Below are 60948 nucleotides of genomic sequence, written 5' to 3'. Positions count from 1 at the left end.
CGTAGCAGAAATTTAAAATTTTCTACGCATCACCAAGATCAATCTATGGAGTTATCTAGCAACGAGAGGGAGAGGAGTGCATATACATACCCTTGTAGATCGCTAAGCGGAAGCGTTCAAGAGAACGGGATTGATGGAGTCGTACTCGTCGTGATCCAAATCACCGATGATCCTAGCACCGAACGGACGGCACCTCCGCGTTCAACACACGTATGGAGCGGAGACGTCTCCTCCTTCTTGATCCAGCAAGGGGGGAGGAGAAGTTGAAGGAGATCCAGCAGCACGACGGCGTGGTGGTGGAAGTAGCGGGATCCCGGCAGGGCTTCGCCAAGCGCAAGCGGGAAGGAAGAGGTGTCACGGGAGGGAGGGAGGCGCCAGGGCTTGGGTGCTGCTGCCCTCCCTCCCCACCACTATATATAGGGGCCCTAGGGGGCGCCGGCCCCTAGAGATCCCATCTAATGGGAGGGGCGGCGGCCTAGGGGGTGGCTTGGCCCCCAAGCCAGGTGGAGGCGCCCCCACCCCTTTAGGGTTTCCAACCCTAGGCGCAAGAGAGGCCCAAGGGTGGCACACCAGCCCACTAGGGGCTGGTTCCCAGGTCACTTCAGCCCATGGGGCCCTCCGGGATAGGTGGCCCCACCCGGTGGACCCCCGAGACCCTTCCGGTGGTTCCGGTACAATACCGGTGACCCAGAAACTGGACTTCCTATATATATATCTTTACCTCCGGACCATTCCAGAACTCCTCGTGACGTCCGGGATCTCATCCGGGACTCCGAACAACTTTCGGTTAACCGCATACTAATATCTCTACAACTCTAGCGTCACCGAACCTTAAGTGTGTAGACCCTACGGGTTCGGGAGACACGTAGACATGACAGAGACAACTCTCATGTTGGCTCCCACATGCTCCACGATGATCTCATCGGATGAACCACGATGTCGAGGATTCAATCAATCCCATATACAATTCCCTTTGTCTACTGGTATAGTACTTGCTCGAGATTCGATCGTCGGTATCCCGATACCTTGTTCAATCTCGTTACCGGCAAGTCTCTTTACTCGTTCCGTAACACATCATCCCGTGATCAACTCCTTGGTCACATTGTGCACATTATGATGATGTCCTACCGAGTGGGCCCAGAGATACCTCTCCGTTTACACGGAGTGACAAATCTCAGTCTCGATTCGTGCCAACCCAACAGACACTTTCGGAGATACCTGTAGTGTACCTTTATAGCCACCCAGTTACGTTGTGACGTTTGGCACACCCAAAGCACTCCTACGGCATCCGGGAGTTGCACAATCTCATGGTCTAAGGAAATGATACTTGACATTAGAAAAGCTTTAGCAAACGAACTACACGATCTTGTGCTAGGCTTAGGATTGGGTCTTGTCCATCACATCATTCTCCTAATGATGTGATCCCGTTATCAACGACATCCAATGTCCATGGTCAGGAAACCGTAACCATCTATTGATCAACGAGCTAGTCAACTAGAGGCTTACTAAGGACATGGTGTTGTCTATTTATCCACACATGTATCTGAGTTTCCTATCAATACAATTCTAGCATGGATAATAAACGATTATCATGAATAAGGAAATATAATAATAACCAATTTATTATTGCCTCTAGGGCATATTTCCAACAGCAACGCCTTCTCCTTGATTATGATGGAGGGATCAATGGTCATATACACAATCTACTTAACAATGTTGGAAATGGTTGGTCCTCTTTCATCATGCTCTATAGCATTCCTAGCTATCCAAACCGACCAGGAACCACACTAAATATTCTCTATGTTCATAGGGATAAAGTTTGTTATTAATCTCTCCACATCCCGTCTTCCCAATATTGGGTCAATCAGATCTTCCACCATCACCGCATTCCCATTAGGGGGTCCGACAGTTGGTTTGAAACCAGGATTATGATCAGGGATCCATGGCTCCTCCCAACCTCTCGTTGAACTTTCATCCCCAATGGCCAAGAAAAATAGCTCGCCAAGTATACGATCTTGTGCTAGGCTTAGGATTGGGTCTTGTCCATCACATCATTCTCCTAATGATGTGATCCCGTTATCAACGACATCCAATGTCCATGGTCAGGAAACCGTAACCATCTATTGATCAACGAGCTAGTCAACTAGAGGCTTACTAAGGACATGGTGTTGTCTATTTATCCACACATGTATCTGAGTTTCCTATCAATACAATTCTAGCATGGATAATAAACGATTATCATGAATAAGGAAATATAATAATAACCAATTTATTATTGCCTCTAGGGCATATTTCCAACAGCAACACCTTCTCCTTGATTATGATGGAGGGATCAATGGTCATATACACAATCTACTTAACAATGTTGGAAATGGTTGGTCCTCTTTCATCATGCTCTATAGCATTCCTAGCTATCCAAACCGACCAGGAACCACACTAAATATTCTCTATGTTCATAGGGATAAAGTTTGTTATTAATCTCTCCACATCCCGTCTTCCCAATATTGGGTCAATCAGATCTTCCACCATCACCGCATTCCCATTAGGGGGTCCGACAGTTGGTTTGAAACCAGGATTATGATTAGGGATCCATGGCTCCTCCCCAACTCTCGTTGAACTGTCATCCCCAATGGCCAAGAAAAATAGCCCGCCAAGTATGCGATGAATTCCTTCTCTTCATAGCCGACATGAAATAAATATCATGGTTGAGTCAGACTACGTGGAGGTAGTCACATGGCAAGGCAACAACTCCATTGAACCGGCAACGATGATCTACAAAGAGTGCACTTTTTTAGTTCACATCTTTAATCATGTCAATCTACAAAGATTGCTCCTTTTTAGTTCACATCTTTAATCATGTCATTATAAACCATTGTCCTAGATAGGCGAATGGGGCCGCTGGTATTTTAGCTACCCAACCGGGGAAATCACATAACATTTGTTTGCGGCGTGGATCCACTGGATTTTATAGTTCATGTATTGGCGAACGAGGTATCGTTAGTTTCACAATTAAATCAGTAATAACCCGACAGTACGTAAAAAAGGTAACCTTTGAGTTTTAAAAGATTTTTTAGTTAATGTATGTATTGACCGATAGTGTATCATTATTTTCACAAGTATTAATTTAACATAATCCACCATAATGACATTTTAAGTCAAAAAGGAAAAGAGAACCCTTGTTGACATTTAAAAGTACCATTTGAGATTAAAGAAAAATGGTGATCCAAGCAGTTGGATTATAAGGATCAGGAACAAAAAGCAAATGCCCTCACGCAGGATCGAACTACGGACCTTCAGTTTACAAGACTGACGCTCTACCACTGAGCTATAAGGGCCTTGTTGACGTTACTTTGAATTAATTCTATGTATAAGCGAGCAAAACCTCTTGTGACACGCCGACAACAACATGCATGTGTCATGTTACATACTGAAATTTGCACCACAGAAATCAACTTTCATTTGCAAGTAGCCATCACAGCACCGAGCCAAAAAATTCTCATGATCATCTTTGTTAGACCAAAAACCATTTACAAAAAGAGTCACTTGTATACGATGATCATCTCATCTCATGATCCACCTCTTTGATCAATACACATGTATGGCGTATCAGTATTATCATCACAGCCAGCAACGAAGCTGATCCGGCGCCGAGCAACAAGACGATCACTTGCCGTTCCATGTCTGCGCTCTCTTCTTGGCCAAGAACATGACCATGCGCGGGAAGAAGGGCTTCTTCTGCCCCGCCTCGTCCGCCGCCGCCATCGCCGCCATGTCCGCCCTCGGCATGTACCCGGCCCTCGGGCTCAGGATGTGCGGGTTCCCGCCGCGCCCGTCGCCGCGCTCGAACGTCGAGATCTCCGCCAGCCCCGCGCGGGGCGACGCCGTCTCGCTGCCCGCGCGCCGCCGCAGCTCCGCCTGCAGCTGCCGCTCCGCCGCCAGCTTCGCCGACTCGGCCTGCTCGCACTCCTCCGTCGCCGCCCGCAGCGTCTGCCTCCTCAGCTCCGTGTCCCTCCCCAGCTTCGCCACCTTCTGCTGGCTCCGCGCCTCCGCGTCCTTGGCCTCCTTCACCTGCCTCAGCGCCTCCGCCACCCGCTCGCCGGCCGCCTCCTCCGCCCCCCGCGCCCTCCGGCTCAGCTCCTCGTACTCCTCCGTGGTCAACGCCACGCAGTCTTCGGGGACTTGGGTCTGCGCGCTCTGGCTGGCGTCCTGCTGCTGCAGCAGCGCGTCCGCCGACGCCGCGGCGGTCTCCGCCGACGCCTTCGCGGCGAGTACCTCCCGCAGCACGGCCTCCAGCCGCGCCTCCGTGGCCTGGACCGCGGCCCTGGCCACGCGCGCGTCTTCCCTGGCCGCGGCGACTTCCTCCTGCGTCGCCCGTGCGCTAGCCTTGGCTCGCTCCGCCTCTCGCCGTGCATCGTCAAGCTGTTCGGGCGTCGTGCTCCTCCTTTCGTCCCTGTCCCTCGCTCTTGCCTGCGCCGCGGCGAGCTCGGTGGTCACCCGGCTCAGCTCCTCCTCCAGCGACGGGATGGACGCGGACGACGACGTGCTCTGCTTCTGCCGTAGCGCGGCGAGCTCCGCCTTCTCCTTCTCCAGGTCTGCGCGCAGCGACGCGGCGGCGATGTGCAGGATCTTGGTCTCGTCCTTGGCCTTCCCGACGCTCTCCATCGCCTCCTCGAGCTCCTTCTTCGCCTTGCCCACCATCCCCGGCGTCTGTTTATCCTCCTCCTCGCTGGCCCCTTGGACCGCGCGCGCGAACAGCTCGGCTCTGAGGGTCGCGAGATGCTCGGAAGCCGCGGCCAGCTGGGACTCGAGGTCGCCGGCCGCGGCCAGCTCATCCCTCAGCCTCCGCACCTCCATCTCAGCTTCCTCCAGCTGGTTCTGCCACCGCACCTTGTGCTCCCGCCACGCCAACGCCAGCCTCATCCTCTTCTCCTCCACCGCGTCGTGGGCGGCGCGCGCGGACTCCAGCTCGGCCCTGAGCACATCGAACTCCGCGGCGGCCTCCCTGAGGGCCTCGGCGGCCTGCACCGCCTCGCCAGCAGTGTCCCTTACCCTTGCCGCCGCGGCGCTGGCCTCCTCCGCGACGGCGTCCCGCTCCTTCCTGAGCGCGTCCATCTCGGCCCTGGCCGCGCGCAGGTCGGCGAGCGCGGCGGCGTGGCGGCCCCGGACGGAGTCGAGCTCGGCCTTGGCGGCGGCGCGCTCCCGGGCGCCCTTCTCCAGCTTGCGCAGGCGGAGCTTGGCGAGCTCCGAGTCCTTGCGCGCCTGCGCCTCGGCGATCTGCGCGCGCTTGACGGTGAGCCAGAGGTCGTCGATCTCGCCAGTGGCGCCCATGAGGTCCTGCTGCGCCTCCGCCCGGCCGGCGTCCGCCTCCCGCGTGCGGCGCTGGTACTCCGCGGCCTCCGCGTGCACCACGACGAGCTCCTCCTCGGCCTGCTGCCGCCGCTGCACGAAGGAAGCAAAGCAGTGAGACAGACCGACAGACAGACGGACGGACGGAGCAGATAGTCATGATCGACGGAGCGGATGACATAGGGGAGGGACCTCTCTCCAGTCGAGGATGCCGCCGAACTTGGAGACGGCGCCGCGGACGGGCTCGACGGGCGCGGCGGAGTCGATGACGCGGACGAAGCGGTCGGCGATGTCGGAGGCCGTGTAGGCCCCCGGGCCGCCCTCGCCGTCGCCGTCGTCGTCTTCTTGGTGGTGGGTGTCGAAGAAGTCGGCGTCCTCGGAGCTGACGCGGGAGATGGACGCCGGCGCCGGGCCGCTGCTGGGCCCTTCCATGCTAGAGCTAGGCTCCTCCATCCCGCAGCATAGGCGTAGGACGTGGAAGAAGCACCTCCTGACCGCACCCACGCTCCCAGGTTCCTGCAGCAATGCGGAGGCCGAGCTTGATTGAAGCCTGGCGAGCAATCCATGGAGACGGCGGGAGAGAAAGACATGTTAATCACCTGGGCTGTTGGCTTGATCGTTCCTATTGAGCTGTCGCCGGCGGGGAGGGGAGCGGCACGTCGAGGAGGGGAGAGAGGGATAGGCTCTGGTTTGGTCGGTGTGGGTGGGAGGCGGGGGGAGGAAGGAGAATAGTGTGGCGGGGAGACGATGGCGCGCGCGAGCCGCGGAGCCTCTCCTCCTGGCACTCACGTCACGCGCGGATTGTTTTTTTTTTTTTTGGTGGATGGGTGGGTGGGTGAGGGAGGGAATCTGGAAATCCTGGGCCGGAATTCGGCAGCCATTGGATCGATATCTCGGCTCTCTCCTGGGCCGTAGGTGGGAGCGCGGTCCCCGTGTCGCCGCAGCCCTCCCAGTCCCAGCGCCGCTCGCTCCGCCGCCCGCCCACCCCGGCCACGGCGAGATGAGGCCCGCGGCGGCCGCGGCCGCATCCGTGCTGCAGGCGCCACGCCGCGCGCTCGGAGGGGTGTCGTTCGTCGCCGCCCGCTGCGCCTCCTCCTCCTCCTCTGTCGCCGCCGCCGCCGCCGCCGCCGCCACTGCGTACGGTGAGGCCTCCTCCTCCTCCTTCTTATGGATGTTAGTTCGTTCCCGGCGTTTTATCTGGCTTCCCGATGATTGCGGCCAGTTGATTCGAGGAATCGAGTAGTACGCGCTGCTTACAGAGGGATGGATTCTTCATTCCTAGGCTTAGTTTGCCATCCAAATGAATCTAACAAATACATACTAGTACTAGTATAGATGGTTACTGATTGATTGATGGGTTCCTGCTATGGCATTAGAGTCGGGGAGCCGGCTGGATCCAGAATGTCATATTGGTTATAGACTCGTATCCTTTCTTCTAGGAAATAGGAATGGACCTCAACTACCATTTTCCAGAAATGTGGTTACTCTCTAGTAGACTGTTTGAGCAGAACCCAGCGGAGTTGTAGCTTAACAGACCACATTTCTGCCTGTGCTGCTCTGCTGCTTGCATCATCCATGCAATTACTCTGCTCTGCTTCTTTTCCTTTTGCTAGCCGACGTTTCTGACACTTCTTAGTTCCTTCTGAATTTTGCAGATCATGTGTCGTTTGTCAAGGAAGTCGCCGTGACCGATCCCCCAGAGCATCTGAACTCTTTACTGAATGTGCTTCATGCACGAGGTACGACTTCGCATATCTCAGTAAGATCTTTCATTTCCATGGATTCTTCTGTCGTGCCAACAGACCCTTTGTCATGCAAACTGAAATCATTGACTACCTCTATAAACAAATATAACGCTCTTATATTTCTTTACAGAGGGAGTATCTATTATTGGGCAATGCTTAATGGGTTTCAGCAGCATCAACAACTGCCATCTCATTGTCTTTCTTAATCTAGTTAAAGTTTTAATTTCAGTTCTGCATAGGTGGTCTCTGGTCAGAAACTTAGAATAGCACTGGCTAGAGAAAGCATAGTGTTAAAATTGTAGCTCCTTGTCTCTCTTCACCTTGATGTCAAGAATACATTTGGCACTTGGCAGGTGAGAAGATAGTTTCTCCTGGAGCTAAAAGAGGGCTGATTCCACTTGTTGTTCCCCTGTCGGAAAGCCCACAAGGTTTGGATGTGTCTAGACTGAATTATTCGCTTGGACAGTGATTATGGACATTATGATGTAAGCTCAAAGGCCTGACAGTATTAGTCAAAATGTAGGTAACTTGACATCACTGCTGAGATGGCCGACTGCTCCAAGTGGGTTAGTTGCTCCTCCATATACTGTTATATTTTTTTTATTGTTTTTACCTCTGGAAGCTGGAACTGGTATTTAAATGGTGTGTCTACATCTGCTTGTCTTTCAGGATGGAAATGCCTGTAGTGGAAGTGCGTAGCCATGGGCTATGGCTTTTGGCTAAAAACGTAAGTCTATATTGCTATGTGTTTGTAATGTTATACTCCCTCCATCCCAAAATAAGTGTCTCAACTTTAGTACAACTTTGTACGCTTATTTTGGGACGGAGGAAGTATTTTACTACATGTGCACATGCAATCCATTTACAAATTTTGCTCATATTTATCAGGTCAATCAATATATTCATAGAATACTTGTCGAGGCTGACAGCAGAGCTGAGAGTGGTGATGATTTATGGTCTGCTGTTCGAGAAGATTTATGGTCTGCTGTAGGGGAAGCTGGTCCAAACATTTACAAAAGAGGTGATTTCAAAGAATCGCAGATGGCAGATCTTGATGTCTATTTGTTGAAGAAGGTTGAGAGATACACCTCAGTTTGTAACTACTGAGTTTGAGGAGGGTTATCTTTACTGATATCTTACTGTAGGTTGGACTCTTTCCAGACATTCTAGAAAGGAAAGCATCACGCCACCTGGAAAAAGGAGATAATGTGAAACTCTTTCCTTCTCTGGAGATACATTATTCATGTTTATCTGACGAGATTTAATGTATGCTGCGTTTGCTCTTTAGGTCTCCGCTCTTATTACTTCAGAATTCTATACTAGAGATCAATTTCCTGGATTTGGAAGACCCTTTGTGTTCAACTCAGAAGTTCAAAAAAGGTACTGATGTGTGAGTTGTATAGCATAATTACATGTTATTTCATCAGATGTTGTATGTACTAGGTAGGTTTTGACCGGAAACATCTACTAGGTGGGTGATTGATGTTCTATCAATTAGGCACTCACTGTGTAGTTACACTTTGCATGAGCACAGTGTGCACTGGTGAATGGTGATCCCTAGCAAAATATGTGTCAAGCAGTTATTATGGCATCTTGCTGTTCTGCTGCACCTTTGGTTGTGCTGGACTGAATCGACTAGAATTCGTTTGTGGTAAAAATATCTATTGATATAAGATTGCTAATAGTACTTTAAACTGAGTTCTGATTTGAGAGTTATCTGATTGTGGTGTAAATTTCGTAAAAGAATAGAGATCTAAGAAGTTCTCCAAGTGCTGTGGACTAGCAGGACAACACTAACGTTGTGAATAAATAACAAAGCAATGACATGCTAATGTTTGGCAACTGTGCTGTCATATATATATATATATATATATATAGGAAAATGGTTGTATACTCCTGAGAGTACGTACTCCCGCTCCTCATATACCACATAGATGAATCTTTTATACCTCTTTATTATTTTTAATATACTTCATTATTAACTACTAGATACCTTAAAATGATTTTCATGAAAAAAATTATGTGAGTCTACATATTTTTAAAGGTTTACATATATACTGATTTGTTCGTATGTGAAAAAGGTATATTGCAAAAAGTACGTCAAAAATGATATTTTTTTCCACAAAACTCGTATTGGGTATCCTAGAATATTTAATGAAGTATATTGAGAATGATAAAGAGGTATAATTAATGCGTCTACAGGGTATATTGAAGATGGGAGTACATACTCCCGGGAGTATAGAAAATTAGTCCTATATATATATATAATCTGTGCTGTACATGTAAAGAATCAGGGTTCCTAATTTTGCTTGTTTTCTTCAGAATTGGGCGTACATCTGAAGCCAAAGAATCAGCTCGAGTGGCTTTGAAGTCACCATGGTGGACACTAGGCTGTAGATATGAAGTATGGTTTCTTCTGTTACCTTCTCCTTTTCACTTTCTGCTTCTATTTTTCAGCTGAGCAACCTTTTACCTATTTTCTTTTCATCATTCCTTACAACAGGAGGCAGCTGAACTAGCTGGGTGGGAGGATGAGCAGATCGAGTTCATAAGAGAAAAGGTATCCGAAGAGGGCAAACAAGATGATCTGAAGAAAGGAAAAGCTCCAGAGCAGGTCTGTAACAACAAACCGTCTACGATTCCATCATAGATGTCCAGTTGCTTCCCTGCACCCTGTCACATGAGCTTCTCGAACTGCAGGTGGTCCTTGACGAGGCGGCGTTTCTGATGGATCTGGCCACGGTCGACGGCAACTGGGACGAAGTCGTGGATCGGATCGCCGACTGCTACAGAGAGGCTGGGATCCACGACATTGCACAGTTCATCGCTTATAGGGAATAGAACACCTGCGGTTCATGTTTCCTACGTGCACGATGCCGCTTTGAAATTTTTTGCGGCACTCGGCTTCGGAGTTTGGACTGAGAAGTGTAGTGTAGGCTTGCTTTTATGAGCAAGAAGAAACTATTCCAGCATGTGGATCATAGGCGTATCTTTGTGGTCACGTCGCACAAGCGCAAATAATGCCCAGTTTATTCGATTTCTTTTTGCCGTCTATGTATGTATATTCATGATTAATAATATACTAACTAAACCTCAAATTGTTGCGACATTTGGTTATTTGATCAATCAAGTTTCAAACATGTCGAATCTGGACAGGAGCCGATGTGTCTATCCGCGTCGGTGGTGACATGGCATATCAATTCCACACTTTGAGCTCCTGATTTTGAGATTGGCAATATTGACTAGCTCTGTACTTAACTGCTTTTGATTGTAGCTGACCACCCTGATGAAAATCAGTGCTTTTATTTGATTAGAGATGGAGCTGGTTGATGATGCTGGACAATTCTGTTATGATATAGAAGAACCTATGGGGGAAGACCAACAAGATGAGCAGCCAGAAGAAGTTATCCCAGAGGCTCCGAAGATGCCACCAGCTTTGAAAGAGTAGTGGAGCCCTGTCCAAGCTACTGGGCAGAGCACAAGATTTGACTGCAAGGGGGAAGACCATGATGGAGCTAGCCCAAGAGAACAGGAAGGTGAAAGTTCCTGAGATCCCTAAGCCTGCAGGTACCAACCATAACTCCTCTTTACTGAATAATGATAAAATCTTCAACTTTGCAAAGTCCTATGGAATCCATACCTATACCCCTCATTCCGTAACGATTTCACATGAGCTCAAACCTTTTTGTAGTATTTTTACTTTGCAAAGTCCAATGCACCTTCTCTCTCTCTCTCTCTCTCTCTCTCTCTCTCTCCCCCTCTTTCTCTCTCTCCCTCCCTCTCCTCTAAAATTCCGGTGTTTCTTTATTGTGACCATTGCACCTTGACTCATTGCAGGAAACTCATGTGGGATTTTGGCTTAACGTGATACTAATAGCATTTCGTGGAGAGGACCAGGCTAGTGACCGAAATCCCCTCTTGCTGCCGCCAAGGCACGTTGCCAGGCAAAGCCCGTGCGGCGGCGGCGGCGGCGGGAGGTCTTGATCAGGGGCGGACTGCTTGTGGAGGAATTGGAGGGCAGCTACGGGATGGCAAAGGAGATGTGTGCTCGAGTGGTGGTCTTCATTAGGTGGTGCTTGACAACAGTGTTGGCGACCCAGCTCTGCGATCTTCAACAACAACCCGGCCTAGCGTGAGAAAACATCAAAACCAGAACATGTCGTGGAGTGCTTCGTTGATTTCTTCAGGTTTTCTTAAGAGTCTTTGAGTTTGGCTTGAAGCGGCAAAGCGGCGGTATTGTTCCGGTGCAGTAATAATGTTATCCCCGCTCTTTCCTCGTTCCGTTAGTGTGCTTATATCCGGCCGAGGGTGTGTGGATCTGTGTCCGGCGGGTCTTTCGGGGGCTGGTTCATGTTTCCAGTGGACCAGTATATATTCGGCTGGCTTTTGTGGTCTTGGGAGTTTATGTTATCTTCTCCAGGGTGACGATTTGCTCTTGTTTTTGAGTGGGGAAAGAAAATAAGCACACAACCGAACAACCATCTAACCGTCAGTCTGAACTCCCAGGATAAGTCCATTGGTAAGAAAAAGCTTTTGTTTTCGTCATTCAGCAGTGGAACGGAATAGTTCGATTGGCCGGCGGCGTCTCATGGTTTGTATCGACTATGACTTCTCGGCTGTCCTTTCTACAAGTTCCTGAGTTTGAAAAGTTTGCTCAGTTTGCTCCGCCGAGGCGGAAGGCCATAGGTGACATCGAGCTATGCTCACCACTTGCCGTGGGTGGATCTAGGAGGAAGAAGACTTGGACATCCAAGAATTTAAACGTAATTTTATTTTTGAACATGTGTGTGTTTGTAACGTCTACACATATATAGTAGTAGGATTTTAGTAATTCCTTGGTCCCGAGTTAGTTGACTGAGATTTCTCTAGGTACATCTGTATCCGAATGTAGACACGTTTTAGTGTTAGATACGTCAATTCGTATCTAGACAAATCTAAGAGAACTAATTTGGACCCGTTTTGTATACTCTGATTTTATTCTGATTATGCGTACGTACAGAAAAGAAGAAAGAATCTGATGAATGGAATCCGGGAGGCATTGATCTTGTTCTAGAAAGAATCTGATGAATGAAAGCCGTTTCTTGTTCCGGGTGAGCCGGGCCAGCTGGCAGCCCCGGGTAAATGGGTACTCCTAGATGGGTAGGTGGTATACTAGTAGAATATCCGGCCAAGGGTGTGTGGATCTGTCTCCGGCGGGTCTTCCGGGGGCCGCTTCACGTTTCCAGTGGACCAGTATATATTTGGCTGGCTTTCGTGGTCTTGGGAGTTTATACAGCCCCCCTATCGGTGTTATCTTCTCCGGGGTGGCGATTTGCTCTTATTTTTGAGTGGGGAAGGAAAATAAGCCCACAACCGAACAACCATGTAACCGTCGGTCTGAACTCCCAGGATCAGTCCATCGGTAATAAAAAGCTTTTGTTTCCGTCATTCAGCAGTGGAATGGAATAGTTCGATTGGCCGACGGCGTCTCATGGTCTGTCTCGACTATGACTTCTCGGCTGCCGCTTCTACAAGCTCCTTAGTTTGAAAAGTTTGCTCAGTTTGCTCCGCCGAGGCGGAAGGCCATAGGTGACATCGAGCTATGCTCACGACTTGCCGTCGGTGGATGTAGGAGGAAGAAGACTTGGGCATCCAAGAATTTAGACGTAATTTTATTTTTGAGCATGTGTGTGTTTGTAACATCTACACATATATAATAGTAGGATTTTAGTAATTCCTTGGTCCCGAGTTAGTTGACTGAGATTCGTCTAGGTACATCTGTATCCGTATGTAGACACGTTTTAGTGTTAGATACGTCAATTTGTATCTAGACAAATCTAAGAGAACTAATTTGCACCCGTTTTGTATACTCTGGTTTTATTCTGATTATGCGTACGTACAGAAAAGAAGAAAGAATCTGATGAATGGAATCCGAGAGATATTGATCTTCTTCTAGAAAGAATCTGATGAATGAAAGCCATTTCTTGTTCCGGGTGAGTCGGGCTAGCTGGCAGCCCCGGGTAGGTGGGTACTCCTAGGTGGGTAGGTAGGTATACTAGTGGAATATCCGGCCGAGGGTGTGTGGATCTGTCTCCGGCGGGTCTCCCGGGGGCCGGTTCACGTTTCCAACAGACCTGTATATATTCGGCTGGCTTTCCTGGTCTTGGGAGTTTATACAGCCTCCCTATCGGTGTTATCTTCTCCAGGGTGGCGATTTGCTCTTGTTTTTGAGTGGGGAAGTAAAATAAGCGCACAACCGAACAACCATCTAACCGTCAATCTGAACTCCTAGGATCAGTCCATCGGTAAGAAAAAGTTTTGCTTCCGTCATTCAGCTGTGGAATGGAATAGTTCGATTGGCCGGTGGTGTCTCATGGTTTGTATCGACTACGACTTCTCGGCTGCCGCTTCTACAAGCTCCCGAGTTTGAAAAGTTTGCTCAGTTTGCTCCGCCGAGGCGGAAGGCCATAGGTGACATCGAGCTATGCTCACGACTTGCCATCGGTGGATGTAGGAGGAAGAAGACTTGGACATCCAAGAATTTAAACGTAATTTTATTTTTGAGCATGAGTGTGTTTGTAACGTCTACACATATATAGCAGTAGGATTTTAGTAATTCCTTGGTCCCGTGTTAGTTGACTGAGATTTGTCTTGGTACATCCGTATCCGTATGTAGACACGTTTTAGTGTTAGATACGTCAATTCGTATCTAGACAAATCTAAGAGAACTAATTTGGATCCGGTTTGTATACTCTGGTTTTATTCTGATTATGCGTACGTACAGAAAAGAAGAAATAATTTGATGAATGGAATCCGGGAGGCATTGATCTTCTTCTAGAAAGAATCTGATGAATGAAAGCCATTTCTTGTTTCAGGTGAGTCGGGCCAGCTCGCAGCCCCGGGTAGGTGGGTACTCCTAGGTGGGTAGGTAGGTATACTAGTAGAATATCCGGCCAAGGGTGTGTGGATCTGTCTCCGGCGGGTCTTCCGGGGCCGCTTCACGTTTCCAGTGGACCAATATATATTTGGCTGGCTTTCGTGGTCTTGGGAGTTTATACAGCCCCCCTATCGGTGTTATCTTCTCCGTGGTGGCGATTTGCTCTTGTTTTTGAGTGAGGAAGGAAAATAAGCACACAACCGAACAACCATCTAACCGTTAGTCTGAACTCCCAGGATCAGTCCATCGGTAAGAAAAAGCTTTTGTTTCCGTCATTCGGCAGTGGAATGGAATAGTTCCATTGGCCGACGGCGTCTCATGGTCTGTATCGACTACGACTTCTCGGCTGCCGCTTCTACAAGCTCCTTAGTTTGAAAAGTTTGCTCAGTTTGCTCCGCCGAGGCGGAAGGCCATAGGTGACATCGAGCTATGCTCACGACTTGCCGTCGGTGGATGTAGGAGGAAGAACACTTCGACATCCAAGAATATAAACGTAATTTTATTTTTGAGCATGTGTGTGTTTGTAACGTCTACACATATATAGTAGCAGGATTTTAGTAATTCCATGGTCCCGAGTTAGTTGACTGAGATTTGTCTAGGTACATCCGTATACGTATGTAGACACGTTTTAGTGTTAGATACGTCAATTCGTATCTAGACAAATCTAAGAGAACTAATTTGGGCCCGTTTTGTATACTCTGGTTTTATTCTGATTATGCATAGTCACAGAAAAGAAGAAAGAATCTGATGAATGGAATCCGAGAGGCATTGATCTTCTTTGAGAAAGAATCTGATGAATGAAAGCCGTTTCTTATTCCGGGTGAGTCAGGCCAGCTGGCAGCCCCGGGTAGGTGGGTACTCCTAGGTGGGTAGGTAGGTATACTAGTAGATTATCAGGCCGAAGGTGTGTGGATCTGTCTCCGGCGGGTCTTCCGGGGGCCGGTTCACGTTTCCGGTGGACCAGTATATATTCGGCTGGCTTTCGTGGTCTTGAGAGTTTATACAACCCTCCTATAAGTGTTATCTTCTCCGGGGTGGCGATTTGCTCTTGTTTTTGAGTGGGGAAGGAAAATAAGCACACAACCGAACAACCATCTAACCGTCAGTCTGAACTCCCAGGATCAGTCCATCTGTAAGAAAAAGTTTTGCTTCCGTCATTCAGCAGTGGAATGGAATAGTTCGATTGGCTGGCGGCATCTCATGGTCTGTATCGACTACGACTTCTTGAGCTATGCTCACGACTTGCCGTCGGCGGATGTAGGAGGAAGAAGACTTGGGCATCCAAGAATTTAGACGTAATTTTATTTTTGAGCATGTGTGTGTTTGTAACGTCTACACATATATAATAGTAGGATTTTCAATTCTTTGGTCCCGAGTTAGTTGACTGAGATTCGTCTAGGTACATCCGTATCTGTATGTAGACACATTTTAGTGTTAGATACGCCAATTTGTATCTAGACAAATCTAAGAGAACTAATTTGGACCCGTTTTGTATACTCTGGTTTTATTCTGATTATGCGTACGTATAGAAAAGAAGAAAGAATCTGATGAATGGAATATGGAAGGTATTGATCTTCTTCTAGAAAGAATCTGATGAATGAAAGCCATTTCTTGTTCCGGGTGAGTCGGCCCAGCTGGCAGCCCCGGGTAGGTGGGTACTCCTAGGTGGGTAGGTAGGTATACTAGTACAATATCCGGCCGAGGGTGTGTGGATCTGTCTCCGGCGAGTCCTCCGGGGGCCGGTTCACGTTTCGAGTGGACCAGTATATATTCGGCTGGCTTTCGTGGTCTTGGGAGTTTATACGGCCCCCCTATCGGTGTTATCTTCTCCGGGGTGGCCATTTGCTCTTGTATTTGAGTGGGGAAGGAAAATAAGCACACAACTGAACAACCATCTAACCGTCAGTCTGAACTCCCAAGAACAGTCCATCGGTAAGAAAAAGCTTTTGTTTCCGTCATTCGGCAGTGGAATGGAATAGTTTGATTGGCCGACGGCGTCTCATGGTCTGTGTCGACTATGACTTCTCGGCTGCCGCTTCTACAAGCTCCTTAGTTTGAAAAGTTTGCTCAGTTTGCGCCACCGAGGCGGAAGGCCGTAGGTGACATCGAGCTATTCTCACGACTTGTCGTCGGTGGATGTTGGAGGAAGAAGACTTGGACATCCAAGAATTTAAACGTAATTTTATTTTTGAGCATGTGTGTTTGTAACGTCTACACATATATAGTAGTAGGATTTTATTAATTCCTTGGTCCCGAGTTAGTTGTGTGAGATTTGTCTAGGTACATCTGTATCCGTATGTAGACACGTTTTAGTGTTAGATACGTCAATTCTTATGTAGACAAACCTAAGAGAACTAATTTGCACCCATTTTGTATACTCTGGTTTTATTCTGATTATGCGTACGTACACAAAAGAAGAAAGAATCTGATGAATGGAATCCGGGAGGCATTGATCTTCTTCTAGAAAGAATTTGATGAATGAAAGCCATTTCTTGTTCCGTATGAGTCGGGCCAGCTGGCAGCCCCAGGTAGGTGGGTACTCCTAGGTGGGTAGCTAGGTATACTAGTAGAATATCCGGCCGAGGGTGTGTGGTTCTGTCTCCGGCGGGTCTTCCGGGGGCCGGTTCACGTTTCCAGCGGACCAGTATATATTCGGCTGGCTTTTGTGGTCTTGGGAGTTTATACAGCCCACCTATCGGTGTTATCTTCCACGGGGTGGCGATTTGTTCTTGTTTTTGAGTGGGGAAGTAAAATAAGCACACAACCGAACAACCATCTAACTGTCAGTCTGAACTCCCAGGATCAGTCCATCGGTAACAAAAATCTTTTGCTTCCGTCATTCAGCAGTGGAATGGAATAGTTCGATTGGCCGCTGGCGTGTCATGGTCTGTATCGACTACGACTTCTCGGCTGCCGCTTCTACAAGCTCCCGAGTTTGAAAAGTTTGCTCAGTTTGCTCCGCCGAGGCGGAAGGCCATAGGTGACATCGAGCTATGCTCACGACTCGCCGTCGGTGGATGTAGGAGGAAGAAGACTTGGACATCCAAGAATTAAAACATAATTTTATTTTTGAGCATGAGTGTGTTTGTAACGTCTACACATATATAATAGTAGGATTTTAGTAATTCCTTGGTCCCGTGTTAGTTGACTGAGATTCGTCTAGGTACATCCGTATCCGTATGTAGACACGTTTTAGTGTTAGATACGTCAATTCGTATCTAGACAAATCTAAGAGAACTAATTTGGACCCGTTTTGTATACTATGGTTTATTCTGATTATGCGTACGTACAGAAAAGAAGAAATAATTTGATGAATGGAATCCGGGAGGTATTGATCTTCTTCTAGAAAGAATCTGATGAATGAAAGCCATTTCTTGTTCCAGGTGAGTCGGGCCAGCTCGCAGCCCCGGGTAGGTGGGTACTCCTAGGTGGGTAGGTAGGTATATTAGTAGAATATCCGGCCGAGGGTGTGTTGATCTGTCTCCGGCGGGTCCTCTGGGGGCCGCTTCATGTTTCGAGTGGACCAGTATATATTCGGCTGTCTTTCGTGGTCTTGGGAGTTTATACAGCCCCCCTATCGGTGTTATCTTCTCCGTGGTGGCGATTTGCTCTTGTTTTTGAGTGAGGAAGGAAAATAAGCACACAACCGAACAACCATCTAACCGTTAGTCTGAACTCCCAGGATCAGTCCATCGGTAAGAAAAAGCTTTTGTTTCCGTCATTCGGCAGTGGAATGGAATAGTTCGATTGGCCGACGGCGTCTCATGGTCTGTATCGACTACGACTTCTCGGCTGCTGCTTCTACAAGCTCCTTAGTTTGAAAAGTTTGCTCAGTTTGTTCCGCCGAGGTGGAAGGCCATAGGTGACATCGAGCTATGCTCACGACTTGCCGTCGGTGGATGTAGGAGGAAGAACACTTCGACATCCAAGAATATAAACGTAATTTTATTTTTGAGCATGTGTGTGTTTGTAACGTCTACACATATATAGTAGCAGGATTTTAGTAATTCCATGGTCCCGAGTTAGTTGACTGAGATTTGTCTAGGTACATCCGTATCCGTATGTAGACACGTTTTAGTGTTAGATACGTCAATTCGTATCTAGACAAATCTAAGAGAACTAATTTGGGCCCGTTTTGTATACTCTGGTTTTATTCTGATTATGCATAGTCACAGAAAAGAAGAAAGAATCTGATGAATGGAATCCGAGAGGCATTGATCTTCTTCGAGAAAGAATCTGATGAATGAAAGCCGTTTCTTGTTCCGGGTGAGTCAGGCCAGCTGGCAGCCCCGGGTAGGTGGGTACTCCTAGGTGGGTAGGTAGGTATACTAGTAGATTATCAGGCCGAGGGTGTGTGGATCTGTCTCCGGCGGGTCTTCCGGGGGCCGGTTCACGTTTCCGATGGACCAGTATATATTCGGCTGGCTTTCATGGTCTTGGGAGTTTATACAGCCCCCCTATAAGTGTTATCTTCTCCGGGGTGGCGATTTGCTCTTGTTTTTGAGTGGGGAAGGAAAATAAGCACACAACCGAACAACCATCTAACCGTCAGTCTGAACTCCCAGGATCAGTCCATCTGTAAGAAAAAGCTTTTGTTTCCGTCATTCAGCAGTGGAATGGAATAGTTCGATTGGCTGGCGGCATCTCATGGTCTGTATCGACTACGACTTCTCGGCTACCGCTTCTACAAGCTCCTGAGTTTGAAAAGTTTGCTCAGTTTGCTCCGCCGAGGCGGAAGGCCATAGGTGACATCGAGCTATGCTCACGACTTGCCGTCGGTGGATGCAGGAGGAAGAAGACATGGACATCCAAGAATTTAAACGTAAGTTTATTTTTGAGCATTTGTGTGTATGTAACGTCTACATATATATAGTAGTAGGATTTTAGTAATTGCTTGATCCCGAGTTAGTTGACTGAGATTTGTGTAGGTTCATCCTTATTCGTATGTAGACACGTTTTAGTGTTAGATACGTCAATTCGTATCTAGACAAATCTAAGAGAACTAACTTGAACCCGTTTTGTATACTCTGGTTTTATTCTGATTATGCGTACGTACAGAAAAGAGGAAAGAATCTGATGAATGGAATCCGAGAGGCATTCATCTTCTTCTAGAAAGAATCTGATGAATGCAAGTCATTTCTTGTTTCCGGGCCAGCTGACAGCCCCGGGTAGGTGGGTACTCCTAGGTGGGTAGGTAGGTATACTAATAGAATATCCGGCCGAGGGTCTGTGGATTTGTCTCCGGCGGGTCTTCCGGGGGCCGGTTCACGTTTCCAGTGGACCACTATATATTCGGCTGGCTTTCGTGGTCATGGGAGTTTATACAGCCCCCCTATCGGTGTTATATTCTCCGGGGTGGCCATTTGCTCTTGTTTTTGAGTGGGGAAGGAAAATAAGCACACAACCGAAGAACCATCTAACTGTCAGTCTGAACTCCCGGGATCAGTCCATCGGTAAGAAAAAACTTTTGTTTTCGTCATTCAGCAGTGGAATGGAATAGTTCGATTGGCCGGCGGCGTCTCATGGTCTGTATCGACTACGACTTCTCGGCTGCCGCTTCTACAAGCTCCCGAGTTTGAAAAATTTGCTCAGTTTGCTCCGCCAAGGCGGAAGGCCATAGGTGACATCAAGCTATGCTCAGGACTTGTCGTCGGATGATGTAGGAGGAAGAAGACTTGGACATCCAAGAATTTAAACGTAATTTTATTTTTGAGCATGTGTGTGTTTGTAACGTCTACACATACATAGTAGTAGGATTTTAGTAATTCCTTGGTCCCGAGTTAGTTGACTGAGATTTGTCTAGGTACATCCGTATCCGAATGTAGACACGTTTTAGTGTTAGATACGTCAATTCGTATCTAGACAAATCTAAGAGAACTAATTTGGATCCAATTTGTATACTCTGGTTTTATTCTGATTATGCGTACGTACAGAAAAGAAGAAAGAATCCGATGAATGGAATCCGGGAGGCATTGATCTTGTTCTAGAAAGAATATGATGAATGAAAGCCGTTTCTTGTTCCGGGTGAGTCGGGCCAGCTGGCAGCCCCGGGTAAATGGGTACTCCTAGGTGGGTAGGTAGGTATACTAGTAGAATATCCGGCCAAGGGTGTGTGGATCTGTCTCCGGAGGGTCTTCCGGGGGCCGCTTCACGTTTCCAGTGGACCAGTATATATTTGGCTGGCTTTCGTGGTCTTGGGAGTTTATACAGCCCCCCTATCGGTGTTATCTTCTCCGGGGTGGCGATTTGCTCTTATTTTTGAGTGGGGAAGGAAAATAAGCCCACAACCGAACAACCATGTAACCGTCAGTCTGAACTCCCAGGATCAGTCCATCGGTAATAAAAAGCTTTGGTTTCCGTCATTCAGCAGTGGAATGGAATAGTTCGATCGGCCGACGGCGTCTCATGGTCTGTATCGACTACGATTTCTCGGCTGCCGCTTCTACAAGCTCCTTAGTTTGAAAAGTTTGCTCAGTTTGCTCCGCCGAGGCGGAAGGCCATAGGTGACATCGAGCTATGCTCACGACTTGCCGTCGGTGGATGTAGGAGGAAGAAGACTTGGGCATCCACGAAATTTAGACGTAATTTTATTTTTGAGCATGTGTGTGTTTGTAACATCTACACATATATAATAGTAGGATTTTAGTAATTCCTTGGTCCCGAGTTAGTTGACTGAGATTCGTCTAGGTACATCTGTATCCGTATGTAGACACGTTTTAGTGTTAGATACGTCAATTTGTATCTAGACAAATCTAAGAGAACTAATTTGGACTCGTTTTGTATACTCTGGTTTTATTTTGATTATGCGTACGTACAGAAAAGAAGAAAGAATCTAACGAATGGAATCCGGGAGATATTGATCTTCTTCTAGAAAGAATCTGATGAATGAAAGCCATTTCTTGTTCCGGGTGAGTCGGGCCAGCTGGCAGCCCCGGGTAGGTGGGTACTCCTAGGTGGGTAGGTAGGTATACTAGTGGAATATCCGGCCGAGGGTGTGTGGATCTGTCTCCGGCGGGTCTCCTGGGGGTCGGTTCACGTTTCGAGCGAACCTGTATATATTCGGCTGACTTTCCTGGTCTTGGGAGTGTATACAGCCTCCCTATCGGTGTTATCTTCTCCAGGGTGGCGATTTGCTCTTATTTTTGAGTGGGGAAGTAAAATAAGCGCACAACCGAACAACCATCTAACCGTCAATCTGAACTCCTAGGATCAGTCCATCGGTAAGAAAAAGTTTTGCTTCCGTCATTCAGCTGTGGAATGGAATAGTTCGATTGGCCGGTGGTGTCTCATGGTCTGTATCGACTACGACTTCTCGGCTGCCGCTTCTACAAGCTACTGAGTTTGAAAAGTTTGCTCAGTTTGCTCCGCCGAGGCGGAAGGCCATAGGTGACATCGAGCTATGCTCACGACTTGCCGTCGGCGGATGTAGGAGGAAGAAGACTTGGGCATCCAAGAATTTAGACGTAATTTTATTTTTGAGCATGTGTGTGTTTGTAACGTCTACACATATATAATAGTAGGATTTTTGTAATTCCCTGGTCCCGAGTTAGTTGACTGAGATTCGTCTAGGTACATCCGTATCCGTATGTAGACACGTTTTAGTGTTAGATATGCCAATTTGTATCTAGACAAATCTAAGAGAACTAATTTGGACCCGTTTTGTATACTCTGGTTTTATTCTGATTATGCATACGTACCGAAAAGAAGAAAGAATCTGATGAATGGAATATGGAAGGTATTGATGTTCTTCTAGAAAGAATCTGATGAATGAAAGCCATTTCTTGTTCCGGGTGAGTCGGGCCAGCTGGCAGCCCCGGGTTGGTGGGTACTCCTAGGCGGGTAGGTAGGTATACTAGTACAATATCCGGCCGAGGGTGTGTGGATCTGTCTCCGGCGGGTCCTCCGGGGGCCGGTTCACGTTTCGAGTGGACCAGTATGTATTCGGCTGGCTTTCGTGGTCTTGGGAGTTTATACGGCCCCCCTATCGGTGTTATATTCTCCGGGGTGGCCATTTGCTCTTGTTTTTGAGTGGGGTAGGAAAATAAGCACACAACCGAACAACCATCTAACCGTCAGTCTGAACTCCCAGGATCAGTCCATCGGTAAGAAAAAGCTTTTGTTTCCGTCATTCGGCAGTGGAATGGAATAGTTCGATTGGCCGACGGCGTCTCATGGTCTGTATCGACTACGACTTCTCGGCTGCCGCTTCTACAAGCTCCTTGGTTTGAAAAGTTTGCTCAGTTTGCTCCACCGAGGCGGAAGGCCATAGGTGACATCGAGCTATTCTCACGACTTGTCGTCGGTGGATGTTGGAGGAAGAAGACTTGGACATCCAAGAATTTAAACGTAATTTTATTTTTGAGCATGTGTGTTTGTAACGTCTACACATATATAGTTGTAGGATTTTAGTAATTCCTTGGTCCCGAGTTAGTTGACTGAGATTTGTCTAGGTACATCTGTATCCGTATGTAGACACGTTTTAGTGTTAGATACGTCAATTCGTATCTAGACAAATCTAAGAGAACTAATTTGGACCCGTTTTGTATACTCTGGTTTTATTCTGATTATGCATACGCACAGAAAAGAAGAAAGAATCTGATGAATGGAATCCGAGAGGCATTGATCTTCTTCTAGAAAGAATCTGATGAATGAAAGCCGTTTCTTGTTCCGGGCGAGTCAGGCCAGCTGGCAGCCCCGGGTAGGTGGGTACTCCTAGGTGGGTAGGTAGGTATACTAGTAGATTATCAGGCCGAGGGTGTGTGGATCTGTCTCCGGCGGGTCTTCCGGGGGCCGGTTCACGTTTCCGGTGGACCAGTATATATTCGGCTGGCTTTCGTGGTCTTGGGACTTTATACAGCCCCCCTATCAGTGTTATCTTCTCCGGGGTGGCGATTTGCTCTTGTTTTTGAGTGGGGAAGGAAAATAAGCACACAACCGAACAACCATCTAACCGTCAGTCTGAACTCCCAGGATCAGTCCATCTGTAAGAAAAAGCTTTTGTTTCCGTCATTCAGCAGTGGAATGGAATAGTTCGATTGGCCGGCGGCGTCTCATGGTCTGTATCGACTACGACTTCTCGGCTACCGCTTCTACAAGCTCCTGAGTTTGAAAAGTTTGCTCAGTTTGCTCCGCCGAGGCGGAAGGCCATAGGTGACATCGAGCTATGCTCACGACTTGCCGTCGGTGGTTGGAGGAGGAAGAAGACATGGACATCCAAGAATTTAAACGTAAGTTTATTTTTGAGCATTTGTGTGTATGTAACGTCTACATATATATAGTAGTAGGATTTTAGTAATTGCTTGATCCCGAGTTAGTTGACTGAGATTTGTGTAGGTTCATCCTTATTCGTATGTAGACACGTTTTAGTGTTAGATACGTCAATTCGTATCTAGACAAATCTAAGAGAACTAATTTGGACCCGTTTTGTATAATCTGGTTTTATTCTGATTATGCGTACGTACAGAAAAGAAGAAAGAATCTGATGAATGGAATTCGAGAGGCATTCATCTTCTTCTAGAAAGAATCTGATGAATGCAAGTCGTTTCTTGTTTCGGGTGAGTCGGGCCAGCTGACAGCCCCGGGTAGGTGGGTACTCCTAGGTGGGTAGGTAGGTATACTAATAGAATATCCGGCCGAGGGTCTGTGGATCTGTCTCCGGCGGGTCTTCCGGGGCCGGTTCACGTTTCCAGTGGACCAGTATATATTCGGCTGGCTTTCGTGGTCATGGGAGTTTATACAGCCCCCCTATCAGTGTTATCTTCTCCGGGGTGGCCATTTGCTCTTGTTTTTAAGTGGGGAAGGAAAATAAGCACACAACCGAAGAACCATCTAACTGTCAGTCTGAACTCCCGGGATTAGTCCATCGGTAAGAAAAAACTTTTGTTTTCGTCATTCAGCAGTGGAATGGAATAGTTCGATTGGCCGGCGGCGTCTCATGGTCTGTATCGACTACGACTTCTTGGCTGCCGCTTCTACAAGCTCCCGAGTTTGAAAAATTTGCTCAGTTTGCTCCGCCGAGGCGGAAGGCCATAGGTGACATCAAGCTATGCTCAGGACTTGTCGTCGGATGATGTAGGAGGAAGAAGACTTGGACATCCAAGAATTTAAACGTAATTTTATTTTTGATCATGTGTGTGTTTGTAACGTCTACACATATATATTAGTAGGATTTTAGTAATTCCTTGGTCCCGAGTTAGTTGACTGAGATTTGTCTAGGTACATCTGTATCCGTATGTAGACACGTTTTAGTGTTAGATACGTCAATTCGTATCTAGACAAATCTAAGAGAACTAATTTGGATCCGTTTTGTATACTCTGGTTTTATTCTGATTATGCGTACGTACAGAAAAGAAGAAAGAATCCGATGAATGGAATCCGGGAGGCATTGATCTTGTTCTAGAAAGAATATGATGAATGAAAGCCGTTTCTTGTTCCGGGTGAGTCGGGCCAGCTGGCAGCCCCGGGTAAATGGGTACTCCTAGGTGGGTAGGTAGGTATACTAGTAGAATATCCGGCCAAGGGTGTGTGGATCTGTCTCCGGAGGGTCTTCCGGGGGCCGCTTCACGTTTCCAGCGGACCAGTATATATTCGGCTGGCTTTCGTGGTCTTGGGAGTTTATACAGCCCCCCTATCGGTGTTATCTTCTCCGGGGTGGCGATTTGCTCTTATTTTTGAGTGGGGAAGGAAAATAAGCCCACAACCGAACAACCATGTAACCGTCAGTCTGAACTCCCAGGATCAGTCCATCGGTAATAAAAAGCTTTTGTTTCCGTCATTCAGCAGTGGAATGGAATAGTTCGATCAGCCGACGGCGTCTCATGGTCTGTATCGACTACGACTTCTCGGCTGCCGCTTCTACAAGCTCCTTAGTTTGAAAAGTTTGCTCAGTTTGCTCCGCCGAGGCGGAAGGCCATAGGTGACATCGAGCTATGCTCACGACTTGCCGTCGGTGGATGTAGGAGGAAGAAGACTTGGGCATCCAAGAAATTTAGACGTAATTTTATTTTTGATCATGTGTGTGTTTGTAACATCTACACATATATAATAGTAGGATTTTAGTATTTCCTTGGTCCCGAGTTAGTTGACTGAGATTCGTCTAGGTACATCTGTATCCGTATGTAGACACGTTTTAGTGTTAGATACGTCAATTTGTATCTAGACAAATCTAAGAGAACTAATTTGGACTCGTTTTGTATACTCTGGTTTTATTCTGATTATGCGTACGTACAGAAAAGAAGAAAGAATCTGACGAATGGAATCCGGGAGATATTGATCTTCTTCTAGAAAGAATCTGATGAATGAAAGCCATTTCTTGTTCCGGGTGAGTCGGGCCACCTGGCAGCCCCGGGTAGGTGGGTACTCCTAGGTGGGTAGGTAGGCATACTAGTGGAATATCCGGCCGAGGGTGTGTGGATCTGTCTCCGGCGGGTCTCCCGGGGGTCGGTTCACGTTTCCAGCGAACCTGTATATATTCGGCTGGCTTTCCTGGTCTTGGGAGTGTATACAGCCTCCCTATCGGTGTTATCTTCTCCGGGGTGGCGATTTGCTCTTGTTTTTGAGTGGGGAAGTAAAATAAGCGCACAACCGAACAACCATCTAACCGTCAATCTGAACTCCTAGGATCAGTCCATCGGTAAGAAAAAGTTTTGCTTCCGTCATTCAGCTGTGGAATGGAATAGTTCGATTGGCTGGTGGTGTCTCATGGTTTGTATCGACTACGACTTCTCGGCTGCCGCTTCTACAAGCTACTGAGTTTGAAAAGTTTGCTTAGTTTGCTCCGCCGAGGCGGAAGGCCATAGGTGACATCGAGCTATGCTCACGACTTGCCGTCGGCGGATGTAGGAGGAAGAAGACTTGGGCATCCAAGAATTTAGACGTAATTTTATTTTTGAGCATGTGTGTGTTTGTAACGTCTACACATATATAATAGTAGGATTTTAGTAATTCCTTGGACCCGAGTTAGTTGACTGAGATTCGTCTAGGTACATCCGTATCCATATGTAGACACGTTTTGGTGTTAGATATGCCAATTTGTATCTAGACAAATCTAAGAGAACTAATTTGGACCCGTTTTGTATACTCTGGTTTTATTCTGATTATGCATACGTACCGAAAAGAAGAAAGAATCTGATGAATGGAATATGGAAGGTATTGATCTTCTTCTAGAAAGAATCTGATGAATGAAAGCCATTTCTTGTTCCGGGTGAGTCGGGCCAGCTGGCAGCCCCGGGTTGGTGGGTACTCCTAGGCGGGTAGGTAGGTATACTAGTACAATATCCGGCCGAGGGTGTGTGGATCTGTCTCCGGCGGGTCCTCCGGGGGCCGGTTCACGTTTCGAGTGGACCAGTATGTATTCGGCTGGCTTTCGTGGTCTTGGGAGTTTATACGGCCCCCCTATCGGTGTTATATTCTCCGGGGTGGCCATTTGCTCTTGTTTTTGAGTGGGGTAGGAAAATAAGCACACAACCGAACAACCATCTAACCGTCAGTCTGAACTCCCAGGATCAGTCCATCGGTAAGAAAAAGTTTTTGTTTCCGTCATTCGGCAGTGGAATGGAATAGTTCGATTGGCCGACGGCGTCTCATGGTCTGTATCGACTACGACTTCTCGGCTGCCGCTTCTACAAGCTCCTTGGTTTGAAAAGTTTGCTCAGTTTGCTCCACCGAGGCGGAAGGCCATAGGTGACATCGAGCTATTCTCACGACTTGTCGTCGGTGGATGTTGGAGGAAGAAGACTTGGATATCCAAGAATTTAAACGTAATTTTATTTTTGAGCATGTGTGTTTGTAACGTCTACACATATATAGTAGTAGGATTTTAGTAATTCCTTGGTCCCGAGTTAGTTGACTGAGATTTGTCTAGGTACATCTGTATCCGTATGTAGACACGTTTTAGTGTTAGATACGTCAATTCGTATCTAGACAAACCTAAGAGAACTAATTTGGACCCATTTTGTATACTCTGGTTTTATTCTGATTATGCGTATGTACAGAAAAGAAGAAAGAATCTGATGAATGGAATCCGGGAGGCATTGATCTTCTTCTAGAAAGAATTTGATGAATGAAAGCCGATTCTTGTTCCGGGTGAGTCGGGCCAGCTGGCAGCCCCGGGTAGGTGGGTACTCCTAGCTGGGTAGCTAGGTATACTAGTAGAATATCCGGCCGAGGGTGTGTGGTTCTGTCTCCGGCGGGTCTTCCGGGGGCCGGTTCACGTTTCCAGCGGACCAGTATATATTCGGCTGGCTTTCGTGGTCTTGGGAGTTTATACAGCCCCCCTATCGGTGTTATCTTCTACGGGGTGGCGATTTGCTCTTGTTTTTGAGTGGGGAAGTAAAATAAGCACACAACCGAACAACCATCTAACCGTCAGTCTGAACTCCCAGGATTAGTCCATCGGTAACAAAAAGCTTTTGCTTCCGTCATTCAGCAGTGGAATGGAATAGTTCGATTGGCCGCCGGCGTGTCATGGTCTGTATCGACTACGACTTCTCGGCTGCCGCTTCTACAAGCTCCCGAGTTTGAAAAGTTTGCTCAGTTTAATCTGCCGAGGCGGAAGGCCATAGGTGACATCGAGCTATGCTCATGACTTGTCGTCGGATGATGTAGGAGGAAGAAGACTTGGACATCCAAGAATTTAAACGTAATTTTATTTTTGAGCATGTGTGTGTTTGTAACGTCTACACATATATAGTAGTAGGATTTTAGTAATTCCTTGGTCCTGAGTTAGTTGACTGAGATTTGTCTAGGTACATCCGTATCCGTATGTAGACACGTTTTAGTGTTAGATACGTCAATTCGTATCTAGACAAATCTAAGAGAACTAATTTGGACCCGTTTTGTATACTCTAGTTTTATAGTGATTATACGTACGTACAGAAAAGAAGAAAGAATCTGACGAATGGAATCCGGGAGGTATTGATCTTCTTTTAGAAATAATCTGATGAATGAAAGCCATTTCTTGTTCCGGGTGAGTCGGGCTAGCTGGCAGCCCCGGGTAGGTGGGTACTCCTAGGTGGGTAGGTAGGTATACTAGTAGAATATCCGGCCGAGGTTGTGTGGATCTGTCTCCGGCGGGTCCTCCGGGGGCCGGTTCACGTTTCGAGTGCACCAGTATATATTTGACTGGCTTTCGTGGTCTTGGGATTTTATACAGCCCCCCTATCGGTGTTATCTTCTCCGGGGTGGCGATTTGCTCTTGCTTTTGAGTGGGGATGAAAAATAAGCACACAACCGAACAACCATCTAACCGTCAGTCTGAACTCCCAGGATCAGTCCGTCGGTAAGAAAAAGCTTTTGTTTTCGTCATTCGGTAGTGGAATGGAATAGTTCTATTGGCCGTCTACGTCTCATGGTCTGTATATCGACTACGACTTCTCGGCTGCTGCTTCTACAAGGTCCTTAGTTTGAAAAGTTTGCTCAATTTGCTCCGCCGAGGCGGAAGGCCAGATGTGACATCGAGCTATGGTCACGACTTGCCGTCGGTGGATGTAGGAGGAAGAAGACTTGGACATCCAAGAATTTAAACGTAATTTTATTGTTGAGCACGGGTGTGTTCGTAACGTCTACACATATATAGTAGTAGGATTTTAGTAATTCCTTGGTCCCGAGTTAGTTGACTGAGATTTGTCTAGGTACATCTGTATCCGTATGTAGACACGTTTTAGTGTTAGATACGTCAATTTGTATCTAGACAAATCTAAGAGAACTAATTTGGACCCGTTTTGTATACTCTGGTTTTATTCTGATTATGCGTACGTACAGAAAAGAAGAAAGAATCTGATGAATGGAATCCGGGAGGCATTGATCTTCTTCTAGAAAGAATCTGATGAATGAAAACCGTTTCTTGTTCCGGGTGAGTCGGGCCAGCTGGCAGCCCTGGGTAGGTGGGTAGGTAGGTATACTAGTAGAATATCCGGCCGAGGGTGTGTGGATCTATATCCGGCGGTAGTTCCGGGGGCTGGTTCACGTTTCTAGTGGACCAGTATGTATTCGGCTGGCTTTCGTGGTCTTGGGAGTTTATACAGGCCCCCTACCAGTGTTATCTTCTTCAGGGTGGCGATTTGCTCTTGTTTTTTAGTGGGGAAGGAAAATAAGCACAGAACCGAACAACCATCTAATCGTTAGTCTGAACTCCCAGGATCAGTCCATCGGTAAGAAAAAGCTTTTGTTTCCGTCATTCAGCAGTGGAACAGAATAGTTCGATTGGCCGGCGGCGTCTAATGGTTTGTATCGACTACGACTTCTCGGCTGCCGTTTCTACAAGCTCCTGAGTTTGAAAAGTTCGCTCAGTTTGCTCCGCCGAGGCGGAAGGCCATAGGTGACATCGAGCTATCCTCACGACTTGGCGTCGGTGGATCTAGGAGGAAGAAGACTTGGACATCCAAGAATTTAAACGTAATTTTATTTTTGAGCATGTGTGTGTTTGTAACGTCTACACATATATAGTAGTAGGATTTTAGTAATTTCTTGGTCCCGAGTTAGTTGACTGAGATTTCTCTAGGTACATCTGTATCCGAATGTAGACACGTTTTAGTGTTAGATACGTCAATTCGTATCTAGACAAATCTAAGAGAACTAATTTGGACCCGTTTCGTATACTCTGGTTTTATTCTGATTATGCGTATATACAGAAAAGAAGAAAGAATCTGATGAATGGAATCCGGGAGGCATTGACCGTGTTCTAGAAAGAATCTGATGAATGAAAGACGTTTCTTGTTCCAGGTGAGTCGGGCCAGCTGGCAGCCCCGGGTAGGTGGGTACTCCTAGGTGGGTAGGTAGGTATACTAGTAGAATATCCGGCCAAGGGTGTGTGGATCTGTCTCCGGCGGGTCTTCCGGGGGCCGATTCACGTTTCCAGTGGACCAGTATATATTCGGCTGGCTTTCGTGGTCTTGGGAGTTTATACAGCCCCCCTATCGGTGTTATCTTCTCCGGGGTGGCGATTTGCTCTTGTTTTTGAGTGGGGAAGGAAAATAAGCACACAACCGAACAACCATGTAACCGTCAGTCTGAACTCCTAGGATCAGTCCATCGGTAATAAAAAGCTTTTTTTTCCGTCATTCAGAAGTGGAATGGAATAGTTTGATTGGCCGGCGGCGTCTCATGGTCTGTATCGACTATGATTTCTCGGCTGCCGCTTCTACAAGCTCCTAAGTTTGAAAAGTTTGCTCAGTGACATCGAGCTATGCTCATGACTTGCCGTCGGTGGATGTAGGAGGAAGAAGTCTTGGACATCCAATAATTTAAACATATTTTTATTTTTGAGCATGTGTGTGTTTATAACGTCTACACATATATAGTAGTAGGATTTTAGTAATTCCTTGGTCCCGAGTTAGTTGACTGAGATTTTTCTAGGTACATCCGTATCCGTATGTAGATACGGTTTAGTGTTAGATACGTCGATTCGTATCTAGACAAATCTAAGAGAACTAATTTGGACCCATTTTGTATACTCTAGTTTTATTCTGATTATGCGTACGTACAGAAAAGAAGAAAGAATCTGATGAATAGAATCCGGGAGGCATTGATATTCTTCTAGAAAGAATCTGATGAATGAAAGTCGTTTCTTGTTCCGGGTGAGTCGGGCCAGCTGGCAGCCCCGGGTAGGTGGGTACTCCTAGGTGGGTAGGAAGGTATACTAGTAGAATATCCGGCCGAGGGTGTGTGGTTCTGTCTCCGGCGGGTCTTCCGGGGGCCGGTTCACGTTTCCAGCGGACCAGTATATATTCGGCTGGCTTTTGTGGTCTTGGGAGTTTATACAGCCCACCTATCGGTGTTATCTTCCACGGGGTGGCGATTTGTTCTTGTTTTTGAGTGGGGAAGTAAAATTAGCACACAACCGAACAACCATCTAACTGTCAGTCTGAACTCCCAGGATCAGTCCATTGGTAAGAAAGAACTTTTATTTCCGTCATTCAGAAGTGGAATGGAATAGTTCGATTGGCCGGCGGCGTCTCATGTTCTGTATCGACTACGACTTCTCGGCTGCCGCTTCTACAAGCTCCTGAGTTTGAAAAGTTTGCTCAGTTTGCTCCACCTAGGCGGAAGGCCATAGGTGACATCGAGCTATGCTCACAACTTGTCGTCGGTGTATGTAGGAGGAAGAAGACTTTGACATCCAAGAATTTAAACGTACTTTTATTTTTGAGCATGTGTGTGTTTGTAACGTCTACACATATATAGTAATAGGATTTTAGTAATTCCTTGGTCCCGAGTTAGTTTACTGAGATTTGTCTAAGTACATCCGTATCCGTATGTAGACACGTTTTAGTGTTAGATACGTCAATTCGTATCTAGACAAATCTAAGAGAACTAATTTGGACCCATTTTTTATATACTCTGATTTTATTCTGGTTATGCGTACGTACAGAAAAGAAGAAAGAATCTGACGAATGGAATCCGGGAGGTATTGATCTTCTTCTAGAAAGAATCTGATGAATGAAAGCCATTTCTTCTTCCAGGTGAGTCGGGCCAGCTGGCAGCCCCGGGTAGGTGGGTACTCCTAGGTGGGTAGGTAGGTATACTAGTAGAATATCCAGCCGAGGGTGTGTGGATCTGTCTCCAGCGGGTCCTCCGGGGGCCGGTTCACATTTTGAGTGGACCTGTATATATTCGGCGGGCTTTCGTGGTATTGGGAGTTTTTACAGCCCCCCTATCGGTGTTATCTTTTCCGGGGTGGCGATTTGCTCTTGTTTTTGAGTGGGGAAGGAAAATAAGCACACAACCGAACAACCATCTAACCGTCAGTCTGAACTCCCAGGATCAGTCCATCGGTAAGAAAAAGCTTTTGTTTCCGTCATTCGGCACTGGAATGGAATAGGTTGATTGGCCGTCGGCGTGTCATGGTCTGTATCGACTACGACTTCTCGGCTGCCTCTTCTACAAGCTCCTTAGTTTGTAAAGTTTACTTAGTTTGCTCCGCCGAGGCGGAAGGCCATATGTGACATCGAGCTATGCTCACGACTTGCCGTCGGTGGATGTAGGAGGAAAAAGACTTGGACATCCAAGAATTTAAACGTAATTTTATTTTTGAGCATGTGTGTGTTTGTAACGTCTACACATATATAGTAGTAGGATTTTAGTAATTCCTTGGTCCCAAGTTAGTTGACTGAGATTTGTCTAGGTACATCTGTATCCGTATGTATACACGTTTCAGTGTTAGATACGTTAATTCGTATCTAGACAAATCTAAGAGAACTAATTTGGACCCGTTTTGTATACTCTGGTTTTATTCTGATTATGCGTACGTACAGAAAAGAAGAAAGAATCTGATGAATGGAATCCGGGAGGCATTGATATTCTTCTAGAAAGAATCTGATGAATGAAAACCATTTCTTGTTTCAGGTGAGTCGGGCCAGCTGGTAGCCCCGGGTAGGTGGGTAGGTAGGTATACTAGTAGAATATCCGGCCGAGGGTGTGTGGATATATCTCCGGCGGGTCTTCCGCGGGCTGGTTCACGTTTCCAGTGGGCCCGTATATATTCGGCTGGCTTTCGTGGTCTTGGGAGTTTATACAGCCCCCCTGTCGTTGTCAATACTGTCGGATGTCGGGTAGGGGGTCCCGAATTGTGCGTCTAGGCCGGATGGTAACAGGAGGCAAGGGACACGAAGTTTTACCCAGGTTTGGGCCCTCTTGATGGAGGTAAAACCCTACGTCCTGCTTGATTAATATTGATGATATGGGTAGTACAAGAGTAGATCTACCACGAGATCGGAGAGGCTAAACCCTAGAAGCTACCCTATGGTATGATTGTTGTTCTGTATGTTGTCCTACGGACTAAAACTCTCCGGTTTATATAGACACCGAAGAGGGTTAGGGTTACACAAAGTCGGTTACAATGGTAGGAGATCTACATATCCGTATCACCAAGCTTGCCTTCCATGCTAAGGGAAGTCCCTTCCGGACACGGGACGAAGTCTTCAATCTTGTATCTTCATAGTCCAGGAGTCCGGCTGAAGGTATAGTCCGGCCATCCGGACACCCCCTAATCCAGGACTCCCTCAGTAGCCCCCGAACCAGGCTTCAATGATGATGAGTCCGGCGCGCAGATTGTCTTCGGCATTGCAAGACGGGTTCTCCTCCAAATTTCGTGTACCTGTTGAATAAAGTCCTGCTTCTTGTAAATGTTGCGCTCCTTGGCTTCTACGCCCAATAATGGCCGTCTCCCACGTGTCAAATGAATATGAAAAGTCTGAGTGTTTTTACATCCACACCCCTAGCCGCGTAAATGAGCCGCCCATTTAAGGGGACGAGGATTTAGATCCAAACCACACCTTCTCCCCCTCGCGAGTGTTCATCAGAGCGCATCCGACAAAGCTCCATACCACCATGGCCAGCCATCGCAACTCCTCCTTCCGCCCTTCCAGCCCTCAGCCTGGATATTGGGAGAGATGCTCCACCCCGCATAGCGAGCTAGTGACGCTCCAGACCAAGGGATTTCTACCCCCGGCCTATATGGTCCCGGTTCAAGCCGGTCTTGCCATCTATAATGGCAGAGAGCAAGCGGAGAGTGCCCATAATCCCTCCAAAGGAGAGTGGGTATGCCTCGTCCCTTATTTAATAAGAGGGCTCGGATTTCCAATCCATCCGTTTCTCCGAGGGCTCCTGGAGTTCTATGGCCTCCAGCTACACAATCTTACGCCTGCCTCCGTATTGCATATCGCGGGCTTCGTAGCCCTCTGCGAGCTGTTTTTGGGTGTTGAGGCTCATTTCGGGCTGTGGAAAGAGCTATTCTGCCTTTTGCCCCGTTTTCAGAAGGGGTCAATATATCAAGTGGGCGGAGCCGAAGTGTGGCGCATCGCCGGGACCGGATATCTATCCGGAACCCCAAAGAAGGCGTGCGAGGACTGGCCTTCGGAATGGTTTTACATAGAGGACGTCCCGCTGCCGGATCCTGTCTGGATCGGCCTCCCTGAGTTCGACAGTGCTCCACTAAAGAAGCGCCTAAGTTGGCGTCCATGGAGCCCTCAGAGGGAAAGTGACAAGGACGTCCTTTACCTGATGGGCCGGATAAGATTGTTAGCTCATTCTGGACTGACCATGATCGGGGTCATGGCCGCATGCATCATGCGAGGGGTGCAGCCGCTACAGTATAGAGGCCACCCCATGTGGGATTTCAACGGGGAGGACTGTTGGAAATATGCCCTAGAGGCAATGATAAAAGCATTATTATTATATTTCCTTGTTCATGATAATTGTCTTTATTCATGCTATAATTGTGTTATCCGGAAATCGTAATACATGTGTGAATAATAGACACCAACATGTCCCTAGTAAGCCTCTAGTTGACTAGCTCGTTGATCAACAGATAGTCATGGTTTCCTGACTATGGACATTGGATGTCATTGATAACGAGATCACATCATTAGGAGAATGATGTGATGGACAAGACCCAATCCTAAACATAGCATAAGATCGTATAGTTCGTTTGCTAGAGTTTTTCCAATGTCAAGTATCTTTTCCTTAGACCATGAGATCGTGTAACTCCCGGATACCGTAGGAGTGCTTTGGGTGTACCAAACGTCACAACGTAACTGGGTGACTATAAAGGTATACTACGGGTATCTCCGAAAGTGTCTGTTGGGCTGACACGGATCAAGACTGGGATTTGTCACTCCGTATGACGGAGAGGTATCACTGGGCCCACTCGGTAATGCATCATCATAATGAGCTCAAAGTGACCAAGTGTCTGGTCATGGGATCATGCATTACGGTACGAGTAAAGTGACTTGCCGGTAACGAGATTGAACGAGGTATTGGGATACCGACGATCGAATCTCGGGCAAGTAACATACCGATTGACAAAGGGAATTGTATACGGGGTTGCTTGAATCCTCGACATCGTGGTTCATCCGATGAGATCATCGAGGAGCATGTGGGAGCCAACATGGGTATCCAGATCCCGCTGTTGGTTATTGACCGGAGAGCGATCTCGGTCATGTCTGCATGTCTCCTGAACCCGTAGGGTCTACACACTTAAGGTTCGGTGACGCTAGGGTTGTAGGGATATGTATATGCAGTAACCCGAATGTTTTTCGGAGTCCCGGATGAGATCCCGGACGTCACGAGGAGTTCCGGAATGGTCCGGAGGTAAAGAATTATATATAGGAAGTGCTATTTCGGCCATCGGGACAAGTTTCGGGGTCACCGGTATTGTACCGGGACCACCGGAAGGGTCCCGGGGGTCCACCGGGTGGGGCCACCTGCCCCGGGGGGCCACATGGGCTGTAGGGGGTGCACCTTGGCCTATATAGGCCAAGGGCACCAGCCCCAAGAGGCCCATGCGCCTAGAGATAAGGAAGGGAAGAGTCCCAAAGGAGGAAGGCACCTCCTAGGTGCCTTGGGGAGGAGGGATTCCTCCCTTGGCCGCCGCCCCCCTAGGAGATTGGATCTCCTAGGGCCAGCACCCCCCTAGGCTCCCTATATATAGTGGGGGAAGGAGGGCCTCTCAATCCACGCCTTTGGTGCCTCCCTCTCCCTCTCCAACACATCCTCCTCCTCCATAGTGCTTGGCGAAGCCCTGCCGGAGTACTGCAGCTCCACCACCACCACGCCGTTGTGCCGCTGTTGGAGCCATCTTCCTCAACCTCTCCTTCCCCCTTGCTGGATCAAGAAGAAGGAGACGTTACGCTTACCGTACGTGTGTTGAACGCGGAGGTGCCGTCCGTTCAGCGCTAGGATCTCCGGTGATTTGGATCACTTCGAGTACGCCTTCCTCATCCCCGTTCTTTGAACGCTTCCGCGCGTGATCTACAAAGGTATGTAGATGCAATCCGATCACTCGTTGCTAGATGAACTCCTAGATGAACGTTCCCCAACAAGGACGACGCCACCCGCTACGGCCGTAAGGGATTGGATTCGGCTGCGGCCCTAACAAAGACCTTGTCCGCTTTGTACAAGGGAGAAGAGGAGGAATTTCTCCGCGTCAACCCACAAGTTGGATTTTCTATGTACAATCCCCCAAGCTGGGTAAGTGGTCACATTTACTTGCCCATCCGTTTTATATTCCCATTGTTAAATATTCAGTCTAACGACTTCAACGCAGGAACTGCGCCGGGCTGTTAAAGAAATAAACAGCCCTCCTCCACAACCCGAGGACCCAGGACGGTCCCTCGACCCGGCCTCTCAAGAGGATCCGGACTTATCTGTGGAGCTGATTGATGGAGTGTTCCATCAATTGAGCAAGGACAACGCCTTGGTGGCCATTACAGCCTATTACCCAGGGCTAATCCCAGCCTCCCAGGTAACTGAGATCGAAGTCCCAGTACCCCAAATAGGGGTCCGCCCTCTCGTGTTTTCAGTTTCCTGATTACAACCGAGCTTTGCAGGGGAGGTTTTTGAGACGGGAGGCCGAACCTGCGGCGACAAGCCAACGAGGGGCCGCAGGGCCCTGTGGGCAGAAAAGAGGTGCAGTCCGGACTGAGGCGTCAGCGCAAAGGTATGGCGCGCCCCCTTATCCTAGGTGTTATACCTTCAAGGCATATTAACACTCATGCTCTCTTCAGGACAAAGAGACCTCGCCGGACTATATCCGGAGAGGCTGCCAATCGCGCCTCCACCAGCCAGGCTCCAAAGCCTGGTCCGGAGGCAGAGGCGAACACAAGGCGCGCACCGGACGCTCCTCCGACGGAGGATGTGGACAGGTTGTCTGCCACCAACTCTGAGGTGGAGAGTGCCATGAACCACAGGCGTCGCCAGACAATTCTTCCCGATGCTTGTTTCTCCCGAGAGGCATTAGATGCGTTCAATTCGGGAGATGCGTACCTCCGTGCCGCTCAAAATGGTCTAGCCAGAGCCACGGAGCAATATGTAAAAGACATACGGGTAAGAAAATTTTGGTAATTATATATATATATATACCAGTAGCCCCCGAGACTTGAAACAGTTAGAATAACTTATTTAAGGATCATTTGTTATGCAGGTTCTTACAGAAAAGAATTACCTACTGTCCCAGGAGCTGGAAGAGTGCAAAGCCCAACTTGAGGCCGCACTACCCGCGGCAGGGGAGCCCAAGGAGACCCCTCTGGTAATATACACTTCGAAAGATAAGTATTTTGCGAAGCACGGCATGGGTGCAAATCTGACAAATGAAATTGCAGATGGCGCCGGATTGAGTCCGGAAAGGCAACAACTCCTACGCTAGCTGAAGGCTGGTGAGAAGGTGCTGACAAAGGTGAGGCGGGAGAAGAACGATCTCCAAGATGCCAACACCAAGCTGGGCGTCGACCTGAAAGATGTTCGTGCCCAGCTGTCAGACTCCGTTAAGGAGAATCAGCGGCTTCGGCGCGGCATATTTTGTAAGTGCTTGAACGAACCTTTGAAAAATAAGTTCGGCGGGGAAGTCGAATAACAGAGTAATGTCTGTAGGTGTGCTAACAGGTCGTCCTGCAGAGGAAATGCCTAGTTCTATGGGTGACCTTCTTCCCGAGCTCTCGCAACTGCTCGAGCGAGTTCGGCAGGCGATGCAAGGCGTCGCCCAGGCCTTGTGGCCATCCATCTCCATGCCCGAAGGTCTAGGAGAGCTTGCGGAGAAGCTAAAGGGAGCACGGCGGCGCTTCCGATTGTGGAAGATATCGGCCTGCCATCAAGGCGCTAGGGAGTCCTGGGCCATGGTGAAGACGCGGTACACAAAGGCTGACCCCAACCACATGGCCGAGGTCGGTCCTATGGGGCCCGATGGGAAGGAGATCCCTGTAAGCTTAGTATACGACCAAGTAGAATTGGCCGCAAAGTATTCCTAGCAGGACTGTAAATTAGACAGCCTGTTAGATGGTATTGAAGAGGAATACAATCAGTCAGAATGACTATGTAATTTAATTGACATTTATAATGCCTTCTAGCCGGATTGTAGATCGTTTGTCATGGCTGACCTTTTCGCTTCAGCCTCGGGACCTGACGGTCCGGAGTGTGTCCGAATTCCCATGCGGTTATATAAGAACCAGGGAATGCATGGAGACCAGGCGTAGGGGTCATTAGTGCGTGAACAGACAAGTGTTCGACTAGTTATGTTATATTACATGGTTAGTAAGAAACATCTTCCAAGGAGAATAGTTCCGTTAGGGGTTCCTTTCCCTGGGAGGCATGCCCTAAAGTGCATGCCTATTCTGCGAAAAAGACGCGGGAAAAAGCATCTGGGGGCGCATAAATAAATAAGTGAAAATATCATCTTTTAGGTCACCGACCGAATATTCCCTTAAGAACGCTAGCTTTCAGCTTCACCCAGTCTGAGGTACACATCCGGCTGATCCGGCAATAACAATCGCAGAGGTGCTCCCTTTACCGCCCAGCCGAATAATCGGGAACGTAGGGGTAAGCACAGGAGCCAGGCAACCCAGCTTGGCCAAAACTTAAGTCATATCGATGCATATAATGGTGAAATAAAAGGTACATGCGGAAGTGTAACATGTGTTGGGCATGAAGCCCGTATAAATAAGCTTCTGTTAAAAGTAGCCCCTAGGTTTAATGAGTGCGAATAGCACGTCATTTGATGAGCCTTTAAAGGCTATGACAGAAAGGAAGGGGAGAAGGAGAGAAATGTAAGACAGACAATATATAAAAATGGACAGAGGAAGGAGACGAACACAGAGTCCGGCGCTAGGCATAGAATCTTCGGAGACGGGTTGCATTCCATGGGTTCGGCTCGAGTCGGTTATCCGATGCATCTCGCAGGCGGTACGCTCCACTGGTCAGGACTTGGTAAATTATGAAGGGACCTTCCCACTTGGGCTTGAGTTTGTCTTTTTTCTTGTCCGGCAGGCGTAGAACTAATTCGCCAATGTTGTAATTTTTGGCCCGTACTTCTCTGCTTTGGTATCTTCGAGCCTGCTATTGATAGAATGCGGAACGGGCTTTTGCCACGTCATGCTCCTCCTCCAATGCATCCAAACTGTCCTGCTCACCGAGCTCGGCTTCTCTTTCTTCGTACATGCGCACTCGAGGTGAGTCATGAATTATGTCACAAGGCAAATCTGCCTCTGCGCCGTACACCATAAAGAATGGTGTGTATCCGGTGGTGCGATTCGGCGTGGTCCGCAGCCCCCAGAGTACAGAGTCGAGCTCCTCTACCCAGTGCGTGCTAGATTCCTTGAGGGACCGCACTAATCTGGGTTTGATGCCGCTCATGATAAGACCATTTGCATGTTCGACCTGGCCATTAGTTTGTGGGTGATAGACAGAAGCATAATCGAGCTTGATGCCCATGTTTTTGCACCAGAGTTTTACCTCATCGGCCGTAAAGTTCGTGTCGTTATCAGTGATGATGCTGTGGGGGACGCCGTAACGGTGTACAACCCCGGATATAAAGTCTATCACCAGTCCAGATTCGGCCGTCATAACAGGCTTGGCTTCTATCCATTTGGTGAACTTATCCACCATGACCAGTAAGTATTTTTGCTTGTGGGTTCCGCCTTTAAGGGGTCCAACCATGTCAAGCCCCCAAACCGTGAAGGGCCAAGTGTTGGGGATAGTTTGGAGGGTGGTGGGTGGCATATGGCTTTGGTTTGCAAAGAGCTGGCAACCGACGCATCGTTGGACTAAGTCCTGGGTGTCTGCCCGGGCCGTCGGCCAATAAAAGCCTGTACAGAAGGCCTTGCTTACAAGGGACCGAGCTGCAACATGATGACCGCCGAGTCCGGCATGAATTTCAGCCAGGAGGTTCCGCCCTTCCTCTTCGGACATGCACCTTTGAAGGACTCCGGTAGTGCTTTTCTTATAAAGCTCTCCCTCGTGGACTTTGTAGGCTTTGGATCGCCGCACTATGCAGCGTGCCTCATTTTGGTCCTCGGGGAGTTCCTGCCTAGTAAGGTAGGCGAGGAATGGTTCTGTCCACGGGGCGATTACGGCCATTATTACGTGGGCTGAAGGTGTTATTTCATTGGCAGAGCCTCCAATTGTGTCAGAATGTTCGGTGTCGGGCAGTGCGGTTGGGTCTGGGCTGTTATTGTTCGGCTCCCCTTCCCATACTACGGATGGCTTGAACAGCCTTTCCAAGAAGATGTTGGGGGGACTACATCGCGTTTTGCGCCGATGCGTGCCAGGACATCTGCCGCCTGATTATTTTCCCGGGCTATATGGTGAAATTCAAGCCCTTCGAACCGAGCTGACATTTTTAGGACGGCGTTGCGATAAGCTGCCATTTTTGGATCCTTGGCATCGAAGTCTCCATTTATTTGGGATATTGCAAGGTTCGAGTCTCCGCGCACCTCTAGGCGTTGAATGCCCATGGATACTGCCATCTGGAGACCATGTAAAAGGGCATCATATTCAGCTGCATTGTTGGAGTCTGTGTACATAATCTGGAGTACCTATTGAACTGTGTCTCCTGTGGGGGACATCAAAATGACGCCAGCCCCTAGTCCGGCCAACATCTTGGAGCCGTCGAAATGCATGATCCAATTTGAATATGTGCTGTACTCTTTAGGGAGTTCAACCTCCGTCCATTCTACGACGAAGTCGGCCAAAACTTGCGACTTGATGGCTCGCCGTGGCTTATAAGTTATGTCGAACGGGAGGAGCTCAATGGCCCATTTTGCAATCCGACCCGTTGCGTCACGGTTGTTTATAATATCGTTAAGTGGTACTTCCGAGGCTACTGTTATTGAACACTCTTGAAAGTAGTGTCGTAGCTTCCGGGATGACATGAATACCGCGTAAGCAATCTTTTGATAATGCAGGTACCGTGATTTGCACGGAGTGAGGACAGTGGACACATAATAGACCGGCTTTTGAAGGGGGAATTTGTGTTCGTCCGTTTCTCGTTCGACGACGAGCACTGCGCTTACAACCTGATGTGTTGCTGCAATGTACAATAGCATTGGTTCGCCAATGTTTGGCGCGGCTAGGACTGGGTTTTTTTGCCAATATGGCTTTTATTTCGTCGAGTCCGGCCGTGGCTGCATCCGTCCATTCGAAGTGTTCGGTGCGCCGAAGGAGGCGGTAAAGGGGTAGGGCCTTTTCTCCCAAGCGGGAGATAAAGCGGCTTAGAGCCGCCACGCATCCGGTTAACTTTTGTATTTGTTTGAGGTCCTTTGGGATATCTAATTGTGACGGAGCTCGGATCTTGGCTGGATTTGCTTCAATTCCTCTACCGGATACAATGAAGCCCAAGAGCTTTTCGGCTGGGACGCCGAAAACACATTTTTCCGGGTTGAGCTTGATGTCGTATGTTCGGAGGTTATAAAATGTGAGCCTCAAGTCGTCTACTAGAGATTCGACATGTCTTGTTTTGACGACCACATCATCTACATATGCCTCCACTGTTTTGCCGATCTGGTTTGCCAGACATGTCTGAATCATGCGCTGATATGTTGCGCCGGCGTTTTGAGCCCGAAGGGCATTGTGTTGAAGCAGAATGGGCCGTATGGTGTGATAAATGCCATTGCGGCTTGGTCTGATTCTGCCATCTTGATTTGATGGTAGCCGGAATATGCGTCGAGGAAACACAACGAATTGTGTCCCACGGTAGCGTCGATAATTTGATCGATGCGGGGGAGGGGGAAGGGATCCTTGGGGCAAGCCTTGTTAAGGTCTTTAAAATCAACGCACAGGCACCATGATTTGTCCTTCTTTGGTACCATCACCAGGTTTGCTAGCCAATCCGGATGTTTTATATCTCTGATGAATCCGGCCTCCAATAGCTTTGCTAGCTCCTCTCCCATGGCCTGTCTCTTAGGTTCGGAAAAACGCCGAAGAGCTTGTTTGACAGGTTTGAATCCTTTTAGGATATTTGAGCTGTGCTCGGCCAGCCTGCGTGGGATTCCTGGCATGTCTGAAGGGTGCCAGGCGAAAATGTCCCAATTCTCTCGTAGGAACTCTCGCAGTGCGGCGTCTACATCAGGGTTTAACTGTGCCCCGATGGAAGCTGTTTTAGTGAGGTCCGTTGGATGGACCTGGAATTTGACTATTTTGTCCGCCGGTTTAAAGGAGGTGGACTTGGATCTTTTGTCGAGTACCACATCGTCCCTATTCACCATGGAGCGCAGCGCAGTCAGTTCCTCAGCCGCTAGGGCTTCGGATAGTGCCTCGAGGGCCAGTGCGGCTGTCTTGTTTTCGGCGCGGAGTGCTATGTCCGGATCACTAGCGAGAGTGATGATCTCGTTAGGCCCGAGCATGTTGAGCTTCATGTACCCGTAATGGGGTATTGCTGGGAAGATTGTAAACGCTTCCCGCCCTAGCAGAGCGTGATAACCACTGCTGAACGGAGCCACATGGAACGTGACCTCTTCGGACCTGTAATTATCCGGCGTGCCGAACACCACATCTAGTGTGATTTTTCCTGTACAGCGCGCTTCCCGACTGGGGATTATTCCTCTAAAGGTCGTGCTGCTTCGCTCAATGCGGTTCCAGTCTATTTCCATTTTTTGAAGGGTTTATTGTTGGACTGAGGACCTTGGTAAGACGAAATCCGTCCACTATTGGACTGAGGACCAATGCGGCTGGTGCTCGGGCTGTTCGGAATTTAGGTTCATCACTGGCGTTAAAGGTAATAGCCGTGTCACTCGATGGGTTTATTGTTGCTACTTGGTAGACTTCGGTAAGGCTGCAGAGTGTCTTTTTTCGCATATTATTTGATGCGAAAGTCTCGAAGACTGTTAATACCGTATTGGTGTCTCTGGGGTGGCTTTCTGTGGCCTCCGGAATTAGGAGATCTTCACCAATTTTGGCCACCTACCGGAGTATCCAACATGCTCTAAGGCTGTGAGTTGGTGTGGCGTCCTCTGTACTGTGAATTTTACAGGGTCCATTAAGCCATCCTTCCAGTACGGTTCCATGCCCTGTAGAGGGTTTTTGCTTTTTGGTGTTTGACCCGGGTGTCTGGCAATGATGCACCCTTTTATTTCGGACCGAGTTTGTATTCAAGGCCGGATCATCCCAAAATTTTATTTCGGTTTTCCAGGCGCTTTCCATCGCACAGTACTTTCGTACAATGGACGCTAAGTCAGCGAAGCGTGTAATGTCACGACGACTTATGGCGTTGAGGATTCCCTTGTCCGTGCAATTATTGCAGAAGATTGAGATTGCGTCTTCCTCGCAGTCCCTTATCCTGTTCCTAACCAAGAGGAATCTGGCCCAGTAATGATGTACTATTTCATCGGGCTCTTGCCTGATTTGGGATAGATCACTTATGTTCGGGTGGGTGGGTGGAATTAAATCTGAAGCCTCACCCAATCTGAGGCTCAGAGGCCGAGGAATTTCCAAACTCGAAAATTTGGATTCCTGGATGTTGTCCAATGAATCCAGCCCGTCGCCCGACTCTAAGTTCAGGTCTTGAGTGATATCCTCCCCTCCGCGGGTATCCGGCTTGGAGGGATCGGGAATCCGGACGTAGCTAGTCCTTAAGATAGATGAAGGGTCGCCGCACTGTCCCTCTACCACGGCAACGTGATGGGTGACTTGGGGAGAGTTAACCTCTCTCAGATCAGGTTTAGGCCCAATCTGGTCATAATCTGTAGCGACTCCCAGGGCGGCGATGCGATCCAAGAGCTCGTTTGTGGAGGAGAGCTCCATTGGATCTAACTGCACGGCGAGTTCCGAGCTGACATGAAGATTGTTTTCGATGGCTCGAGAGGTCATCGTCGGCGCAAAAGCCGAACATGCGGTCATAAGAAAACCACCTAGCCGGAGGGTTTGGCCGACAACCAAAGCTCCCTTAGCAAGGGCGCCGTCTTTAAAGACGGGGCGAGGCATCCTTCCTGATGGCGACGACATAGAGGAACTCTCAATGAAAGCACCAATGTCGGTGTCAAAACCGGCGGATCTCGGGTAGGGGGTCCCGAACTGTGCGTCTAGGCTGGATGGTAACAGGAGGCAAGGGACACGAAGTTTTACCCAGGTTCGGGCCCTCTTGATGGAGGTAAAACCCTACGTCCTGCTTGATTAATATTGATGATATCGGTAGTACAACAGTAGATCTACCACGAGATCGGAGAGGCTAAACCCTAGAAGCTAGCCTATGGTATGATTGTTGTTCTGTATGTTGTCCTATGGACTAAAACCCTCCGGTTTATATAGACACTAGAGAGGGTTAGGGTTACCCAAAGTCGGTTACAATGGTAGGAGATCTACATATCCGTATCGCCAAGCTTGCCTTCCATGCCAAGGAAAGTCCCTTCCGGACACGGGACGAAGTCTTCAATCTTGTATCTTCATAGTCCAGGAGTCCGACTGAAGGTATAGTCCGGCCATCCGGACACCCCCTAATCCAGGAATCCCTCACCCCCTATCGGTGTTATCTTCTCTGGGGTGGCGATTTGCTCTTGTTTTTGAGTGGGGAAGGAAAATAAGCACACAACCGAACAACCATCTAACCGTCAGTTTGAACTCCTAGGATCAGTCCATCGGTAAGAAAAAGCTTTTGTTTTCGTCATTCAGCAGTGGAATGGAATAGTTCGATTGGTTGGTGGCGTCTCATTGTCTGTACCGACTACAAATTCTCAGCTGCCGCTTCTACAAGCTCCTGAGTTTGAAAAGTTTGCTCAGTTTGCTCCGCCGAGGCGAAGGCCATAGGTGACATCGAGCTATGCTCACGACTTGCCATCGGTGGATGTAGGAGGAAGAAAACTTTGACATCCAAGAATTTAAACGTAATTTTATTTTTGACCATTTGTGTGTTTGTAACGTCTACACATATATAGTAGTAGGATTTTACTAATTCCTTGGTCCCGAGTTAGTTGACTGAGATTTGTCTAAGTACATCCGTATCCGTATGTAGACACGTTTTAGTGTTAGATACATCAATTCGTATCTAGACAAATCTAAGAGAACTAATTTGGACCCATTTTTTATATACTCTGATTTTATTCTGGTTATGCGTACGTACAGAAAAGAAGAAAGAATCTGACAAATGGAATCCAGGAGGTATTGATCTTCTTCTAGAAAGAATCTGATGAATGAAAGCCATTCCTTCTTCCGGGTGAGTCGGGCCAGCTGGCAGCCCGGGTAGGTGGGTACTCCTAGGTGGGTAGGTAGGTATACTAGTAGAATATCCAGCCGAGGGTGTGTGGATCTGTCTCCAGCGGGTCCTCTGGGGGCCGGTTCACGTTTCGAGTGGACCAGTATATATTCGGCTGGCTTTCGTGGTCTTGGAAGTTTTTACAGCCCCCCTATTGGTGTTATCTTCTCCGGGGTGGCGATTTGCTCTTGTTTTTGAGTGGGGAAGGAAAATAAACACACAACCGAACAACCATCTAACCGTTAGTCTGAACTCCCAGGATCAGTCCATCGGTAAGAAAAAGCTTTTGTTTCCGTCATTCGGCACTGGAATGGAATAGTTTGATTGGCCGTCGGCGTATCATGGTCTGTATCGACTACGACTTCTCGGCTGCCGCTTCTACAAGCTCCTTAGTTTGAAAAGTTTGCTCAGTTTGCTCCACCGAGGAGGAAGGCCATATGTGACATCGAGCTATGCTCAGGACGTGCCGTCGGTGGATGTAGGAGGAAGAAGACTTGGACATCCAAGAATTTAAACGTAATTTTATTTTTGAGCATGTGTGTGTTTGTAACATGTACACATATATAGTAGTAGGATTTTAGTAATTCCTTGGTCCCGAGTTAGTTGACTGAGATTTGTCTAGGTACATCTGTATCCGTATGTAGACACATTTCAGTGTTAGATACGTTAATTCGTATCTAGACAAATCTAAGAGAACTAATTTGGACCCGTTTTGTATACTCTGGTTTTATTCTGATTATGCGTACGTACAGAAAAGAAGAAAGAATCTGATGAATGGAATCCGGGAGGCATTGATCTTCTTCTAGAAAGAATCTGATGAATGAAAACCGTTTCTTGTTCCATGTGAGTCGGGCCAGCTGGCAGCCCCGGGTAGGTGGGTAGGTAGGTATACTAGTAGAATATCCGGCCGAGGGTGTGTGGATCTATCTCCGGCGGGTCTTCCGGGGGCTGGTTCACGTTTCCAGTGGACCAGTATATATTCGGCTAGCTTTCGTGGTCTTGGGAGTTTATACAGCCCCCCTATCGGTGTTATCTTCTCCGGGGTGGTGATTTTCTCTTGTTTTTGAGTGGGGAAGGAAAATAAGCACACAACCGAACAACCATCTAACCGTCAGTCTGAACTCCTAGGATCAGTCCATCGGTAAGAAAAAGCTTTTGTTTCCGTCATTCAGCAGTGGAATGGAATAGTTCGATTGGCCGGCGGCGTCTCATGGTCTGTATCGACTACGTCTTCTCGGCTGCCGCTTCTACTAGCTCCCGAGTTTGAAAAGTTTGCTCAGTTTGCTCCACCGAGGCGGAAGGCCATATGTGACATCGAGCTATGCTCACGACTTTCCGTCGGTGGATGTAGGAGGAAGAAGACTTGGACATCCAAGAATTTAAACGTAATTTTATTTTTGAGCATATGTTTTGTTTGTAACGTCTACACATATATAGTAGTAGGATTTTAGTAATTCCTTGGTCGCGAGTTAGTTGACTGAGTTTTTTCTAGGTGCATCCGTATCCATATGTAGACACGTTTTAGTGTTAGATACATCAATTTATATCTAGACAAATCTAAGAGAACTAATTTGGACCGGTTTTGTATACTCTGGTTTTATTCTGATTATGCGTACGTACAGAAAAGAAGAAAGAATCTGATGAATGGAATCCGGGAGGCATTGATCTTCTTCTAGAAAGAATCTGATGAATGAAAGACGTTTCTTGTTCCGGGTGAGTCGGGCCAGCTGGCAGCCCCGGGTAGGTGGGTACTCCTAGGTGGGTAGGTAGGTATACTAGTAGAATATCCGGCCAAGGGTGTGTGGATCTGTCTCCGGCGGGTCTTCCGGGGGCCGATTCACGTTTCCAGTGGACCAGTATATATTCGGCTGGCTTTCGTGGTCTTGGGAGTTTATACAGCCCCCCCCTGTCGGTGTCAAAACCCGCGGATCTCGGGTAGGGGGTCCCGAACTGTGTGTCTAGGCCGGATGGTAACAGGAGGCAGGGGACACGATGTTTTACCCAGGTTCGGGCCCTCTTGATGAGGGTAAAACCCTACGTACTGCTTGATTAATATTGATGATATTAGTGTTACAAGAGTAGATCTACCACGAGATCAGAGAGGCTAAACCCTAGAAGCTAGCCTATGGTATGATTGTATGTTGTGATTGTTGTCCTACGGACTAAAACCCTTCGGTTTATATAGACACCAGAGAGGGTTATGGTTACACAAGGTTGGTTACAAAGGAGGAGTTATCCATATCCGTATTGCCTAGCTTGCCTTCCACGCCAAGTAGAGTCCCATACGGACACGAGACGAAGTCTTCAATCTTGTATCTTCATAGTCTAATTAACATTCCGGCCAATGGAGATAGTCTGGCTGTCCGGAGACCCCCTAATCCAGGACTCCCTCAGTAGCCCCTGAACCAGGCTTCAATGATGATGAGTCCGGCGCGTAGTATTGTCTTCGGCATTGCAAGGCGGGTTCCTTCTCCGAATACATCACAGAAGAATTTGAATACGAGGATAGTGTCCGACCCTGCAAAATAAGTTCCACATTCCACCGTAGAGAGAATAATATTTTTGCAGATCTAATTTGCTGGCTTGTTTTGGAAGCATGACGTTACGTCATGGCCCGGTGATTATTCAGACCGTTTCTTTTAACCAGCCCCGCACATACCGCGAGGCAGTTTTTCGACACGTCTTGTCAAAGCAGAGATCGTGTCCCCTTATTACGGGATTCTCATCAATACGGGCGTGGGTAACCCAACCGCGCCATCAATTGCGACACTTGGGGGATAAGCGAGTTTTACTAGGCAAGTGGGGGCGCTTAATTTCGTCTGCCCATATAAAGGGATAAGGATTCACCTTTCTATCCACGTCTTCTTCCTCCTTTGCTCATCCGTTTCCGCACACTCGAGCCCTAGCGCCCAAGTCCTCATTTCCACCTCAACCTTCTCCAACCATGTCCGGAGCGGGGGGCAAGTGGATGGTCTCCTCCGTCACAGAGGGAGACATCAAAAAACTAAGGAGAGCCGGATACCTGCCCGACGACATCGCACACCGGCTCCCAAATGAGGGGCAGCTCATCCCCACACCCAGGCCCCATGAGAGGGTGGTATTCCTCACCCATTTCCTCCGCGGACTGGGATTCCCTCTCCATCCCTTCATCCGGGGGCTCATGTTTTATTACGGCCTGGATTTCCCCAATCTGGCCCCGAACTTCGTCCTGAACATCTCGGCGTTCATCGTCGTGTGCGAGGCCTTCCTCCGCATCAAGCCCCACTTCGGCTTATGGCTGAAGACCTTCAATGTCAAGCCGAAGGTGGTGGGCGGCTGCCAGGCGGAGTGCGGAGGTGCCATGGTGGGCAAGATGCCCAACATAACATGGCTCGAGGGCTCCTTTGTGGAAAACATAAAGGGGTGGCAATCGGGGTGGTTCTATATCACCGATCCGCGCGATCCCGCATGGGTAGCGGTCCCCGAGTTCCGATCTGGCTTCTCCATGTGGCTCTCCTCCTGGAAAGAGAAGGGCCTGTCCTGGGGTAATTCGAAAGAGCTGACCGGACTCCAAACATGTATTCAAAACATGGTGGACAAGAACCTCAAGCTTGTCAACATAGTCCAGGTTATGCTCATCTACCGGATACTCCCATGCCAACAACGGGAGTTCACCTTGTGGGAGTTCAATCCGGCGCAACACCAAACTCTGAACAGGCTCTTCGACACGACTCATGAAGACGCCTGGAGGGTGCTGTTCAAAAGTGCCGAGGTCCCTCCCCCTATTACTGAGGATCGCGGATTCAGCGCGAAGCGCCAAGCCAGTGCGGTAAGCTGCTTTGCCTTTCACAAGATATTCATTTTTTATATAGATTGACTCTATGCGGGATCTAAACTCCCGTGCCTTTGACAGGACTGGCAGAAGATGGCCAGACAGATCGACTGTCCGGCTCCTTTGCCCAAAGGCCCCGCAGACGCTCTTCTGGCGAGGATGTTGACTCCGGCCCCTTATAAGGTGCCGGAGAAGACCAAGAAGGCCAAGGGAGCTCGAAAGAGTTCCCGACGCCAGGCGTCGTCGGACTCACTGTCCGATGACTCTGCGGCGCATTCTTCCCCCGAAGACGAGGAGGAAGAAGAAGAAGATGCTCCCCCACCGACTGGGGGAGACAGAAAAAGGAAGGCCGCCCCAACTGGGGGGGGGGCGAAGGGTCCAAGAAGGGAAGGACTCTCCTTCTGGACAGCTCCACCGCCGCTGACGAAGGCGAAGACGAGTGGTTGCACAGGGCCAATCCCCCGGGGAGATCGTAAGTATTCGGATACCAAAGTAACCCATAGGATTCCTTTGTCGCACTGCTTTCCTTAATCGCCGAACATAGTTACACAGGCCGCCATGAGCCAATATCGAGGTATCCTCGGACGGCTCCCTGGGCTCGTCGGACATGGATAGTGATCCAGTCCCGACCGCCACCTCTCCTCATCCTGTCGACGACGCCGAGGTGTTGTCTCAAGAGGCACCAGATCAAGGGGAGACAATCCCGGAGGCGCCTCAAGGCGACCTTCCGGATTCCGGAAGCTGAGGGGACGGGGCCCCCGAGAGCTCCGAGTTCAGCCCTCAGCCGAACACCGCGCCGGACCCTCCAGGGGTTCCGGGCTCGGGCAGGCGGTCCCCTTCTAAGAGGGGCAAAACGCCTATGCCGGTGACCTCTGCCCATCCAGAGGCACCGGACAACTTGCTGGAAGCGCTTCGCAGCGCTTCCATCGACGAGGAGCACCGCACCATCATGAGTGCGGTGATCCAGAAGGTTCAGTCCGCCAAGAGCGGATTGACTGAAGCCTGTGCCAGCCTTCTAACAGGCTTTGAGGTAAGTGTTTTAAAATGTAGTAGAAATATTACCGCATAGACAGTAGCCCCTGATGCTTTGTTCGGTGTTCACAAAGAAAAAGCCGAATAGAGGATCAAATAATATCGCAGGAGTCTAATATAAGTATGTCAATATGCATATGCAGGCTTCTGTGCTGGCGTCCGCTGCACTAACTGCGGAGGTCGCCGTACAGAAGCAGGACCTCGACGGGTCCAAGAAAGAGCTCGGCCTTGCCAAGAGGCAGCTCGAGGAGAACGATGGTAAGTAATACCTCATCTATAGATATGTATATATAAAAAAGGGCGCGATTGAAAAAATGATAGGATCATTGTATGTTTTCCAGGGGCCACGACCGAGGTGGCGATCCTGAAGCAAGCGCTGACCAGGGCCGAAGATACATTGGCCAAGGAGCGCACCGAGCGAGAGAAGCAGGAGGCTCGGGTGGGCGAGGTGCAGCAAGAGCTCCAGGCTCTTGTGGCGAAGCACGAGGCGTTGGAGCTTGACTCCAAGACGCGGGAGTCTGAGCTTGACGCGGCCCTCGAGAGTGTGAAAAGTGCCAAGACTGAGGCCCAAAAGGCCCTCCAAGAGATCGACGCGATGAAGAAGATAGCGGTGGGTAAGGCTTTCTATATGCAAAGCAAGCATGTAAAAGTAAATTACCGATTACTTACCCGGATCCGGAGCTCCTTAGGAGCATTCGAAGATTTGCCCCGTAGTGTGTCCGATGCCGCACAATTTTACCAGGCTGAGGACGGAAGCTCGACGGAGAAGCTGTTCTGGTCTCAGTATGCTGAGGCCGAACATCCAGTGCCGATGAGCGACCAGCTGAAGCAGATGGTCGAGCTACATAAGGCGGCCGATCAGGCCGTGAGGGGCTTTATAGTCCGGCTGTGGCCTGGCGACACCCTTCCGAACAGCTTCTTCGGCCTGGTGAGGCGGCTTGTGGATGCCTGCCCACGGCTGGAGGTCATCAAGCGATCCGTCTGCATTGAAGGTGCACGCCGGGCTTTCGCCCGTGTGAAAATGCAGTGGGTCAAGCTAGACGCCGTGAAGCTGATCAAGGAGGGGCCGCGGGAGGGCAAGGAGCACCGCCACCCCGAGATGTACTACGAGGGTGTTCTAGCGGGTGCCCGTCTTATCACGGATGAGTGCTCAAAACATGTAATATTTGAATGAGACTTGCTCGTTTTGTCCTGTATGTATGAAAACTTGTTTCATATGCGCTATGCAACGCTTGTTTGAATTTAAAATATTACCTTCTGTTTGGCTGTTTATCCAATCTGAGAGATGGCTAGTCCTCGGCTTCTGCCCCCATGCCACGAGTGCTGGGGTGTTCGGGATAAACCTGAGCACTCTTGTTCCCATGTTTGGGTCCTTCGTGGGAGGTGCTCAGCACAACGAATAAGGCAACCGGACTAATAATGCTTTATCACTCTCACCTAGCCATAGAATTCTATAATTTTAAATTTCAGTGAAGCCCCTGGTATTCGGAAGGCCAAATTCGGGGCACGATACACGCCTGTAAGCCGGACAGAGCCGGTCCCTCGCCCTAAGTGGCATAAGTCTTTAAGGACTCGAAAAACCTCGCCGAACAGTGACCAGTCTCTCACCTTATCATGACAGTCAATTTTAGCTTTCTCTACTGAGGTGCTCAGCCCGGCAGAACCGGGGCACAATCGCAGTAGTTCTCCTAGCGCTACCTTAGCCAATAGAGCGGAACGTAAGGTACCAAAACATAGGAGCCAGGAAAACCCAACATTTGACCAAAGACATGATTCGGAGCTGATGCATATAATGCTATAAGTTCGGGGTGCCGCACTTGTGAAAGTGTTCGGACTTTTCACACCGCATTGTGGGGTACGTAAGCCCCTGGTGTATTGGCCGTACCAGAGTGTACGGTTGCAAGGCGTCATTAATGAACACATAGATATATATATATATATCAAGAATGCAAAAATAGTCGTAATGTCATGCATTGTTTATTGAAAAATTGCGTTAAAGCGGAGTGATACAAATAGTGCGATAAGCAAAGAGTAGGACTATGTCCCTTCCAAGGGAAAGCTGAGGAATGATATGAAATCGAATATTTCACTCGTTACTGTAATCAACCTGGGAATTCCGTGGTATAACGTAGCTGTCTGCCTCCTTGGTTGCTGCATCAAGTGTTCGGCAATAGTGCTGCCGGACAGTGTTTCTAGAGATTAAAGTCTTGAAAAAAAAGAAAAATAACCAAACAGGAAGCCCCTAGTGTGGTTTAGGCCGCGTTTTGGGGCGTGCCGCAGTTGTGCCCCCCTCCCCACCTGTGCCCATGGTATTTTTAATGCGTAATTATGTACGCGCGGCACGAATATCACCGTTGGGCTGGGATTGGGGTGGCCGCCGTATTGCTACGCGAGCTCAGATCGCGCTAGGCGGTCTATTTGCCGATTGCCCCGAGCGCGCTTGAAGGTGTCCGGGCTTTGAAACGCCGAACTGGTAGATTGCCTTGAGAGGCTGCTTTGCGCTTCTGCTGCGAGGGCCGCGGTGTGCTCCTCTATTCGGAGAGAGTGCTCTGTGTTTCCATTGACTGTAATAACTCCGTGAGGTCCTGGCGTCTTGAGCTTGAGATATGCATAATGCGGTACCGCATTGAATCTAGCAAATGCGGTTCGCCTGAGCAGCATGTGATAACCACTGCGGAACGGGACTATATCGAAGATTAACTCTTCGCTTCGGAAGTTATCCGGGGATCCGAAGACCACTTCCAGTGTAATTGAGCCTGTGCAACGGGCCTCTACGCCTGGAATGACGCCCTTAAAGGTCATTTTTGTGGGTTTGATCCTTGAGGGGTCTATACCCATTTTGCGCATTGTGTCCTGATAAAGCAGGTTCAGGCTACTGCCGCCGTCCATAAGGACTCGAGTGAGGTGAAATCTGTTGATGATTGGGTCTAGGACCAGTGCGGCGAATCCGCCATGACGGATACTAGTGGGGTGGTCCCTGCGATCGAAAGTGATCGGACAGGAGGACTGTCGGTGTCAAAACCGACGGATCTTGGGTAGGGGGTCCTGAACTGTGCATCTAGGCCGGATGGTAACAGGAGGCAAGGGACACGAAGTTTTACCCAGGTTCGGGCCTTCTTGATGGAGGTAAAACCCTACGTCCTGCTTGATTAATATTGATGATATGGGTAGTACAAGAGTAGATCTACCACAAGATCGGAGAGTCTAAACCCTAGAAGCTAGCCTATGGTATGATTGTTGTTCTGTATGTTGTCCTATGGACTAAAACCCTCCGGTTTATATAGACACCGGAGAGGGTTAGGGTTACACAAAGTCGGTTACAATGGTAGGAGATCTACATATCCGTATCGCCAAGCTTGCCTTCCACGCCAAGGAAAGCCCCTTCCGGACACGGGACGAAGTCTTCAATCTTGTATCTTCATAGTCCAGGAGTCTGGCTGAAGGTATAGTCCGACCATCCGGACACCCCCTAATCCAGGACTCAGTAGCCCCTGAACCAGGCTTCAATGACGACGAGTCCGGTGCGCAGATTGTCTTCGGCATTGCAAGGCGGGTTCCTCCTCCAAGTACTTCATAGAAGATTTTGAACACAAAGATAGTGTCCGGCTCTGCAAAATAAGTTTCCACATATTGCCATAGAGAGAATAATATTTACACAAATCTAATCTGCTGACGTATTCCATAGTGTGACATCGCACCACGGCCAAGCCTTTATTCGAATCGTTTTATTGTCCCACCTCAGCGTGTCATGCGAGGCAGTTTCCTTGGCACGTCTCGTTGAAGCAGAGATCGTGTTCCCTTATTCCGGGATTCTCATCAATACGGGCGTGGGTAACCCAACTGCTTCTAGGACTCCTAGACTATAGGCAAGTCCAAACGGCCACGGAGAGGACGCGTGATATTCACCCTCTTTATAAAGGGACAAGGCTTTTATTTTTTCCCTCCCGTGCTCAATCGAATCCTTCCCCCACCTCAAGCTCAAACACCCAAAGTTCAGGTCAGGTGCTCTGAACCTTCAATCATGTCACGGAAGAAGACATCAAAGAGTTGAGGGAGGCTAGATATCTGACCGCCGAGGTTTTGCATCGGCTGCCTGCCCGAGGGCAGGCCGTCTCCTCCCCCGAACCCAACGAGAACATCGTGTTCGTCTCCCACTTCCTCTGAGGTCTAGGCCTTGCTCTGGATCCTTTCGTCAGGGGTTTGATGTTTTATTACGGGCTAGATTTCCATGATCTAGCTCCGGACTCCTTTCTTCTTATCACGATATTTATTGTCGTGTGTGAGGCCTTCCTCTGGGTTACCCCTCACTTTGGCCTGTGGCTCAAGACCTTTGAAGTAAAGCCAAAGATGATCGAGGGGCAACATGCAACGTGTGGAGGTGACTCAATATGCAAGATGACGGGAGCTCCATGGCCCAAAGGTTCCCTTCCAGAGGTGTCTGAATTGTGGCAGCAAGAGTGGTTCTACATCACGGCTCCTAGAAGTGCCAAGTGGGCGGCCGCCCCTGTTTTCCGCTCGGGCCCTCCACCACAACTGATGTCATGGATCAGCAGAGGTCTGAGCTGGGGTCCAGCCAAGGACGTGCCTATACTGCAAAGCCGCATTCGAGATCTCTTCAATGGAGATTTTAGTTTGGTTGCGGTAATACAAGTTATGTTGGTTCATCAAGTCCAGCCTTGCAAACGCCGGGCCCTTCGCTTGTGGGAGTTCAATCCCGAGGGACCGCGTGTCATTCAAAATTTCCTTGGCCTGACGCACGAGGAGATGTACAAGTCATTCTTCGGACCTCAGGTAGAGTGTCCGGAAATCACCGAGGACATGGGCCTGAGCCGTAACCGCGCCGTCGAACAGGTAAGGAATCTTCCGGCCAAACATACTATCTCTCATTTGTTATGAAGTTATTTCTGAGAGTTCGCTTTTTGACCAGGACTGGCTAACAAAAGTGAAGTTGATTTGGTGTTTGGCCCCCCTCCCTGAGGGTTTGGACAATCCGGTATTGGAAAAGATGCTCTAGGTCGCACCTTGCCTAGAGCCCTTGAAGGAAGATACTGGGGAGGATAATACGGGCGGACGCGGGCCCCCAACGCTGCCCATTCTAACCGAGGGAGCGAGCGTCTCCATGAAGGAAGACGACCGGAGGAGGAAAAGGACTGCGCCCGGTGATTCGGAAGCCGAAGCTTCCAAACGGGAGAAGAAGTCTCCCACAGAGGGTCCTACCTTGGGGGGTGCTTTTGCCGCACAAAGTCCGCGTGGGGATCAATTCTCCAGCGAGTCGTAAGTGACCCAAAATACTTTAATAGTACAGGTATGCCATCTTTTTCTTCTGAGAAAATAACCACCGCATATATCTTTGCAATTCGGGCCTTAGCCCCTCTCAAATGAGCTCGTCTTCAGGGGATCTTCTTCCAGAGATGATGGAGAGCGAAACGCCTCCTCCGGACTCCTCCGCTCCGGAAGCGGACGACCCCTAAGTGTCGTCGTGCATGGCCTCTCCGAGTCTGGTGAGGCCAGAAGATAATCCCATTGACCCCCAAAGCTCCCAGTGTCCGGCTCCCGAAGAGAGCGGACAAAAGAGTCCGACACCGTCTGGTGTGCGATCGGATGTTCTGAGGGAGTTGGTGGGGCGAGCGGCCATCTCAGATGAACACCGTGTGCTGATGAATACGGTGATGGAGAGAATCTCATCCGCCGAAAGCGGATTGCATGAGGCTTTTATGAGTCTACTGACATGCTTTGAGGTACGTAAAATAATGTATGATAGTCCTACACATGCTAGGTGTGCCCTGTGTAGATAGTAGCCCCTGAGACTCTGGTTGTCATCGGAAATGACGACGAACAGAGGATCATATTCCCAGGTAATAACCATACTGCCTCTATGTGCAGGTGATGGAAGCTCCGGTGGCTAGCTGGACTAGCGAGTTTGCCCATTTAAAATGGCAGTTGGATGCGGCAGACGCCGACATCGAGCTTGTTAACAAAAGGCTTGACGAGGCACAGGGTAAGTGTCATTATCTGGTAAACGCCACATAGTAAGAGCAACATGATGCCAGTATCTTTAATATGTTGTGACTGCAGATGGAGCTGCTACTGTTGAAGCCTTGCGGGCAGAACTTGCCCGAGCCAAGGAACAAGCGAGGTTTGGTAATGCGGCTGCTTTGAAGGCGGCCGAAGAGTTGAAAGCCGAGAAGGCCGCGCATGGCGAGAGCCGAGATAAGATGGCCAAGATGGCCATAGAATTAAAAGCCGCCGCCGACAGTTGCCGGGTTCTTGAAAAGGAAAACCTAGCGAAGGCATCGGACCTTGAGAAGGCTGCTGCGACAAGAAAAGACATCCGCTCTGCTATGAGGGCAAAGAAGGAGGAGCTGCGGGAAGCCAGGGATATTGTAGCTGGGAAATCCTTTATGTTGCGGAGGAAGTTCGGAGATCCACGGTATGCCTCTCTGGATTGGCTGTGGAGTTCGGAGGATGTGTATATGGATTTGGCGGCGAGCGCTGCCGATGCGGCCAAGTACTTCCAGGGTCAGACGGACCGTGAAGTGGACCAGCTGTTTTGGACACAATTCCATTCTCCCGAGCGTCTGCTTTCATTGACTGACCAATTAGCCGAATGGGCCGAACTGAATAGGTTGTCCGGACTCGCCATGAGGTCTGTTGTGGATCAGCTATGGCCGGAAAGGCCAAAACCGAACAGCTATTTCAGCTTGGTGCAGCAGTTCCTTGACGTGGTGCCGCGCATTAATGCGATGAAGAGGTCGGCGTGCATAGAGGGCTCACGGATGGCCTTTGCCCGTGTTAAAGCATACTGGGCGGAGATGGATGCTACCACTGTTGCAGCGCGGGATTCGTCCATAGGTTGAATGGCTGCTGAGCACTACTTTGAAGAAGTTCTTGAGGGTGCTCGTTTGATAGAGACCCAGTGCTCAAAAGATATTATGTTTGAGTGATATGTAATCTCATTGTAAGAAAAATGCTTTTATAAATTTTTATAAGGCTATTTTTATACTTTTGCCTGAAAGTAATATGATGAATCCTGGGCGGCCGTTTATGTATACATGTGTATAACCTGAAAGATTGCAGCCGTCGGCTTCAACCCCCACGCATATAATGCGGAGGTGCTCGCAAAAAACACGAGTTCACACTTAACCCAACGTCTTGTTCCTATTAAGGAGGTGATAGCGGAGCGAGCGAGGCAACCGGACTATAATGCTTTAGCACTTTCACTTAGCCATAGGAGTTTGACAGTGGGGCTACTAGATAGCCCCTGGTGGCTCCGCACTCTCCCGATCCCGGGGTGCGTACATGCCTGGCCGGAAAACGGCCCTTCGTTAAGGTGGAGGAATTCTAACATTCCAACAGGTCATCGAGTGGTTGACCAGTCTCACGCTATATCATGACAGTCAGTTTTCGGCTTTCTCTACTGAGGTGCTCGTCCGGATGAACCAGGGAACAATCGCAGTAGTTCTCCTGGTGCTACCTTAGCCGGTAAAGCGGAACGTAAGGCACCAAAACACAGGAGCCGGGCAAACCCAACATTTGACCAAAGACAATGATTCGGAGCTGATGCATATAGGGCCAAACTCGCGACGCCGAACACTCCCTAAGGTATTCGGTCTTTGTGGTATAAACTGGGCCTAAATAATGGCCTTTGTAAGAAGCCCCTTGTGTCCAGGTACGTGCATTGTTCTGGCGTGGCCACATGCCAAGACGTCAGCATCCTTCTCAACGGTGGATATGTATCAACAAGAGACAGTAAAAAAGGTTTACACAGGGTCTTAATCTAAAAAGAATCCTTGGAGGGGGTCCCTGCTGCACGTCTGCGCCTGTGTCTCCGTTGTGCCGTATCCTGGACGGGTGTAGCACGATGATCGTCTGTAAAAGAGAGGAATTTAGGTGAAAAAGTTATCGTGCAAACAGATAGTTTTTAAAGAAACCATGTATAATGAGAAGAAATTGCCACTTGTCTGCGCGCGTTGAGCCCCTTGTATTGGCAAATAGGGGTGTGACCATTTATTCGGTATAAATAGCGGCGCCGGACTTGATTAGTTGTGTCTGAGGTATTAACGACCTATTGGATGCTTTCGCTGGTCCGGGCGCCTTTATTGTGCGGCTGCCAAGGCAGCCGCACTCTCTTCGGCGCGCAGAGATCGCTTGATATTTCCATTCACTGAAATGATGCCACGTGGACCGGGCATCTTGAGTGTGTGGGAGGCATAGTGTGTATTGCATTAAAGCGAGCGAAAGCTTCGCGTCCGAGCAGTGCTTGATAGCCACTTTGGAACGGAGCGATGTGGAAGGTTAAATGCTCGCGACGGAAGTTATCAGGGGAGCCGAATATAACTTGTAGTAGGAGGGAGCCCGTACAACGAGCCCCTGGGCCTGGCGTTACTCCTTTAAAGGTAGTATTGCTATGGCGAATTTTTGTTGGGTCTAACCCCATCCCGCGGATTGTATCCTGATATATTAGGTTTAGATTGCTGCCACCGTCCATCAAGACTCGTGTGAAGTGATATCCGCCAATTACTGGGTCTAATACCAGGGCAGCCCATCCTGCGCGTCAGATACTTGCTGAGTAATCACGATGGTCGAAAGTGATCGGTTGAGACGACCAGTGGCAGGACTTCGCGGTGACAGGCACTTGGGTATATTTTCCTGGGAGTGCCGCGTTGTTTTTTCCCTTGATCACGTGTAACACGTTTACTATTTTGACTTCTGGTGGAAATTTCTTTTGTTCCCTAGTGTCTTGCTTGAGAGGCTCGTCCTCGTCTTCACTTGGTGTATCCTCCCCCTTGTGTACGGCGTTGAGCTTGCCGGACTGCCTGAAGACCCAACATTCTCTGTGGGTATGATTAGCAGGTTTACCAGGGGTACTATGGATCTGACATACTTGGTCCAGAATTTTGTTGAGGCTGGACAATTCATCCCTGGTGCCTTTAGAGGGCGGCTTTTGACCTGGTCGAGAGCTTTTGAATCCGGCGTTTACTGCCGTGCCCTTCGTGCTGTCTTCTTTATTCCAACGTTTGTTATTGCTGTTGCGCCGTGATTTCCCGTTTCCATCTCTAACTTCAGATGTACTGGGGTCGCTGGTGCTGCATCTGGCTAGCCAGCTGTCCTCACCCGCGCAAAAGTGGGTCATGAGGCTTGTTAATGCGGCCATCGTTCTCGGCTTATTTTGGCTGAGGTGTCTGGCGAGCCATTCGTCACGGACGCTATGCTTAAAAGCTGCCAAGGCTTCGGCGTCCGGACAGTCGACAATCTGGTTCTTTTTAGTAAGAAACCTGTTCCAAAGCTTTCGGGCTGACTCTCTGGGCTGTTGAGTTATATGACTCAAATCGTCTGCATCCGGAGGTCGGACATAAGTCCCTTGAAAATTTGCCCGAAAGGCGTCTTCGAGCTCTTCCCAACTTCCAATGGAGCTTTCGGGGAGGCCTTTAAGCCAGTGACGAGCTGGCCCTTTGAGCTTGAGGGGTAAGTACTTGATGGCGTGGAGATCATCTCCTCGAGCCATATGGATATGAAGGATGTAGTCCTCAATCCAAACCCCAGGGTCTGTTGTTCCGTCGTATGTCTCTATGTTTACGGGTTTGAATCCCTCTGGAAATTCATGGTCCAGCACCTCATCGGTGAAACATAGGGGGTGTGCGGCACCCCTGTAGCTGGGTGTACCGCGTTGTTCGGATGTTTGTTGTGTTGCATTGTATGCTGGGGCATGCTTGCGTGGTCCATACATGGATCTTGTTGCGCCGTCCTTTGGGTGTGAGCCCTCGCATGGGTCGCGTGTTGTATTGTGAGTGGCGTTGTATGCCGCTCTGTGTTGGTAGAGGGGTCGTCTATCCGGCCAGGTGGCTACTTTGATATTTGGTTGTGGGGGGTCTGAGGCCTCCTCATCGAATTCAGGTAGCAGCTTCCGCTTTGGGTAGCTCTTGGAGGGGTGATTGTCGCCGTACCTCGCTGCTGTGTTGAGTATTTTACTCCATCTGATTTGGAGTGTGTCTTGCGCAGCCTTGAGCCTTTGCTTCTGCTTTTTAAGACTCCTCGCGGTGGCAACAAGCCTTTTACGGGCATTCTGCTGCTCCGGGTGCCTGTCCGGCGTTATGTCGTCCGGACCATTATCCTTGATAGAATTGGTTTGTTCGGTTTGATTATCCGGATTGCCGTTGTCCGGCAGCGGTTCGCCCTACTCCAGCGCTGGGTCTGTGTGATCGTTATTTCTGTCGAGGCGGGATTTGGGGCGGCGCTTGCGTCGCCGCTTTGACTGCTTTTCGAGGGAACAAGCCTTCGGTGCGTCCTTCCGCTCCTCGTCGTCATCTTTTGGTGCGTCCACCATGTATACGTCATATGACGAGGTGGCTTTCCAGGGCCCAATAGGCGCTGGTTCTTCATCGTCTCCTTCATCGGCGTCCATACCGTCGATGTCTTCAGAGTCGAAGTCGAGCATGTCGGTTAACTCGTCGACAGTGGCTACAAAGTGGGTGGTGGGTGGGCTTTGAATATCTTCATCGTCCGTATCCCACCTTGCTGACCGTAGTCCGGCCAGGGTTCTCCTGATAAAGAGAGAGACTTTAGTGTCTTCAGAATATCGCCGACAGGCGAGTGTTGAAAGATGTCCGTGGCAGTAAACTCCATGATCGGCGCCCAATCGGATTCGATCGGTAGGGGCGCGGAGGGTTCGGAGTCCGGAGAGGAGTCCGGCTCCTTGGAGTCACGAGTCTTGCAGAGTGCGGGGCTGGTGTTCGACTCGATAGCCGTTGGGATCGCAGCCCCTGAGGCGGCGTCCAACCACCCATCCTCGATCGGTGCAGTTGGCTCCGAATTAAGGGTCGAAGCCAATGCGGGTGCAGCCTCCAGGGCACTACTCGGTGGCAGAGCTAGATCATGCTCGTCGTGACAGTGCGGCACGCTCGGCAGTGGCTCGAATCCGTCGAAGATCAAGTCCCCGCGGATGTCAGTCGTGTAGTTCAAACTTCCAAATCTGACCTGACGGCCAGGGGCATAGCTTTCGATCTGCTCCAGATGGCCAAGTGAATTGGCCCGCAGTGCAAAGCCGCCGAAGACGAAGATCTGTCCAGGGAGGAAGGTGTCTCCCTGGACTGCATTGCTATTGATGATCGTAGGAGCCATCAAGCCTAACAGCGACGACACAGAGGAACTCTCA

At 48.9% G+C, this 60948-nt stretch overlaps 2 protein-coding genes and 1 non-coding gene across 3 annotated transcripts; 1 reads left to right on the top strand and 2 right to left on the bottom strand.

Annotated features, from left to right (window-relative positions):
• Positions 1 to 3263: 3263 nt before the first annotated feature.
• TRNAT-UGU (transfer RNA threonine (anticodon UGU)) lies at positions 3264 to 3335 on the bottom strand. The gene has a single exon. It is a non-coding gene; the product is annotated as a tRNA-Thr (tRNA).
• Positions 3336 to 3493: 158 nt separating this feature from the next.
• On the bottom strand, positions 3494 to 6111 carry LOC125507647 (protein WEAK CHLOROPLAST MOVEMENT UNDER BLUE LIGHT-like 1). Its single transcript, XM_048672163.2, has 3 exons — positions 5946 to 6111; positions 5539 to 5862; positions 3494 to 5439 (listed from the first exon to the last, which is right to left on the bottom strand). The coding sequence occupies exons 2-3, from the start codon at positions 5797 to 5799 to the stop codon at positions 3664 to 3666; spliced, it is 2037 nt and encodes a 678-aa protein (XP_048528120.2). The 5' UTR covers positions 5800 to 5862; positions 5946 to 6111; the 3' UTR covers positions 3494 to 3663.
• Positions 6112 to 6243: 132 nt separating this feature from the next.
• LOC125511649 (protein IN CHLOROPLAST ATPASE BIOGENESIS, chloroplastic) lies at positions 6244 to 10189 on the top strand. Its single transcript, XM_048677076.2, has 11 exons — positions 6244 to 6488; positions 7002 to 7085; positions 7445 to 7519; positions 7615 to 7657; positions 7761 to 7818; positions 7980 to 8165; positions 8237 to 8299; positions 8380 to 8471; positions 9414 to 9495; positions 9595 to 9705; positions 9792 to 10189. Exons 1-11 carry the CDS (start codon positions 6347 to 6349, stop codon positions 9930 to 9932), a joined length of 1077 nt encoding a protein of 358 aa, XP_048533033.1. The 5' UTR covers positions 6244 to 6346; the 3' UTR covers positions 9933 to 10189.
• Positions 10190 to 60948: the final 50759 nt, after the last annotated feature.

This window comes from Triticum urartu, chromosome 5A (genome assembly GCF_056163025.1).
Source record: "Triticum urartu cultivar PI428250 chromosome 5A, HENAU_Tu73, whole genome shotgun sequence".
In the NCBI taxonomy this organism is placed as follows: domain Eukaryota; kingdom Viridiplantae; phylum Streptophyta; class Magnoliopsida; order Poales; family Poaceae; genus Triticum; species Triticum urartu.
The sequence above is the reverse complement of the archived record's forward strand: the minus strand, read 5'-3'. Positions and strand labels throughout refer to the sequence as shown.

What these genes read in the sequence shown, in the direction of transcription:
- LOC125507647 (XM_048672163.2), bottom strand. Translation starts at nt 5,799, where the DNA reads ATGGAGGAGCCTAGCTCTAGCATGGAAGGGCCCAGCAGCGGCCCGGCG. An exon ending in GCATCCTCGACTGGAGAGAG is followed by an intron (nt 5,440 to 5,538) that starts GTCCCTCCCCTA and finishes TCCTTCGTGCAG; the next exon opens with CGGCGGCAGCAGGCCGAGGA.
- LOC125511649 (XM_048677076.2), top strand. Translation starts at nt 6,347, where the DNA reads ATGAGGCCCGCGGCGGCCGCGGCCGCATCCGTGCTGCAGGCGCCACGC. An exon ending in CCTGTCGGAAAGCCCACAAG is followed by an intron (nt 7,520 to 7,614) that starts GTTTGGATGTGT and finishes GTCAAAATGTAG; the next exon opens with GTAACTTGACATCACTGCTG. An exon ending in AACTCAGAAGTTCAAAAAAG is followed by an intron (nt 8,472 to 9,413) that starts GTACTGATGTGT and finishes TGTTTTCTTCAG; the next exon opens with AATTGGGCGTACATCTGAAG.